Here is a 72,089-nt window from a genome sequence, read left to right on the forward strand (position 1 = left end):
AAGGGGAAACATGATGGAAACTTTCAAATACATGAAGGTTTTTAACAAGGTACAGGAGGGAAGCATTCTTCAAAGGAAGAGATGTACAAGAACACGAGGACATGCTCTGAGACTGGAGGGAGGTAGGCTCAGAGGAAATTTGAGGAAAAATTACTTCACAGAAAGGGTAGCGGATAAGTGGAATAGCATCCCATCAGATGTGGTTGAAGCTAAAATGGTGGAACAATTTAAACACGCTTGAGATAGGCATAAGAATATCCTTAAGAGAGACTTAAGGAGCAAATAGGGTTGAAGTTGCCTAAATTATACATGAAAAGGGGCAGACTAGATGGGCCAAGTGGTTCTTATCTGCCGACAAATTCTATGTTTCTGTGTTTCTAACAAATAATCCCTACAGTCTACTGTCACCAAATAAGACTTTAAGTACTACCCTGCCACCATATAAGCCTTTAGTTATTCTCCCATCACTAGATACTTTACAGCTTACCTACCTTTTCATTTGTGTGGGGTTCAAGGGGTCTATTTAGTAAAAAATTATAATCCCACTACATAAACATCGCTGCTTTTCGCAAAAACTATTTCTCCATATTTAAATAAAATTTGCTGCCGGTACAGAAGATGTGAAAAAGAAGCTGTCGCGGTGAGGAGATTGTTTGCACCTTTTGCAAAAGCTAAAGATGTCTGCCTACCCCTTAGTCCAACTATGCATGCACCTGTTCGGGGACACAGCGGGGCCGGAGAGTCGGCTGGGGGTGGAGGACACCGGCTGGGAAAGTGAAGGCCCAGCTGGAGGAGGAGGCAGCTGACAGGGGAGGAGAGATGCCGGCTGGAAAGTGGACACCCAGCCGGGAGATGAGAGAGCCGGACGATTGCCGGGGGAACCCTGCCAGGAAGGACAGAAGTGGCAGGGGGACCAGAACATCTCTTCCCTGCTTTTTTTCCACTTCATCAGGTAAAACAGACACACAACACCATCCAGAGATGGCAATATGGTCCAGCTTTATCAAAGAGTGATATTCTTGTTATTACTTGTTACTAATGTTAAATGGTGCTCCAACCAATCAGCTCCTAACTTTCATGTGCTAGTTAGGAGCTAATTGGTTGGAGCACCGTTAAACTTCGGCCCAGATTTATCTGTGATGTTAATCAATAAAGATGAGAGAAGCTTCTCTACTCTCATCTATATACAGTAAATAATGTTACTGCACAGCCCACATTATGTCCAATGGGGGTTGCTGGATCATGAATAGAGAAACAAAAAGGCAGAGAAATCTTTGATTTCTCTGCGCTGTTCAATTTTTAAAATATTGAGAAGAGAAAATTATAGCTTCCTTCAGCTAAAATGCTGGAGGAAATCTGTTTTTAAGGGACCTATGTATCATTCTGCTTGTTACATAAAATTATGCAGAAACTGCAGTTTCTGCATAATTTTATGTATTGTTCCTATGTTCAGAGAAATCTCCGGGAAAATGCTAATTATCACTGCAGATCACAGCCTCCATTGTTATCAATGGGGACTACGATCTGACCCCTACAGTATGTATTAAACTCCAAAAAGCAAAGCTTTCGGAGTTTGCCCCTGGTAGTTTCACAGTTGGTGTAAAATACTCTAAGCCTATGGAGGCTCCAGGGGCAGGAAAGAGATCTTTCAATCTCACTCTCGTAGCCCACGGCCGGAAACTGACACTGTGCGCATGGTGTCAACTTCCCCCAGCACTGAAGGGGCACCTCCTCCATTGCCCACAATATATTCACCCCACTTAGGGCTGTAAATATGTACCCAGAGTGTACCATCATGGCCGCCCAATACATGGCACCTCTTCCCGGCACCTGAGAAGCTACCATAACCATATACTAGTGGAGGGCTCCATGTCAGACCATCAGATGTCGCTTTCTATATATATACTGTCCCCGCTCATTGATGTTGCTGCTCCACAGCAGCTTCTCATGCCAGTGTGACTCGCCCCCCCCCCCTCAACCACAACTCCCCGTCCCACTCCTCCCTGGTGGCAGCTCTAGCCGCGGATCTGTGTGGCGGGCCCGAGCATAAGCATGGCTGCAGATCTTCCAGGACCTGGATGTCCACAAGGATGCACCAGGCGGAGCGCTGGGTAAGAGGGCATTGGAGGCGGGGGCCTGGGGGCACCAGCGACTGAGTCTGGGGGCAGATCTTTGGTGGAGCAACTTCCTGGCATGTGAAGCAGTTGGCAATAAACTGGGCATTTTGTGATTTGTAGTTCTACCACAGTAGCAGTCTTACAGAATCTTGACTCAAACTCAGTCCTTAAAGCTCCCACTCACATCAGGTGGTTTTCTCCTCTATCAGGGGTATCAGGAGGGCTCTCCATCCCACATCAGATGGCTTTTGCCTCCATCAGGAGGACTCTGAGCCTTCTGCTAATTGCACTATACAGGTCACTATCTTATCTGTGACTGATGCATAGCTGTATATACCCAAAAAAGGGGAGGATGTACCGGTAATTTACTTTAGTAAATAGGCCTAAAAGACACAAATTCACATATTCTATATTAGTGGTTTTGTGCAGATAGATAGATAGATAGATAGATAGATAGATAGATAGATAGATAGATAGATAGATAGATAGATAGATACATAAATATGCACCATATTTATTTTCCCTTTTTTTTAGGGGGAAGGCACCAAATTATAACTTGCGTCTGGGATGATCTAACGCCACTGCTATGGATAGATAATAATCGTGGCTGGTCTGTGATTATTAGTACATAGACCCCTAAGTCTGTTAAATAGAGACTCAAGTCTTTTCTCAAGATAAAGAGGTGAGACAACATATACAGACATCTCTCTCTGGGCGGGATGTACTAAGGTTACAGTGACCATTCCGCCAGTCACCGCAACCTTACTAATCGCATATCTACTAACATATATGCGATTAGTATCGCAAAGGACAGCTATTGCGATAAGAGCTGCCCTTTGCAAAATAGCCGACGCCAGGTGACGGAGTCTCCATGGGACCCAGTCCCCTCCAAGCCCCGGGAGCTTCCTGCTGGTCACATGTGCAGGAAGCCCCAGGCTCCTCCTCCTCCCGGCACCTGGAAGAAGATTAGGAGGAGGAGGCGGATGACCCAGGAGGAGCGTGGGCCGGCGACAATGGAGTGCAGGTGAGTGGGGGCCAGTGCTGGGCGGCGTCGGGAGTGGGTGCGGTAAGAGGCCCATAGGCTTCTATAGGGTAACGCCAGGTTTTTCTGGCGTTACCATCCGTGCCGAAAAAAGGGTGCCAGGACTTAGTACATATGGAAATGTAGTAAAAACCACCGAAAAGGGGGTTTTTACAGCATTTTTCCTTTAGCTCTCTCTCTCCTTTGTTCTTTTATATAAAAGGTTTATCCTTTAAATAAACATAACATTAAATAAACATATCTTTTTAAATGCTTTCGGGAAGTAGAATGGAAACAGATGCATATAGTCAGCAGGATCATTTTAGTCCAGATCTTCTGATTTCATAAAGTAAAACATTTGCTCTCTACTTTCCCCATAAGTTGTGCTTTTATTACAGATAGCGCTTGGCAGCAGCAGGTAATGAAATTGAACTCCATTCACATGTAGCCTAATTTGATGATCCACCTTCCTAGAGATCTCTGCCCTCATTGATCTGGCCAGATGGCCCAGAATACCCAATTTATTTTTGAATGGACACCTGGGACACTTCTGCAGACATTATTGGCCTCCATTCAAACATAAATTAAAGGTCATGATTTTAAAGACGGTTGCCTGAGGCCAGCCACTTGGGCAAAAAGCTTTTTCTTATATAAATGTTAAATAGACTTTGTTTATAATAACTCACTATTTGACGTTAGCAGAATCAGCGGTTTAGTGTAAGAGATCACTATATCTGCGGTGTACTGAAGCTTAGGTAAATCCTACTGGAAGAATTAAATAACATTAAAGGGGTTTTCCACCTTTATAACCTTATGGCAATTTAAAAGAAAAATAATTATTTTTTTACTTCGTTCCTGGTACAAATTCACAGACGGAGATCAAAAATAAAGTTACATTTACATGAGCAGACGTGCAAAGTCAGGCATCTAAATCTATCTGAAAATGGCGTATTGCTGCAACAGACTGGGGAACCGAGTCGCACGCATCTGGCTTTTGTTAGCAAACTGTAATGTGCAGCACCATACATATGCATACATGTGCACACTGACTGGGGCTCAGTACACTGGGATGGCATTGAAATACCGATGACTGTTTACGGGCTGTTCAAATCCCGACTACGGCAGCACGACAGGAGGACATCCCGACGCCGGCTGGTAAGTACCCTAACCCTCCCAACTCCCTTCCCTAACCCTCCCTTAGTGGTGACTAACCCTAAAACTCCCGGGGGGGGGGGGTACATAACCCTAAGACCCCCAGGGGTGCCTAAACCTAACCCCCATTCCTGAACCCTAAACTATTGGGTAGGTGCCGATATTAATGATGATGCTTGCAACTGTGGATGGAAAATAAATGCGAGGGAAGCAGGACGGAGATACTCGCATTAGAATAAGTAGTAAATCTGGCTGCCATGGCCTTCTGCTTTGCGTGACACTCAGAATAAGGTCCAAGAAGGTAATAGTGACAATGGATCTGCCCTATGTGAATTTATAGCACAAGTACAGTGGCTATAAAAAGTATTCTGACTGTTGGCGAGCATCAATTTACAAGTAATTCCACAGACTCTCAATGCTACAAAAGTTTTAGCTTTGACTGGGCCACCCAAGGAGTTTGGGGTCTATGTACTAAGGCTTGAAGAGAGATAATGTGGACAGAGATAAAGTACCAACCAATCAGCTCCTAACTGTCACTTTACAAGCTGTATTTGAAAAATGACAGTTAGTAGCTGATTGGTTGGTACTTTATCTCCATCCACTTTATCTCTCTCCAAGGCTTAGTACATAGACCCCTTTGTTTGTATTATTAGTACCTTGAATTTTAGAAACAACTAATTTTTCTGTATACTTTGATTCATTGCTCTGCTGGAATAAAAATCTTCTCCTAAGGTTTAGCTCTCTGAGGAGTATATACAGTATACTAAAGGTCGATTTTAATCGATTTCAATCTAAATCGATCAACATCAATGTTGTGTTTCTGGGGTTAAATCACACAGTTATTAATAGACTAGTTATGATTTGTTTTTTTAAGTGTTGGTAAATGTGTGATATAGCCCCAGATACACAACATCAATGTTGATTGATTTACATTGATTTGAAATTGATTGAAAATCGATTCAAATTAATTAAACTGGACCTTTAGTAAATATGCCCCTTGTAGTTGTGGAACATTTTTCTGAAGCTTTGTTTACACCTTATTCCCTCTATATGATAAGGTTTCCGTTACTAGCTGAGAAGCATCCCCTTAGTTTTATAGTCCAGCCACCATGTTCTTGTTAGATACTGTATAGCATTTTCGGGAGGATGTGCAGTGTTAGACTTGTGCTAGGCATGGCGACTAATGTAGAGGTAAATAAATTCACTCTTGGGGGTCGATTCAATTAGACTCGCCCCATGCGAGTGAGTGCAGCTATTTGCTGCACATACGGAAACTCGCCCCCTCACGGCTAATTGAATCGAACCCTTGTTCTCAGCAGACTATAACATCTGACTCAACTTCCTCTCAGGGGATGGGATGTACCAACACTAAAATGCGGTCAAATCTCTGAAAACTCTTGTTTTCCAAGATTTGACTGCATTCCCATAGGTATCAAGCTCTGGAAAGCAAAACTTTCTGTAGATTGTAGCCAATGGGCAATGCCATGTATAGCTGACAATACATAATAGAAGCCTATGGGTTTCTTTTCACAGCATTCCGAGAGAGAGATCCAATAGAATCCCTGCCAGGGTCCCATGCAGCTTGAGCAAGCGCTGGCCAATGTACATGTATGCGCAGAAGGACCTCTGGGTCATAAATCCGGACATCCTCACACAGCAAAGTACAGCTCTTATCGAAATAACTGTCCTTAGCAGTTTTAATCCAAATTGTACTTGCATACGGCGTTAATAAATGAAACTATGCATGTGGTAAGTGGTGGGATGTATCGCATTCACAATGCAATGTTTGATACATCCCGCAATGTTTTTCTTTTGTCACCCTCCCACAAAGCCACTAGGCTACTCTCAGGAAAAACTGCGTTTATTAGTATTTTAGTTCCAATGACCCCATAAACACTTGTAATTGCATCAGGGATGTGCAGTTAGTGTAGGCAGAGTCTCCCCTGTCATACTCCTTAGATTTGATATAAAAATTATTAAAATGATACAAAGAAGATATTTATAACTTATAAACATCTTCTTTGTTTATTGTAATTTTTCTATAGTTAACACTCACCAGCTTTGTGGAGCTCTCTGGTTGGACAGGGAGATGAGAGATGAGGCAGAAACAGCTTAGCCTCACTTCTGTATAGAAATAGTCATGTTCTTTAATTAGAATCGGGATGGGGGTAGAGAAAGTTGGCAGCTGCCTTGGGCGCAATTAGGATTGGGGAACCCAAGTCCAGCAACAAACACATTTTTTATCTTTAGACAATGAGTAAAGTATGTATCATACTGTCCCTGCTTCTTTCTGTCTTATTAGATGTATTTTAAGGCTATTAGAAAAGTTTAAAATATAAGTCCTGTGACATTGCCTTGACCATACTAATAAGTAGGGGTGTGCACCGGCCACTTTTCGTGTTTTGTGTTTTGGTTTTGGATCTGGATCTTTCTTCGTGTTTTGGATCTGGATTGGTTTTGCCAAAACCACCCTTCCGTGTTTTGGGTTCTGGGTTTTGTGTTTTGGATCTGTATTTTTTTTTAAAAAAAGCATAAAAACAGCTAAAATCACAGAATTTGTGGGTTTTTCTGCTCCTATGCTATTATTAACCTCAATAACCTTAATTTCCACTCATTTCCAGTCTATTCTGAACACTTCACACCTCACAATAGTGTTTTTATGTCCAAAAGGTTGCACCGAGGTAGCTGGATGACTATGCTAAGCGACACGAGTGGGCGGCACAAACACGTGGTCCATCTAGGAATGACACTGCAGTGGCAGACAGGATGGCAGTTTGAAAAACTAGGCCCCAAACACTACATAATGCAAAGAAAAAAAAGAGGTGCAAGATGGAATTGTCCTTGGGCCCTCCCACCCACCCTTATGTTGTATAAACAGGACATGCACACTTTAACAAACCAATCATTTCAGCGCCAGGGTCTGCCACACGACTGTGGCTGAAATGATTGGTTCGTTTGGGCCCCCACAAAACAAGCTGGCAATTAATCTGTCCCTGCACAAACTGGCTCTACGGAGGCAAGATGTCATCCTCATCCTCCTCATCCACCGATTCCTCACCCTCTTCAGTATTGTGTACATCCTCATCCTCACAGAGTATTAATTCGTCCCTGCTGGAATCCACAACCACAGGTCCCTCTGTACGTTCTGGAGGCTGGTCTCCCTGGAAGAGTTGATAATTCATTTTTATGAACATCATCTTCTCCACATTTTGTGGAAGCAACCTCCTACGCCTTTCGCTGACAAGGTTCCCGGCTGCACTAACCACTCTTTCGGAGTACAAACTGGAGGGGGGGGCAACTCAGGTAAAATAGAGCCAGTTTGTACAGGGGCCTCCAAATTGCCTCTTTTTCCTGCCAGTACAGGTACGGACTGTCTGACATGCCTACTTGGATGCTGTCACCGATATAATCCTTTAACAGACAGACGCATGCTTGTCGCTGCTGCTTTGAGGATGCAGGTGCGGCTACAGCCCACACAATTCACAAAGACAGAAAAAAAAAAGAATAATTTTTTTATTGTTTGTGGAGCGCACTTTGTGGGTTACACCACCCTTTAACAGACAGACGCACGCTTGTCGCTGCTGCTTTGAGGATGCAGGTGCGGCTACTGCGCATACATTTCACACACAAACACAGAAAAAAAGATTATTTTATTTTGTTGGAGCGAACTTTGGGGGTAACACTACCCTTTAACAGACAGATGCACACTTGTCGCTGCTGCTTTGAGGACAGTATCATATGCAGTGACAGTAGACTTGTCAGAAATTGTTGGCACGTCCTTCAGTCCGGCCAGATGTCCAAACCGGCCCTTGACTTATGACACAGGCGCACGCTTGGCGCTGCTACTGTATTGACGCACGTGGGGCTACATCGCACACAAGTCACAAAGACAGAATTTTTTTTTTTTTTTTTTTGGAGCACTTTGGGGGTTACACCACCCTTTAACAGACTTATGGGAGACAGGCGCACACAATTCACAAAGACAGAAAAAAAGAATTTTTTATTTTTTGTGGAGCGCACTTTGAGGGTTACACCACCCTTTAACAGACAGACGCACGCTTGTCGCTGCTGCTTTAAGGATGCAGGTGCGGCTACAGCCCACACATTTCACAAAGACAGAAAAAAAAAGAAGAATTTTTTTATTGTTTGTGGAGCGCACTTTGAGGGTTACACCACCCTTTAACGGACAGACGCACGCTTGTCGCTGCTGCTTTAAGGATGCAGGTGCGGCTACAGCCCACACATTTCACAAAGACAGAAAAAAAAAGAATAATTTTTTTATTGTTTGTGGAGCGCACTTTGAGGGTTACACCACCCTTTAACAGACAGACACATGCTTGTCGCTGCTGCTTTAAGTATGCAGGTGCGGCTACAGCCCACACATTTCACAAAGACAGAAAAAAAAAGACGAATTTTTTTATTGTTTGTGGAGCGCACTTTGAGGGTTACACCACACTTTAACAGACAGACGCACGCTTGTTGCTGCTGCTTTGAGGATGCAAGTGAAATCTGACGGGATTTGGAACCGGGGACACACTACCTCCATCAATTGTCTAAATCCCACTGCACTAATGGCGGATACCGGACGCACGTCTAACACCAACATAGCAGTCAAGGCCTCAGTTATACGTTTTGCTTCAGGATGACTGTTGTCGTACTTCATCCTCCTTGCTAGGGACTGTTGGAGGGTCAATTGTTTAGTAAAAGTAGTGGTGTTCCTACTTCCTCTCTGGGATGATGAACAGCTCCCAGCAGCAGCAACAGCACTAGGAGGAAGTGGTTCTTGATCTTTCCCTATTTTATTTATATCGGAGAAAGTTTGGTCCTCCATTTATGTTATATTGATATATACGTGCGGCTAAGGCACACACAAACACATAAAATATTTTTTTATTTTTGCTGGAGAGTAGTGCACTTTGTGGGTTACACCACCCTTTAAGAAATGAGCCAGCCGGGCCCTTTACTTATGGGACACAGGCGCATGCTTGGCGCTGCTCCTTTGTTGATGCACGTGCAGCCACAGTGCACACAATTCACAAACACAGAAAATATTTTTTTATTTTGTTTGGAGTGTAGTTTGGGAGTTACCGCATCCTTTAATGGACAAGCCAGCTGGCCCTTTACTTATGGGACACAGGCGCACGCTTGGCGCTGCTCCTTTGTTGATGCACGTGCAGCCACAGTGCACACAATTCACAAACACAGAAAATATTTTTTTATTTTGTTTGGAGTGCCCTTTGGGGTTTACAGCACCCTTTAGCGGTCAATCCAGCCGGCCCTTTATTTATGAGACACAGGCGCACACTTGGCACTACTTTGTTGATGCACGTGCGGCTACTGCGCACACAATTCACAAACACAAAAAAATATATTTTTTTATTTTGTTTGGAGTGCCCTTTGGGGGTTACAGCACCCTTTAGCGGTCAATCCAGCCGGCCCTTTATTTATGGGACACAGGCGCACGCTTGGCACTACTTTGTTGATGCAAGTGCGGCTACTGCGCACACAATTCACAAACACAAAAAAATATATTTTTTTATTTTGTTTGGAGTGCCCTTTGAGGGTTACAGCACCCTTTAGCGGTCAATCCAGCCGGCCCTTTATTTATGGGACACAGGTGCACGCTTGGCACTACTTTGTTGCCACAGTGCACACAATTCACAAACACAGAAAAAATATTTTTTTTTTGCACCTGGGGGGAGCACCCCTGATGGACAGAGCACCCCCTGGACAACACTACAGCACCCCTTTAGGACTGGGACACTGCACAGGACTTTGGAGTGGACACAGCCCCTATGGACAACTGACTGCACAACACAGTCCAGCCAGCCCCTATGGACTTTGAAGGAGTGGACACAGCCCCTATGGACAACAGCAGCACAGCACAGCACAGCACAACACTACACTGCACTACACTACACTACACTACACAGCCCAGCCAGCTCTAACTCCCACCCTTCCTCTTCACTGTCCACAGCCGAGTGAGAAAATGGCGCCGACGCGGGTACCTTATATAGGATCCAAAACCCGCGAGACCCGGAAGGCGGGATGATGACGTTTTGCCTCGATTTCAGATCCGAGTCAGGCGGGAAAAGTCGAGCCTGACTCGGATCGGCCTCAGATCGGGGGGGCTCGGGGGGGTTCAGATTTCAGATATCCGAACCCGCTCACCCCTACTAATAAGCCATGTTAATGTATGCATTCCTGAGAAATAGGCAGGTTCATATACAGGGCCGATAGCAACTTCGATTACGCCTGCAATTGGACGATTGTTGCGTACTGCGCATGCGTCTGCATCTCAGTGCGCGTGCGCGAACCAGCCACTGCGATCGGGACTGCGATCGCAGTGACTATGCAGAGCCATTGCAGAGTGATTGACAGGAAGTGCCGTTTATGGGTGGTCACAGGGGTGGGCAGCGAAAAGCAGGCATTCCAGTGCGTTTGATCGCCGTTGCATGGACGTGCATAAATTATCCACTGCGATGCCATACGCAGCTTGAGTACTCATAGCGTGTGATGACGTTAGCAATTTCTGAGTAAGGTCAGAGCTTGTGCAAGTGTGCATGAGGCTGCGATGGTACTCCATGTTACCGATGGTTTCGCAGTCTTCCTACGTATTACAGATGTATGTAAGGTAAAGTGGACATCCTTATGTTATGCTGCGACGACATAGTGACGGCAATGGATTAGCATACTATGGCAGTGAGACTTCATGCGTAATCGCAGTTGCAATCTGTAATGAATCAGGCCCACAGTACCAGTCTTGGATGCCAAATACTTTATCCTTTTACTGCTTACAACCTTACAAATGATCATTTATGCTCTTCAGTCCAGCCCTGGCCAGCCATTAGTATTTGCCATATTTGCAGACCGAAGTCCTGGGTAAGTATTTGTTTTCAGATGCTCCTTTAATGCTGATATTCTTGTATATGTGCTTTCAGTTCAGCACAAACTCATTATTTCCTTCCCAATGCCCTGCTGTGATTGCAGGATAGCAACTGTACCTACCAAGACCAGCAGTATCAATCATTGTGACACTGCTGCTTTCTGTGTGATTGCAGAACTAAACCTAGGCATAGGTAATGGAGTATGCAGACATGGCTAATATGCAAATAGAAATACAATAGCAATATTCATGTAAACATGCAAATAAAACTTGAAATTCATTTTTTTTAAATTATTTTTAAAATGGTATTTGTGGCAGGACTTACACCCGCTACACCCATATAGCGCAATAGCTGAAGCAATAAAACGTAATACTATTTCATTGGATTCCAGCATTGCTTCTAATTTTGTCCAGCAACATACTCCTCTTTGTTTAATTGGTGAGCTTTTCTTCGAATGCCTTGTCACTGCCCTTCCTTTGTGAACTTCAAGCAAGCAGCAGAAATAGGAAGGAGTGCAATGTGGGACTGAGGTATGAAGACTCCCCTGGGAGGAATACAGTGGTAGAGTCCAGCTGCCAGAGGTGTGTGGCCAGCAATAACAGCTCTATAGTCAGCCACTGGGGGGGGATGAAGGGGATAATCAAACTACAAAAGACACGGTTGTCGCTATAGAGTAGCATGTAAACAGTGATGGGCACCCTTATGTACTACTATAAGGGCTGCATGTATACCCCACCCCCCAACCCCTTATAGGGCGACATATTGCCCTTAATTTCAAAGATGAAAAACAACTGGAAAACTACATTGGCATGTCCGCATCACTCGTCACAAAATGCACCACATGCACCTCACTTGCTTTAAATTTCCACCCCATGTTCTCAGACACCAACATGCCATAAACTGCTTGACTGGCAGCTAGTGGTGCATTGGCCACCTGTTGCCTCCCACAGATATAAAGTGTAGGATAGGATTGGTTCCCTCATTTAGAATTTATTATTTATTAACAAGTTGCAATTTCCGCCATGCTTTTACAGAGAATAATTGTCCATTCACATCAGTACCTGCCCCAGTGGGCTTACAATCTATGGGTCTGATTCAGACCCGCTCGCAAGCGCTGTCGATGTTGGCCCATTGCGCATGCGCACGACGGAGGCGGCTCCGTCACGCGCATGCGCGAGACCCGGATAGCGACGGGCAAGGCGTCGCACCAGGTCTCGCTACAAAGGGGGCGTGCTGTCGATGGTGAGTGACAGCACGCCCACTAAAGGGGGCGTGGCTGACCAGACGGAGGCGTTCCCATGGGAACACCTACCGTCTAGGGCCGGCCCCACTAACATCACAAGTGATGTCAGTGGGAGTGCTCTCGGCTCTGATAGAGCCAAAAGCACTCCAGGTCTTGCGGCAATGAGACCCTACCACAAGGGTCTCGTCGCAAGGCTGATGGTTGCGATGGTCTTGACCATAGCGGCCATCTTCCTGGCCGCTCGCTATAGCTGTGGGTGGTCACCCACAGCTATACGAGCGTCCAGGAGGCCGCTCTATAAATGAATAGGGTCGGCCCTGATTCAGAGCAAGCGCTCTGTCAGAGCATCCGGCTCTGAATCAGGGCCTTTATTCCTAGCAGCATGAACACATACACACTAGAGTTAATTTTCTTTTGTTGGGAGCCAAATAATCTACCAGTATATTTTTGGATTATGGGAGGAAACGGGAGTACCCAAAGGGAAACCCACACATGCATGGGGAGAATATACAAACTCCACACAGGGTTGTGGTGATAATCGACCCCAAGACCTCAGTGTTGTGTGGCAGTAATGCAAACCATTGGGTCTAGTGACACCCATTGCGGACTTTGTATCCCCTGGTTGCACTGAAAAGGGGGGCGTGACCTAACAAAAAGGGGATTTGGCCTCGCGGGAAATCCCTACGGGGGTGTGCCCGGCATCCCCCGTGATGCTGGGCTGCCCCCGGAGACCTGTGCCTGCACTGTTGGCTCCTCCTGTCACAGGAGCCGAGTGCTGCAGGAGAATGTCACGCTGCAGCAACGGCTCCTATCACTGAGGTGGAGCTGGCATTTTGATGTCACCCCCTCCGAGGGTGACAACCTGTGCTGCTCGCACCCACATAGCGACGCTACTGGCACAATGCTGCCCACCAACAGTAGGGCCTATCATGGATTTACCATGTACCTTGGTGTGCTAGTCCAACCATAAAGGAGAATGTAATGTGTATACTGTCTCTTGAAGTATATGCACTTGATATAACGTTAATGCATATTAATGATTCTATTCTGAAAGATTTACAATTTTATTGCTCTTCTAAAGGCCTCAGTGGCAGGGTCATATTCAATTCAAACTTGTAATAGCTTGACAAATCTCTCGCCTTTATAGGCATACAATGCAAGTTACATAAGGCATTACAAATGTAATACAAAAGTAATCATTCCAGTAGTACAGTAAAAACCACGCTTTGTCCATGCTTTACAGAACAGTCCTGTTTTCATACAATGTAAATCTATATCAATAATTATTTCCACAGAAATCTATTTTACTGCATATAGAATTAAAAAAATAGTAAGAACAGGCTCCTGCACTTTCTGTATCTTAATACTGCTTTAAAAAAACAGGGGATTCCAAAATATATACAATACGTAGATTGTGATGTTTTGAAATTGTAGCTATAGCTGATTATCTTCGCAGTGGTTGGCAGAAGAAAATACTGCAGAGCATTTGGACACTGTCGACAATGTAAACAACATTCAGAGATGGGCGTTTTATTGATGTTGGACGCAGTTTTCAGTCCCGGTGGTTACCACCAAAATGGACAGAGAGAGGCTTTTATCGCAGTAGCATGGATTTCGGTGGCCATGTTCAGATGGACATCCTGCTCCTCCAGAGTATTGGTGCAATGTTTGATGGTGCGACCGATGTGCATATAATGGTGCATCTTCATATGCAAAGTGGCGGATTAACACGGCAGCTGGTGGGCGTTTCTGTACTAATCTCATTGGCTGCAGCATTAGCATAAAGGCGCAGTCGTGCTAAGGGAAAAAGACAGTGGTGGATGCATTAGCATTAGAGATGTGTGGTTCAGTTTCACACACCCAAACTTAGGGATTCCAAGTCGAACAGAGCCCCAGCTCGGGTTTTCCTGCCATGTTCGGATTTCAAAATGAGGCAAAAGGTCACCTTCCTGGAGCTGGATCTTGTGTGTTTTGGATTGCATATATAAGTCCCTATCTTGTGATCGGACGCCATTTCACACAGGAGATCATAGATAGAGAGAGTTTGGGAAGCACTGTGTTGTGTGTTACTTTCATTGTTAACTAACTTAGGGACACTGTTTCATTTTGGGACTGTGGGATGCTGCACTCAAAGGCACTAAACGCCATTAGGAGGCGTGGACTAGTCGGACTGAAGCTGGAGCACTGTGTTGTGTTTGTCAAGCTACTAAAGGCAAAGACAGGGCACTGTGTCATTTTAAAAGCCATTAGGAGCATTGTGTTCATCTTAAAGAGGCATTTAGGAGCAAACAACAACAACAACAACCCCATAGAGGCACTCTGGACTGTGGGCTGCAGCATTGTGTTAAATAATTACAATCAGTAGGTGCCACCATTACTAAAAATGATGTGAGTCGCAGTTAGTTAAAAAAATATAATAACACTTGTGTGTGTTCAGGTTCAGACACTATGTTAAAAAATTACTTTCAGTAGGTTCCATGCTGCCATTACTAGATGCTATGTGAGTCACAGTGTGTTTAAAAACTGTAATAACCCTTGTTTGTTTAAAGACTGTTATAAAAATTAAAATGATAAAACTTGTGTGTTTAAAATTATAATGTCATTAGAGTGACACTATTACTAGTAGCACTGTGAGGCTCTGTGTTGTATGTTCAGGCACTGCTATCAAAAATTAAAATGATAAAACTTGTGTTTTAAAAAACTTAACGTCATTAGGGTGACATTATTACTATTAGCGGTATAAGGCAACATATTGTGTGTTCAGGCATAGTTATGAAAAATTGAAAACTTGTATGTTAAAAAATATGTCTTTAGGGTGTCACCCTTATACTAGGAGCGCTATCGATATGGATCAGTCAATAGAAAAGCAGTAGCAGCAACCCAGTACTAGTGCTGCGGCTACTGCCAGCAGTCATGATAGTACTTCAACATCTACTAAATGTGGTCCAGGGGAAATAAAGTTTAAGAAAGGGCACCTGAAATCTAAGCAATGTTTCACAATGTTAAATAAAACATCACCTCTAATAATAAAGGGAAAATGTACTGCCAAACAGCGGAATATTGCCAACATTCCATGCATCACATGCAGTGGCAAGGAAAGACTCAGGCCATGGCCTTCCTTTGTGAGTGGTGGTCCTGCTACTGCTATTTAATGCACTAGAATGACTATTGCGGAAGCCGGGGCCAAACACAGTTAGGCATCTTCTAAAACCTTACATGCAATACCTTCTCACTTTTAATCTACATGTGTCACCTTTGAAACGAGCAAATGAATTCACCAAAATAAAACTAAGGCTGAAGAACAAACTGTGTTCACAAACTTCACAATTCCCTGAGGAGATTCTGCAGTACTTACCCGTGATAAGAAGATGGCCATTGTCATGCCTGGGCATAAGACCAAAAAAAACACCTCTTTTGGGTGGAATAATTTTTACCCAAACCCTAACATAATTTGCCAAGTCATCTGTACCATTTGTCAAGCGAAAGTAAGTAAAGGTAGGGACGTTAACCATCTAGAAATCTCATCCCTGTTATGTCATTTGCAGCGAGTTCATGCTTATTATTTTGGAAAATCTCAAAATTCCTGTAAAAAAATAATAAGCAGTCCAGCATCAGCTGCATGGATAGATCCTAGTGGAATGGGATTGAAATCAGATGCCTGACAGGATCGAGATCCCAACAGGCGCAGGTAAGTACCCTAACCTCCCCTGTCCCCCTCTAACCCTAACCCTCCCTTAGTGGTGCCTAACCCTAACCTCCTCCCTTAGTGCCTAACCCTAACCTACCCCCAGGGTTACTTAACCCTAATCCCCCCTTACCACTCCCTAAGTCTAACACTCTCGGGGGGGTGCCTAACCCTAACTTCTCCCTGGGGGTGTCTAACCCTGCTCTTTAGGGGTGCCTATCCCTAATCTCCCCCCAAACCTAATCCCGCTAGACTCCCTAATCCTAACCCTCCCCCCCGCAGCAAACACAAAGGGCTCCCCAGACTTATCTTCGTTTGGGATGGTGTCCTCGCCGTTCCGGCATCAGGTTATGATAGGCATCAGTATTTTGACGCCTATCATAAAACCCTAGCTGGCATTCCACTGTCAGGATTGTGACCGGCGGCCAGTCACATGACTACATCCCATCCTAGCACATGCAATCTCCACCGCCAACACCTTTATCAACAATCTCATTAATGATAGCAAAGCTAACTGACTCCTCCCCTATCCCGAATTACCCAGAAGAATCCTTGCACGCTAGGCCAGCTACTACTGCTGGGGGTGAATCTTCATCCCAGAAGGGGACCAAGAAGATTAGTAGTTTTAAACATCAATTGACGGTGAAACAATCCTTTGCAAGAGGAAGCAAGTATGAAAGCTGCCACCCAGTTGCACAGTGTATGACTGAAGCCATGATGGCTATGCTAGTATTAGATCTACATCCAATATCCACCATCAATGCATGTGGTTTTAGACAGTTAATTGAGGTCTTGTGTCATGCCACCAAATTCCATCTCAATTCCATTTTACCAGAATAGCAATTCCTTGTACTGGGATAACTAGTACTAGGCCAAGAAAATGCCATTGATCTCACTATCCACTTGACCATAGATACAGATGTGTCCTGCTACATCATTGCTCCATACGCCCTGCTAGTCATGCTGTGCCTTACGTATTGAGCCACATCGTAACGTACTGAAGCGCTGGAAAAGCCGGAGAGTGTAATACAACTTTCTGTCCACCTGATTTTGCTTTTTATAAACTGCAGTGCGCATGCATATAAAAAAGACAATGTAATGTCTGTAGTAGCGCCCGCTGATTGACTGACTGAACCTGTCATTCGGTACACTATAGTTGTCATAGATCGAGAGCTGTAATTGAGTGTGTAATAAAGGAATAAATCATTCAATGTGCAAGTCCTGTGAACACTTTTGAAAAACAATTTATAAATGTGTTCTTCCATCATTATTACAGTATATTAGGCTAGATACAGGTAACAGCAAGATAACACCTCAATTTAGAAAAGACAGTGCCAGTCTGTGCAACATTGTTCTGCAGTGATGTGCTGCACTCACACAGTGATAACATGCCTTAGAAATGAACAGTTGGGTTTGAAGTAGGGGTGAGCGGGTTCGGATTTCTGAAATCCGAAACCCCCCGAGCCCCCCCAATCCGAGGCCGATCCGAGTCAGGCTCGACTTATCCCGCCTGACTCGGATCTGAAATCGAGGCAAAACGTCATCATCCCGCCTTCCGAGTCTCGCAGGTTTTGGATCCTATATAAGGTACCCGTGACGGCGCCATTTTCTCACTCGGCTGTGGACAGTGAAGAGGGAGGGTGGGAGTTAGGGCTGGCTGGGCTGTGTAGTGTAGTGTAGTGCAGAGTAGTGTTGTGCTGTGCTGCGCTGTGCTGCTGTTGTCCACTACTTCAAAGTCCATAGGGGCTGGCTGGACTGTGTTGTGCAGTCAGTTCTCCATAGGGGCTGTGTCCACTCCAAAGTCCTGTGCAGTGTCCCAGTCCTAAAGGGGTGCTGTAGTGTTGTCCAGGGGGTGCTCTGTCCATCAGGGGTGCTCCCCCCAAGTGCTAAAAAAATAATATTTTTTGTGTGTTTGTGAATTGTGTGCGCAGTAGCCGCACGTGCATCAATAAAGTAGTGCCAAGCGTGCGCCTGTGTCATAAGTAAAGGGCCAGCTGGCTTGACCGTTAAAGGGTGCTGTAACCCCCAAAGTACACTCCAGTCCAAACCAAAAACAAAATTATTTTCTGTGTTTGTGAATTGTGTGCGCGGTAGCCGCACGTGCATCAACAAAGTAGTGCCAAGCGTGCGCCTGTGTCATAAGTAAAGGGCCGGCTGGCTTGACCGTTAAAGGGTGCTGTAACCCCCAAAGTACACTCCAAACCAAAAAAAAAATATTTTCTGTGTTTGTGAATTGTGTGTGCAGTAGCCGCACGTGCATCAACAAAGTAGTGCCAAGCGTGCGCCTGTGTCATAAGTAAAGGGCCGGCTGGCTTGACCGTTAAAGGGTGCTGTAACCCCCAAAGTACACTCCAGTCCAAACCAAAAAAAAAATTATTTTCTGTGTTTGTGAATTGTGTGCGCAGTAGCCGCACGTGCATCAACAAAGTAGTGCCAAGCGTGCGCCTGTGTCATAAGTAAAGGGCCGGCTGGCTTGACCGTTAAAGGGTGCTGTAACCCCCAAAGTACACTCCAGTCCAAACCAAAAAAAAAATTATTTTCTGTGTTTGTGAATTGTGTGCGCAGTAGCCGCACGTGCATCAACAAAGCAGTGCCAAGCGTGCGCCTGTGTCATAAGTAAAGGGCCGGCTGGCTTGACCGTTAAAGGGTGCTGTAACCCCCAAAGTACACTCCAGTCCAAACCAAAAAAAAAAATATTTTCTGTGTTTGTGAATTGTGTGCGCAGTAGCCGCACGTGCATCAACAAAGTAGTGCCAAGCGTGCGCCTGTGTCATAAGTAAAGGGCCGGCTGGCTTGACCGTTAAAGGGCGCTGTAACCCCCAAAGTACACTCCAGTCCAAACCAAAAAAAATATATTTTCTGTGTTTGTGAATTGTGTGCGCAGTAGCCGCACGTGCATCAACAAAGGAGCAGCGCCAAGCGTGCGCCTGTGTCCCATAAGTAAAGAGCCGGCTGGCTCATTTCTTAAAGGCTGGTGTAACCCACAAAGTGCACTACTCTCCAGCAAAAATAAAAAAATATTTTCTGTGTTTAGCCGCACGTATATATCAAATCGATATAACATAAATGGAGGACCAAACTTTCTCCGATAAAAATAAAATAGAGAAAGATCAAGAACCACTTCCTCCTAGTGCTGAAGCTGCTGCCACTAGTCATGACATAGACGATAACATGCCATCAACGTCGTCTGCCAAGGCCGATGCCCAATGTCATAATAGAGGGCACATACAATCCCAAATGACAAAGTTCAGGAAAATGACCTTGAAAAAAACATTTAAATCAGCTGAAGAGAAACGTAAACTTGCCAATATGCCATTTACGACACGGAGTGGCAAGGAACGGCTAAGGTCGATCCCTAGTATGTTCATGACTAGTGGTTCAGCTTCACATGACGATGGAAGCCCTCCTCCCACTAAAAAAATCAAAAGAGTTAAGCTGGCAAAAGCACAGCGAAGAACTGTGCTTTCTAAGAAGATATCACAAATCCCCAAGGAGAGTCCAAGTGTGGTGGTGGTTGCGATGCCTGACCTTCCCAGCACTGGATGGGAAGAGGTGGTTCTTTCCACCATTTGCACGCCCCCTGCAAGTGCTGAAAGGAGCACCCACAGTCCACTTGCTGATATGCAAATTGAAGATGTCACTGTTGAAGTACAACAGGATGAGGATACTGGTGTAGCTGGCGCTGAGGAGGAAGTTGGCGAGGAGGATTCTGATGGTGATGTGGTTTGTTTAAATCAGGCTCGGGGGGAGACAGTTGTTGTCCGTGGGATGAAAATGCCCATCACGGTCATGCCTGGGCAGAAGACCAAACATTCCACCTCTTTGGTCTGGCAATATTTCTATCCAAATCCGGACAACAACTGTCTTGCCATATGTACCTTATGTAAAGGTGGAATAAGTAGGGGTAGGGACGTTAACCACCTAGGAACATCCTCCCTTATACGGCACCTGCAGCGCGTTCATAATAAGTTACTGTCAAGTTCAGAAACTTTGGCTAAGACCGTAAGCAGTCCAGGGACACCTAAATCCCATTGTCCTGTTGTATCCAAGCGCCTGCAAACCACACCGTCAACTCCCTCCTCGTCAATTTCCTCCTTAGTCAGGATCGGAAGTAGTCCTGCAGGCCATGTCACTGGCATGACTGACTCTCCTATCCGGGATTCCTCCGGAGGATCCTGCATTGCTACACCTCCTGCTGCCGCTGCTGCTGTTGCTGCTGCTGGGAGTCGTTCATCATCCCAGAGAGGAAGTAGGAACACCACTACTTTAACTTAAACTATTGACCCTCCAACAGTCCTTAGCGAGGAGGATGAAGTACGACAGCAGTCATCCTGAAGCAAAACGTATAACTGAGGCCTTGACTGCTATGTTGGTGTTAGACGTGCGTCAGGTATCCGCCATTAGTGCAGTGGGAGTTAGACAATTGCTGGAGGTAGTGTGTCCCCGGTTCCAAATCCCGTCTAGATTCCACTTCACTAGGCAGGCGATACCGAGACTGTACAGAAACGTCAGAAAAAGTGTCCTCAGTGTCCTGAAAAATGCCGTTGTACCCAATGTCCACTTAACCACGGACATGTGGACAAGTGGAACAGGGCAGACTAAGGACTATATGACTGTGACAGCCCACTGGGTAGATGTATCACCTTACGCAGCAACAGCAGCAGCGTCACCAGTCGCAGCATCTCAGAAACGCCAGCTCGTTCCAAGGCAGGCTATGCTGTGTATCACCGGTTTCAGTAAGAGGCACACCGCCGACAACCTCTTAGAGAAACTGAGGGAAATCATCGCCCAGTGGCTTACCCCACTTAGACTCTCCTGGGGATTTGTGATATCTGACAACGCCACCAATATTGTGCGGGCATTACATCTGGGCAAATTCCAGCACGTCCCATGTTTTGCTCACACAATAAACTTGGTGGTGCAGAATTTTCTGAAAAGCGACAGGGGCGTGCAGGAGACGCTTTGGGTGGCCCGAAAAATTTCAGGCCACTTTCGCCGTTCAGCGACTGCGTGCCGAAGACTGGAGCGCCAGCAAACACTCTTGAACCTGCCCCGCCATCACCTGAAGCAAGAGGTTGTGACGCGGTGGAACTCAACCCTCTATATGCTTCAGAGGATGGAGGAGCAGCAAAAGGCCATTCAAGCCTATACATCCACCTATGACATAGGCAAAGGAGGGGGTATGCACCTGACTCAAGCGCAGTGGAGAATGATTTCCGTGTTGTGCAAGGTTCTCCAGCCCTTCGAACTTGCCACACGTGAAGTCAGTTCAGACACTGCCAGCTTGAGTCAGGTCATTCCACTCATCAGGCTTTTGCAGAAGCAGCTGGAGAAAGTGAAGGAGGAGCTAAGATGGAGCGATTCCGCTCGGCATGTGGGACTTGTGGATGAAGCCCTTCATTCGCTTTGCCAGGATTCCAGGGTGGTCAATCTGTTGAAATCAGACCACTACATTTTGGCCACCGTGCTCGATCCTAGGTTTAAAGCCTATGTGGTGTCTCTCTTTCCGGCTGACACAAGCCTGCAGAGGTGCAAAGACCTGCTGGTGAACACACTGTCAGCTGAAGCGGAACGTGACACGTCAACAGCTCCTTCTTCATTTTCTCCGGCAACTGGGGCTGCCAGGAAAAAACTTAGGTATCCTAAGCAACCCGCTGGCGGTGATGCAGGGCAGGCAGGACCAAGTTTGGACATCTGGTCCGGACTGAAGGACCTGGCAACAATTTCTGACATGTCTACTGTCACTGCATATGATACTGTCACCATTGACAGAATGGTGGAGGATTACATCGGTGACAGCATCCAAGTAGGCATGTCAGACAGTCCATACCTGTACTGGCAGGAAAAAGAGGCAATTTGGAGGCCCCTGTACAAACTGGCTCTATTTTACCTGAGTTGCCCCCCCTCCAGTGTGTACTCCGAAAGAGTGTTTAGTGCAGCCGGGAACCTTGTCAGTGAAAGGCGTAGGAGGTTGCTTCCACAGAATGTGGAGAAGATGATGTTCATCAAAATTAATTATCAGCTCTTCCAGGGAGACCAGCCTCCAGAACGTACAGAGGGACCTGTGATGGTGAATTCAAGTGGGGACGAGTTAATACTTTGTGAGGATGAGGATGTACACACTGAAGAGGGTGAGGAATCGGTGGATGAGGAGGATGAGGAGGATGAGGATGACATCATGCCTCCGTAGAGCCAGTTTGCGCAGGGACACATTAATTGCCAGCTTGTTTTGTGGGGGCCCAAACGAACCAATCATTTCAGCATCAGTTGTGTGGCAGACCCTGGCGCTGAAATGATTGGTTTGTTAAAGTGTGCATGTCCTGTTTATACAACATAAGGGTGGGTGGGAGGGCCCAAGGACAATTCCATCTTGCACCTCTTTTTTTTCTTTGCATTATGTACAGTTTGGGGCCTAGTTTTTCAAACTGCCATCCTGTCTGCCACTGCAGTATCACGCCTAGATGGGTCACGTGTTTGTGCCGCCCACTCGTGTCGCTTAGCATAGTCATCCAGCTACCTCGGTGCAACCTTTTGGACATAAAAACACTATTGTGAGGTGTGAGGTGTTCAGAATAGACTGGAAATGAGTGGAAATTAAGGTTATTGAGGTTAATAATAGCATAAGAGCAGAAAAACTTACAAATTCTGTGATTTTAGCTGTTTTTATGCTTTTTTTAAAAAAAATACAGATCCAAAACACAAAACCCAGAACCCAAAACACGGAAGGGTGGTTTTGGCAAAACCAATCCAGATCCAAAACCAAAACACAAAACACGAAAAGTGGCCGGTGCACACCCCTAGTTTGAAGAGCACTGTATAAAATCATCACTGAACTACAAGTCTCAGCCCAGAAAGAGGTGTCTCTGGATCACAAACTGACAGTGCTTTTTATGCTGCATACATGCGGCAATGTTACACTAAGTAAAACATGGCCTGCGCATGCATACACTCCAATGCGCTAATATCGGGCATCGTGTGTGCTGCTCTGTTTATAGTGTACAGTATACAGTACAAAATGGCAATGAGGCAGCGTCCTTACACAAGGAAGGAGCTGCAGATCCTCGTGCATTGGCGGGATCAACCACTGCTAAATAATACAGGTTGAGTCTTCCATATCCAAATATTCCCGAAATACAGAATATTTTTAGCATGACTGAGAAAGTGAAACCTTTGCTTTCCTAATAGTTCATTGTACACAAACTTTGTTTAAGGCACACGATTATTAAAAATATAGTATAAAGTAACCTTCAGGCTGTGTGTATAAGGTGTATATGAAACATAAATGAATTTCATGTATGTACACAAACTTTTTTTGATGCACAAAATTATAAAAAAATATTGTATAAAATTACCTTCAGGCTGTGTGTATAAGGTGTATATAACACATAAATGCATTCTGTGTGTATATATGGGTCCCATTCCCAAGATATATCATTATGGTATGCAAATATTCCAAAATACGGAATATTCCAATTTCCAAAATACCCCTGGTCCCAAGAGAAACGCCGGCATTTATGAATGCCCGACGTGAATTCCTGGCCCAAGTAGGTCAGGATAGATCTACAAAGGCTGTGGCAGCACCTTGTGCCTAGTAAGTACAGTATTACTGTGTAGTTACAGTTCTGTAGTCAAGTATAGCCAATCAGTATCCTCCATAGCGTCATTACTGTGTGACATAACCTGAATGAGCTTTGTGCGACATAAACTGTATAGTGACATGAATAAAGGTCACTACTGTGTGACATATTGTACTATGACATCACTGTTTAACCACCAATGGTTGATGATTTTGCAATGCTACAGTGTAGGTGGCAAACCAATTTTTCACCTCCATCAATGGTACAGAGCCAAAGGAAGTAGGGACCGGCCAATGTTAACTAGTTTTGCTACCGATAACCTACCGATGCTCATACCAAATGTCTTAACTAGGTATTTGAAGGCCCCATAGCAAAAGTTTGTAAGGGCCCCTAAGTACCACCCAAAAGAAAAGGCCAACTTAATGCAGTGGTACGGGGGTGAGGGTAATTTAATGAAAACATGTCCTTTATTATGTTAATGAAAGGCTCATGCTTGCTTTGGGGGAAGGGACCTAGAGGGCACACCAAGTTTGTAATTTGAGCACACTGGGCCTGATTCATTAGAGTACGCAGCTTTGATTACGCACACAATTGGCAAATTGTTGCAATCTGCGCATGTGTATGCATCGTAGTGCGCATGCGCAAACTAGCCACTGCGATCGGGACTGCAATTGCAGAGGCTACGCAGACCCATCGCAGAGTGATTGACAGGAAGTGCCGTTTGTGGGAGGTAATGCGGGTGGTCTGCTAAATGCAGGCGTCTCAATTAGTTCGCAAGCCGTTTCTGGGGCGTGCAGAAGTTATCCACTGCCAAGGCATACGCAGTCTGAGGTCTCATAGCATGCATGGCTGTTAGCAATTTCTGAGTAAGGTCAGAGCATGGGTGCAATGTAAAGTGGGCGTCCTTATGTAGTGCTGAGTTTGCATTGCGATCGCAATGGATTAGCATACTATCGTAGTTGAACTGTGCGTACGCAATATTGCAATTCGTAGTGAATCAGGTCTACTGTCCACTCCAAAGATTTAATATAGTATCCTTTCAGTATTTGCAGTTAATACTAACTGATAAATTAATAAAAAAAACCTCTAATATTATGTACAGGTTGAGTCTCCCATATCCAAAATACTTGGGACCAGGGATATTTTGGATATTGGAATATTCCGTATTTTGGAATATTTGCATAATATAATGAAATATCTTGGGAAAGGGACACAAATCTAAGCACAGAATGCATTTATGTTCTATACACACCTTATACACACAGCCTGCAGGTAATTTTATACAATATTTTCAATCATTTTGTGGCTCAAACAAAGTTTGTGTACATACATGAAATTAATTTGTTTCATGTACACCTTGTACATAAAGCCTGAAGGTAATTGTATACAATATTTTTTAATAATTTGTGCTTTAAACAAGGTTTATGTACATTGAACCATCAAAAAGCAAAGGTTTCACTTTCTCAGTCATGCTAAAAATATTCTGTATTTCGGAATATTTGGATATGGGAGACTCAACCTGTACTGCATTAGTCCAGTGGCGTAACTATAAATTTCGCTCCCACCTGCCAAAAATGTTTCTATCGCCAATGGCATTTTGGTAAAATAATTACAGGACCATTTATACGCAATTTGGCTCTTGGCTCCCAGTGCAAAATTTAAAAATGTGCTCCCACCCCCCCTAGACAGTTTACAGTATTTTTCCTCCTTGTAGTAATGCCCCTTACACATTATGCCACACACCGTAATGCCCCTTACACCTTATACCACACACTGTAATGCCGATTACCAAAGTGCCACTTACATATTTGCCCCCTGACACCATTTTATGCCCCACAGTAAGGCTTCTAATTACTTTTAAATTATCTTCTCATCAGGGGTCTCATGCTCATTGTCAGGGGTTTTATGCTCATTACCAGGGGTTTCATGCTAGATGCACGGGGTCTCTGGGTTTCATGCTTCTTGCCAGGAGTTTCATGCTTGTTGTCAGGAGTTCCATATCCATTACCAGGGGCTCCATGCTCATTGCCAGGGGTTGTACGCTCGTTGCCAGGAGTATAAAATATATATTTGGGAGTGTATGTAAATGGGGGCGCCGGTGCTACTTTGAATTCACAGAGCACTACTCCTAGTCACAGGGCATCCCTTCTAGTCACAGCACATCCCTGCTAGTCACAGGGCATCCCTCCCAGTCGTATAAAGCATCCTATACCGCCAGCATCCCTCACACTGCATTTATATGTACAGTACACCATGTATCACAGAGCACCAATCATCATCACCATAACGAGCATCCTGCACAGATCATCCCTCCCATACACAGACAGAGCACAAAAGCAGAGCATTTCTCCAGTACACAGAGACAGAGCATTGCAGCCTGCACACAGCAGCATCTGGTACACATCCAGCATCCTGAGTGGCCTGGCTGTGGGGGGCGTCAGGTTGTGGCCACTGCAGACCCATCAGCTCCTCCCACCGGTGTCTGACAGTCTTGAGGAAGAGGACAGAGAGCCAGTATGAGTACCTGTCAGACAGCAGGAAGCGGCTGTACTCCTCCATCTCCTCGGCACAGTATAGAGCGCGGGAGCCCCTGGGTGCAGGGCCGGTGCAAGGTTTCTTGGCACTCTAGGCATTTCTTCAACCTCGCACCCTCCCCCCCTCCCGGATAGCTACACAAGCCCTTATGCAGTGCCCCCAGTAGTGCCCCTTATACAGTGCCCCCAGTTGTGGTCCCCCTATGCAGTGCCCCTTATGTAGTGCCACAGGTAGTGGTCCCCCTATGCAGTGCCCCTTATATAATGCCCCCCAGTAGTAGTGCCCCTTATAGAGTGACCCCAGTACTAACCCCCCCAGCAGTGCCCCCAGTAGTAGTCCCCCCCAGCAGTGCCTCCAGCAGTAATCTCCACCTATGCAGTGCCCCAGCAGTAATCCCCAACTATGCAGTGCCCTCAGTAGTGATCCCACCAGTGCAGTGCCCCCAGTAGTAGTCCTCCCCAGCAGTGCCCCGAGCAGTAGTCCCCCCCAGTAGTAGTCCCCCCAAGCAATGCTCCCAGTATTAGTCCCCCCCCAAGCAATGCCCCCAGAAGTAGTCCCTGTATGCAGTGCCCCTTATATAGTGCCCCAGATAGTGGTCCCCCTATGCAGTGCCCCTTATATAATGCCCCCAGTAGTAGTCCCCCTTATATAGTGACCCCAGTACTAACCCCCCAGCAGTGCCTCCAGTAGTAGTCCCCCCCAGCAGTGCCTTCAGTAGTAGTCCTCCCCCAGCAATGCCTCCAGTAGTAGTCCCTCACCTATGCAGTGCCCCCAGCAGTAATCCCCACCTATGCAGTGCCCCCAGCAGTAATCTCCACCTGTGCTGTGCCACCAGCAGTAATCCCCACCTATGCAGTGGCCTCAGCAGTGGTCCCACCAGTGCAGTGCCTCCAGTAGCAGTGCCCCCAGTAGTAGTCCCCCCAGCAGTAGCCCCCCCCAGCAATGCCCCCAGTAGTAGTCCCCCCCAGCAATGCCCCCAGTAGTACCCCCCCAGCAATGCCCCCAGTAGTAGTCCCCCCCAGCAATGCCCCCCAGTAGTAGTCCCCCCCAGCAATGCCCCCAGTAGTAGTTCTTCCCCAGCAATGCCCCCAATAGTAGTCCCCCCCAGCAATGCCCCCAGTAGTAGTCCCCCCAGCAGTGCCCCCTGTGGCTGTCCCCCTCCAGCAGTGCCCCCAGTAGTAGTCCTTCCCCAGCAGTGCCCCCAGTAGTAATCTCCCTCCATGCAGTCCCCGTAGTAGTAAACACCCCCCGCCCCACAGACACACACACAAAAAAAATCCACTTACCTTGATCCACACTCCGGCATCTGCTCCTCCGTCTGGCGTCCTCCCGCGCCGGCCCGCTCTGCATGATGGGAGAGACTTCTCTCCCATCACCCACTGTGGAAGCTAGAAGAGCCCGGCTCTGGCAGTGGCAAGCAGGCGATGAGAGTCTATCTGACTCTCATTGGCTGCTAAAACAAACACACAGCTGCCGGCTCCGGCGGCTGTGTGTTTGTTATACTAGTAGTGTAGTGTGGACTGCATTTATGTATGGTCCACACTACCACCATGCCTGGGTGACTAACAGATGCTAGAGGTCCAGTAGGACCTCTAGCATATGTCTTCTCCTAGGCGGCGGCCATTTTTGGAGGGCTGTTCTTAGCAGATTTCATGCGGATGGCTAGTCCGCATGGAATCTGCAGCACCCACCCGCCGCCTCACCCCACAAGCCTCTGCACCCCCAAGCCACCACAGGGTCTGTGGGGGCGGTAGTTACGCCACTGATTAGTCCCCTTACAATCATATTCTCCATATAATACACTAAAGAGCTAGCTGGCCTGAGACTTGTAGTTGAGTGATGATTTCATACACAGCAGTGCCTATATTGATGTAAGCATTAACACTCCAAGCTAGTCAGCCCAACCCGGGAATCTCAGGAGAGGTGGGGAGCACCCCAGGCTTAAACTGAAGCCCAGGGTTCTTCCCTGTAACCCTGGCCGGTGGGTGCAGGGGTAATAGTGAGATTTATATATGTCTACTATTGTTTTTTACAGTGGGACTACAGGTGCCAGCGTGCCTGCCCCTTGGCTCTTGGGGAACTACATGAATTACATTCAAAACACACAGATACTTACCTTCTGCCATGTGATCAGTCCCCTTGTCCAGTAGAATTCCCACGGTATTCCTACAAAATAAAATCTATACTCACCTGCCTCCTGGTGTAGCTCGGTCCCCTTATCCAGTAGAGTCCTGGAACTTGGCAAAATAAAAAATCCATTAGCGTGGACCCACGAACACTGTAGAGATGTATGTGTTTACACACACATCTATACCCTGGTAAAGACGGAGTCTGGGTTGTTTCCACCATTTGATGGGCATTCAGCCAATCAGAAGCTGCTCTAATGTAATGGCCGCTGATTGGCTGTTAGCTGCATGGCTGACAATCAACAGCCACGCAAGTTTGTAATGTGATCACAAAACCCATTCTAAAGATTTCAGTTACCGGCACTTACTGATGTGTACCAATTAGCGACTTGTTGTACAAGCTCTTAGTGGCACAGCAGTGCCAACAGTGCCGCAAGTATGCTGCATATAATGTAGTCAGTTTGTAATTCAAAGATACTTCTTTCTGGGCTGAGATTTGTGGTTCATTGATCATATTATACAGCACTGCTAAAACCCCACTATTAATTTCTAAGGAATGCCATCACTGCCAAAAATAGCCTTCCATGCAGAATTACTACAGTACTGTATACTGTATTTAAGACACTGTTTACACTATGCAATACTTTAGACTGTCTGTCAGGGCTTACTGTTCTATTGTATTCTGTAGTGCCTTACTGTATCCATCTACTGCTGTGTTATTCACCACTTATTCACACTTATTTAGTGGCACTGGCCACCCAGCAGTGAAGCTGTGTATTGCATGCCGTGGATATTGTCAAGTCTCAATACGCCTTACGGCACCGTGCCGCGCTATTCTCATGCCGCGACTTAGAAGCCTGTATGGTGCACTATGAGCAAAGATCTAGCAGGACACATCTGTATGTGGAAAAGCAGAACTGGTCAAATGAAAGATTAGTTGACTGTGACAGCTTACCCTGCTAAGACTCTCCTCATGATTTGTCATTTCCGATAATGCAAGTAACATTGTGAGAGCATTGCAATTTTTACACGTCCCATGTTTTGCCCACAATAACATTTCTTGACATTTTTGGCATTCAGCAACCACATATAGAAGATTGCAGCGGCTGCAAGAACAGTTCAATTTACCATGTCACCAACTGAAGCAAAAGATAGTGACCAGGTGGGAATCCACCCTTTACATGTTTCAGCGAATGGAGGAACAGGCCATCCAAACCTACACAACAAGCCATGACATAAGCATAGGAGGGGGAATGCACCTTAGTCCATCAGAGTGGAGAATACTCTGTTTTATCCAAGCTACTGAAACCATTTGAAGTGGTAACTAATGAAGTGAGTTCAGACACTGCCAGCTTAAGTCTGGTGATTCCCTTAATGAAGCTACTGGAAAAGCAGTTAGGAAAACTGAAGGAGGAAATGAATCGAAGTGATTCTGCTAAGTATGTTGGACTTGTAGATCAACTTCTTTGTTCACTTCACCACAACCAAAAGGTTGTCAAGATCATGCAATAGGATCACTACATTTTGGCAACCATCCTTGATCCTAGGTTTAAGTCCTACATAATGTCTTTCTTTCCAACATCACAAATCTTAAGAGATGCAAAGACGTCCTTGCCAGCAAGTTGTCAGCTAAATGGCACATGACACAATGAGGTATCTTGCTTTCAGTTTCTCCTTCAAATGCTCACCTGCCAGAAAAAAACTGAACTTTTAAAAGATACCCACTGGGGGTGAGAATGATGTGTAAACTCAGCGCACCAAAGTGAAACACCATTTTAACATCTGATCAGGCTTAAAAAAATTGCCCACATTTATATTGACACCTCTATCATGATTCAATCTGAAAACAGTAAGCATCAATAGAGTGTTGGAGGATTATTTTAATGACAAAGTACAAATTAGCATGTCACACAGTCCTTTTGATTACTGGGAGGAAAACAAACAAAATTTGGATCCCGTTGCACAAACTAACTTTGGTGTACTTAAACTGCCCACCCTCCAGTGTGTACTCCGAAAGACTGTTTAGCACAGTCAGGAACCTTGTGAGCGATCAGCTTAGGAGGCTACTTCCTCAAAATGTGGAAAAGCTCTTGATCATGAAAATTACCTGTAAATTCTATGAGGAAGACCTTTCCCGCCAAATGCAACAAAGAGCAGAGACTTCTGTAATGGAGTATTCCAGTGGGGATGAGCTAATATTGTGTAATGATGATGTTAACACTGAAGAGAGTGATGAGGATGATAATAACATCTTCTCAGTGTAGAGATGATTAAGCCCATTCGTAGCTTGTTTTGTGGGGGCCCAAATAAACCAAGCACTTCAGCCACAAAAGTGGCACTCACTGTCATTGAAGTTCTTGGTTTGTTAAACTGTGCATGTCCTTTTTAATATACAATGTAAAGGTGGGTGGGAGGGCCCAAAGACAATTCCATCTTGCACCACTTTTCTCTTCATTATGGGCTGTACATTTAGAGGGCATTGGTGACGGTCTTTTTTGCATAAACAAACATTTTATTGGTTATTGCTCTAATACATTACTAATTCGCAACACATTTTAAACCAGAAATAATGTAGTGCCTCAAAAAAAAAAAAAGAATTATGGAGCATATTTAGTATTCAGTTATATGAAAATGAAGATAAATTGTATTTTTTTATAACCTTTTCTCAGTTGCTGCAAAACAAGGTAATGTCTCAAATTAAATTTTCTTCAATTGATCAAACAATCGTTTACCTCACTTCCACTTCAAAGTCATAGATACTTCACCTCCATTTCTCTGTACTGCACCCGGCCCCTGATTTAGTTCTTGAATAATGAAAACTATGGCCCTCATTCAGAGCCGTACGCTCTGAGCAGAGCGCACGCTCTGAATGAGGGCCGGGCTCCATTTTCATGGAGCGTCCTCCTGGACGCTCGTATAGCTGTGGGTCACCACCCACAGGCTATACGAGTGTGCTTTGTGATGGGCGCGATGGTCGAGACCATCGCGACCATCGAAATTGCGAGCCGGAGCCTGCGGTTGAGGTTTTCAACCGCAAGCTCCGGAGTGATTTTGGCTCTATCAGAGCCAAAATCACTCCCACTGACATCACTAGTGATGTCAGTGGGCCGGCTTCTGACGGGAGGCGTTCCCGTGGGAACGCCCCCGTCAGGGAGGCACGCCCCCGGCACGCCCACCAAAGGGGGCGTGCTGTCAATCAACATTGACAGCACGCCCCCTTTGATCGGACACAACGAGCGAAGGACTTTCCTTCGCTCGTCGCGTCTGGCGCATGCGCACGACGGAGCTCCCTCCGTCGTGCGCATGCTCAGTGCATAACATCGACCCACTTGCGAGCGGACAGCCGCTCGCGAGTGGGTCTGAATCAGGCCCTATCTTTCTATGGGGTCATATAGTTTATTAAACTGCCATCCTGTCAACACTGCTGTACCACAATGTTTCATAGATGTGCTATAGTCTTTTACACTGCCGTGTGTTTGTACTGCTGCTCTGTTGCTTAGTTTAGTCAGCAAGTCTTTGGCCAAGATTGGTAATATTGTGAGCTGTGAGTTGGTCAACATTGACTGGAAATGGCTGGAAATTACTTTTATTGAGATTATTATTGTAGGAACAAAAACAGGACAAAATTACATGAATTTAGCTGTTTTAATAATTAAAAAAAAAATCCAGTTCCAAAACCAAAACACATGAGGGTAGTTTTGGCAAAACCAAAACACGATGATGAATTAGAACCAAGAAAATAACTTGGGGGGGCAACGCACATCTTTAATTTGCATGCACCTCTGAATCAGGCCCATTATGGGCTACTCAATGAGGTATGGAAAATAAGAGGGCTAGCCTATTATAAAATATTTACAACATTTTGCAGCAATATATTCTACAACTAAACTCAATTTTAAATCTCAATTAAGCCATACAGTTTGAATTAGGGGTGAGCGGGTTCGGATTTCTGAAATCCGAACCCCCCCGAGCCCCCCCGATCCGAGTCCGATCCGAGTCAGGCTCGACTTCTCCCGCCTGACTCGGATCTGAAATCGAGGCAAAACGTCATCATCCCGCCTTCCGAGTCTCGCGGGTTTTGGATCCTATATAAGGTACCCGCGTCGGCGCCATTTTCTCACTCGGCTGTGGACAGTGAAGAGGGAGGGTGGGAGTTAGGGCTGGCTGGGCTGTGTAGTGTAGTGTAGTGTAGTGCTGCTGTTGTCCACTACTTCAAAGTCCATAGGGGCTGGCTGTGTTGTGCTGTGCTGCTGTTGTTAATAGGGGCTGTGTCCACTACTTCATAGTCCATAGGGGCTGGCTGGACTGTGTTGTGCAGTCAGTTCTCCATAGGGACTGTGTCCACTCCAAAGTCCAGTGCAGTGTCCCAGTCCTAAAGGGGTGCTGTAGTGTTGTCCAGGGGGTGCTCTGTCTATCAGGGGTGCTCCCCCCAAGTGCTAAAAAAATAATATATTTTCTGTGTTTGTGAATTGTGTGCGCAGTAGCCGCACGTGCATCAACAAAGTAGTGCCAAGTGTGCGCCTGTGTCATAAGTAAAGGGCCGGCTGGCTTGACCGTTAAAGGGTGCTGTAACCCCCAAAGTACACTCCAGTCCAAACCAAAAAAAAAATTATTTTCTGTGTTTGTGAATTGTGTGCGCAGTAGCCGCACGTGCATCAACAAAGTAGTGCCAAGCGTGCGCCTGTGTCATAAGTAAAGGGCCGGCTGGCTTGACCGTTAAAGGGTGCTGTAACCCCCGAAAGTACACTCCAGTCCAAACCAAAAAAAAAATTATTTTCTGTGTTTGTGAATTGTGTGCGCAGTAGCGGCACGTGCATCAACAAAGTAGTGCTAAGCATGCGCCTGTGTCATAAGTAAAGGGCCGGCTGGCTTGACCGTTAAAGGGTGCTGTAACCCCCAAAGTACACTCCAGTCCAAACCAAAAAAAAAATTATTTTCTGTGTTTGTGAATTGTGTGCGCAGTAGCCGCACGTGCATCAACAAAGTAGTGCCAAGCGTGCGCCTGTGTCATAAGTAAAGGGCCGGCTGGCTTGACCGTTAAAGGGTGCTGTAACCCCCAAAAGTACACTCCAGTCCAAACCAAAAAAAAAATTATTTTCTGTGTTTGTGAATTGTGTGCGCAGTAGACGCACGTGCATCAACAAAGTAGTGCCAAGCGTGCGCCTGTGTCATAAGTAAAGGGCCGGCTGGCTTGACCGTTAAAGGGTGCTGTAACCCCCAAAGTACACTCCAGTCCAAACCAAAAAAAAAATTATTTTCTGTGTTTGTGAATTGTGTGCGCAGTAGCCGCACGTGCATCAACAAAGTAGTGCCAAGCGTGCGCCTGTGTCATAAGTAAAGGGCCGGCTGGTTTGACTGTTAAAGGGTGCTGTAACCCCCAAAGTACACTCCAGTCCAAACCAAAAAAAAAATTATTTTCTGTGTTTGTGAATTGTGTGCGCAGTAGCCGCACGTGCATCAACAAAGTAGTGCCAAGCGTGCGCCTGTGTCATAAGTAAAGAGCCAGCTGGCTTGACCATTAAAGGGTGCTGTAACCCCCAAAGTACACTCCAGTCCAAACCAAAAAAATATATATTTTCTGTGTTTGTGAATTGTGTGCGCAGTAGCCGCACGTGCATCAACAAAGTAGTGCCAAGCGTGCGCCTGTGTCATAAGTAAAGGGCCGGCTGGCTTGACCGTTAAAGGGTGCTGTAACCCCCAAAGTACACTCCAAACCAAAAAAATATATATTTTCTGTGTTTGTGAATTGTGTGCGCAGTAGCCGCACGTGCATCAACAAAGTAGTGCCAAGCGTGCGCCTGTGTCATAAGTAAAGGGCCGGCTGGCTTGACCGTTAAAGGGTGCTGTAACCCCCAAAGTACACTCCAGTCCAAACCAAAAAAAAAAATATTTTCTGTGTTTGTGACTTGTGTGCACTGTGGCTGCACGTGCATCAACAAAGGAGCAGCGCCAAGCGTGCGCCTGTGTCCCATAAGTAAAGAGCCTGCTGGCTCATTTCTTAAAGGGTGGTGTAACCCACAAATTGCACTACTCTCCAGCAAAAATAAAAAAATATTTTCTGTGTTTGTGTGCGCTTTAGCCGCACGTATATATCAATATAACATAAATGGAGGACCAAACTTTCTCCGATAAAAATAAAATAGGGAAAGATCAAGAACCACTTCCTCCTAGTGCTGTTGCTGCTGCTGGGAGTTGTTCATCATCTCAGAGAGGAAGTAGGAACATCACTACTTTTACTAAACAATTGACCCTCCAACAGTCCCTAGCGATGAGGATGAAGTACGACAGCAGTCATCCTGAAGCAAAACGTATAACTGAGGCCTTGACTGCTATGTTGGTGTTAGACGTGCGTCCGGTATCCGCCATTAGTGTAGTGGGATTTAGACAATTGATGGAGGTAGTGTGTCCCCGGTTCCAAATCCCGTCTAGATTCCACCTGCATCCTCAAAGCAGCAGCGACAAGCGTGCGTCTGTCTGTTAAAGGGTGGTGACACCCTCAAAGTGTGCTACACAAACAATAAAAATATTGTTCTTTTTTTTTCTGTTTTTGTGAATTGTGTGGGCTGTAGCCGCACTTGCATCCTCAAAGCAGCAGCGACAAGCGTGCGTCTGTCTGTTAAAGGGTGGTGTAACTCTCAAAGTGCTCCAAAAAATAAAAAACTATTTTTTTTATGTGTTTGTGACTTGTGTGCGATGTAGCCGCACTTGCATCCTCAAAGCAGCAGCGACAAGCGTGCGTCTGTCTGTTAAAGGGTGGTGACACCCTCAAAGTGTGCTACACAAACAATAAAAATATTCTTCTTCTTTTTTCTATCTTTGTGAATTGTGTGGTCTGTAGCCGCACTTGCATCCTCAAAGCAGCAGCGACAAGCGTGCGTCTGTCTGTTAAAGGGTGGTGACACCCTCAAAGTGTGCTACACAAACAATAAAAATATTGTTCATTTTTTTTCGGTCTTTGTGAAATGTGTGGGCTGTAGCCGCACCTGCATCCTTAAAGCAGCAGCGACAAGCGTGCGTCTGTCTGTTAAAGGGTGGTGACACCCTCAAAGTATGCTACACAAACAATAAAAATATTCTTCTTTTTTCTGTCTTTGTGAATTGTGTGGGCTGTAGCCGCACTTGCATCCTCAAAGCAGCAGCGACAAGCGTGCATCTGTCTGTTAAAGGGTGGTGTAACCCTCAAAGTGCGCTCCACAAACAATAAAAATATTCTTTTCTTTTTTTCTGTCTTTGTGAATTGTGTGGGCTGTAGCCGCACTTGCATCCTCAAAGCAGCAGCGACAAGCGTGCGTCTGTCTGTTAAAGGATTACATCGGTGACAGCATCCAAGTAGGCATGTCAGACAGTCCGTACCTGTACTGGCAGGAAAAAGAAGCAATTTGGAGGTCCCTGTACAAACTGGCTCTATTTTACCTGAGTTGCCCCCCCTCCAGTGTGTACTCCGAAAGAGTGTTTAGTGCAGCCGGGAACCTTGTCAGCGAAACGTGTAGGGGGTTGCTTTCACAAAATGTGGAGAAGATGATGTTCATAAAATGAATTATCAACTCTTCCAGGGAGACCAGCCTCCAGAACGTACAGAGGGACCTGTGGTTCCAGCGGGGATGAATTAATACTCTGTGAGGATGAGGATGTACACACTGAAGAGGGTGAGGAATTGGTGGATGAGGAGGATGAGGATGATATCTTGCCTCCGTAGAGCCAGTTTGTGCAGGGACAGATTAATTGCCAGCTTGTTTTGTGGGGGCCCAAACGAACCAATCATTTCAGCCACAGTTGTGTGGCAGACCCTGGTGCTGAAATGATTGGTTTGTTAAAGTGTGCATGTCCTGTTTATACAACATAAGGGTGGGTGGGTGGGTCTTTGCATTATGTACAGTTTGGGGCCTAGTTTTTCAAACTGCCATCCTGTCTGCCACTGCAGTTTCACGCCTAGATGGGTCACGTGTTTGTGCCGCCCACTCGTGTCGCTTAGCATAGTCATCCAGCTACCTTGGTGCAACCTTTTGGACATAAAAACACTATTGTGAGGTGTGAGGTGTTCAGAATAGACTGGAAATGAGTGGAAATTAAGGTTATTGAGGTTAATAATAGCATAGGAGCAGAAAAACCTACAAATTCTGTGATTTTAGCTGTTTTTATGCTTTTTTTCAAAAAAATACAGATCCAAACACAAAACCCAGAACCCAAAACACGGAAGGGTGGTTTTGGCAAAACCAATCCAGATCCAAAACACGAAGAAAGATCCAGATCCAAAACCAAAACACAAAACACGAAAAGTGGCCGGTGCACACCCCTAGTTTGAATATACTGAATTAGGAGTGCAATATTTGAAGACCTGCAGTTACATCAGGTACTTCTGAGACATCCAGCAGCGGGTGGTATTACATTTCTGGGCCCAGGTTTGTTTAAGGGGCCCGGGCCAACTGTACAGGGTGAAGAATATTCCCCACCTCGCGGTGTGCATACTAGGTTTCATTACGTTTTTGGGGGAATGGCGTGCATGGCCATGCCCCCTGGATTTGGTCACACCTTCACTGTCACCATTATGTCTCTGTACGGCCCTACATCCAATTGTCAATCAACGTCAACTGGTCAACACAGTGATGCAATGATCAATTTGCTGCCATAAAACACTGACATGCTGAGTTTGATTCCAACAAAGACCCTATTTGTGTGGAGTTTGTTTGTTTTCCACATGTTTGCGTTGGTTTCCTCCCACAATCCAAAAACATACTGGTGCAGTAGGTTAATGGGCTTCTGACGAAAAAAATTAACCCTAGTGTAAATATGTGTGTACAGTACATTGGTCAGGGAATATAGATTCACTGGGGCAGAGACGGATGGATTATGTGTGCGCTAAATAAGTAATAAACTGTTCTCTGTTATTTAAAAAACAAATAATTGAGTGATTTGTACCTCAAATGTAATACAAAAATGTGTAAACTTAAAAGAAATCACATCAGACAATATACTGTAATGAAACTCTATTTGCATTTTTTGTTTGTAGACATAGTTTTGACATTGTGCATTTACCACAATAAACTTTACACCCTGCTTCAAGACACTCAAACATTGCAAATATGCAATGGGCCTCCCGTAGTCCTGCGTTGCATCAAAGAGTAAACTATAGATTACAGGGCAGCAGATGCTACCACAATAAACTATTTAGTTTACAATATGCAGTAAGAGTGACCCTGTGAGTCTGCAGCTCATTTGTAATGTTTTGTGATGTAATGTGCTTTTTGTCACTGTTTGTACAGAATGCATACTGATTAATGTGATAAAATGGAACTGAGGCCCTGATTCAGAGATGGATGCTCTTTCAGAGCGCTCTCTCTGAAATCAATTTTTTTTTTTGTCTCGGCCTCCTGGCCGCTCGCATAGCTGTGGGTGACCACCCACTGCTTATGTGAGCGGCCACGTGATGGTTGCGATGGTCGCGACCATCGGGGCTTGCGACGAGACCCTTGTGGCAGGGTCTCGTTCCTGCAAGCTCCAGTGAGCTTTCGGCTCAAAATAGAGCCGGAAGCTCACCACTGACATCACTGGTGATGTCAGTGGTGCCTCCCACAAACGGCAGGCGTTCCTTCAGGAACGCCTCCATTTGTGTAGCCACCCCCCCTGCCCACCTCCAAAACGGGGTGAGCTGTCAATCAAAATCAACAGCCACCCCTTTTTGGTGCGAGACCCGTAGCGACGGAGCGCCCGTCGCTGGCCAGGTCTCGCGCATGCGCACGCTGGAGCCGGCTTCGGCGTGCGCATGCGCAGTGGGGGACCATCGACCCACTTGCGAGCGCTGTGGGCTAGCGGCCGGGTCTGAATCAGGCCCTGAATGAGCAAAAGTTTTCTGATGTTGGAACCCTGGACTTGATTCATCATCTCCAATGTAGTCAACAACACAAATGCATCCCACAAATGCAAGACTTTAATTATTATTTTTCAGTTTTTATATAGCGCACACATATTCTGCAGAGCTTTACAGGCAGTGACAATAAAGCTGGGTACACACTGGGCAATATACAATATCGGCCGTTCAAAATATCGTGAGAACATTAGTGGGTGTGTACCCGCGCTATGTCTGTGAATGATGTTGTTCACAGACATATCGCATCTGCTCTTCAGAACGGCTGATGGCCAATATATCTGCAGATACAGTATATCGGCACATATGGCTGTGTGTACGGATGGTCAGCCGACCGCCAGTACACTTGCTGCAGGAACCTCTAGTTACTGACAGCCTAACTGGGCAGGCAAATTCTAATCCCCAATAAATATAAAAAGAATGATGGATATATTCCTGGCGCTGAGTTTATATAGTACTGTCCATAGACAATAGTGTAGAAGACACAGGCTCTGATTCAGAGCCGGACGCTCTGACAGAGCGCTCGCTCTGAATGAGGGCCGTCCCTGCTCCTTTTTGGAGCGGCCTCCTGGCCACTCGCATAGCAGTGGGTGACCACCCACAGCTATAGCGAGCGGCCAAAATGATGTTCAGGCTTGCGACGAGACCCTGCGGTAGGGTCTCGCTGCCGCAAGCCCTGGAGTGCTTTTGGCTCTATCATAGCCAAAAGCACTCCCACTGACATCACTAGTGATGTCAGTGGGGCCGGCCCCAGATGGTAGGCGTTCCCATGGGAGTGCTTCATAGGTCCCCACAATCACATACCAACGCGTTTCGATCTTCCTCTAGCATACGGGTTGAAATTGCGCTTTTTGTTTTTGTGTATATCGCTGCTATTAGCTACGCACTGACTGGTCTGTGGCGAGCTGGACCCTGGCACTCGAGCCAGCTCCAATGAGTGACTGGGGCCCAGGGGACAGCCCAGCACCTCTCAGAGCACTGGACATGCCCACAGGGTGCCAAGAAATTGGGGCGTGTTGAGTGGACACACCCTGTGATACATTGCCATGCCCCTCGTGATGTATTGTCATTACCATTTTTGTGTGCATGCGCACTTAGAACCTCTTTAAGAAAATATCAACCTTCACCACTGTAGACTACACAAGGTAATTATTAGTTAGAAGCTGAGTGGTTGCTATAGGGAACTTCTCCACTTTAGAAGGTATGATACATCTCCCACTTACTCCTGCTTTATTCAGAATTGTCCTTTATCATATCTGTGCATAATGTATTAGGCTTGTTATCTGTTCTCCAGCGGCTCTACTTCCTGTATCCTGGCCCCGTGTCTCTGACTGGGCTGTTCCTGATGTTCTTTTTGCTTGCTGCTATCGGTTTTGATAATAGAACTTTAAGGGGGAGATGTATCAAAGCTTGGAGGGAGATAAAATGGAGAGAGATAAAGTACCAACCATTCATTTTAAAAAATAACAGAAGCTTATTGGTTGGTACTTTATGTCTCTCCACTGTATCTTTCTCCAAGCTCTGATAAATCTCTCCGAGTGTGTCTCAGAATGAAGATTTGGTTGTGGTTGTGGGGCTGTGCCATTGTGAGTTATTTGGGGTCTATGTACTAAGCCTTGTTGAGAGATAAAGTGGATGTTGATAAAGTACCAATCAGTCAGCTCCTAACTATCACTTTACAGGCTGTATTTGAAAAATGACAGTTAAGAGCTGATTGGTTGGTACTTTATCTCCGTCAACTTTATCACTCTCCAAGGTTTAGTAAATAAACCCCTTAGGGCCGTATTCAATTTGAGGCGAAAAGTCAGTTTCCGCGTGGTTTTGGCGGAAACTTTTCGCCGATGACGTCATTTTCGCCTGTTTGGCTTTTACCCCATATTCAATTTGAAAGACTTTCCGCCTAGGCAGAAAGTCAATGCAATGTAATAGGCGGAAAAGTTTCACCTATGAATAGGAGGCGGAAAAAAGTGCAGAATTGGGGTTTTGGGGTGCAACGTTGCGGGAACCCCCCTGCAGCCTTCAGACAGTCCCCGAAAGGTAAACTGTGTCAATTTTTTTTTAAACCACTTAAGGACACCCCAAAAAATGGCTTTGAAAAGCGAGCGAAAAAAAAATGTCGGGGTACAAACTTAAAAACTAGCGAACTTGACTCTGGGGGGGGGGTCCCCAAGTATGCCCCTTATGTTTTTTGGATTGCTGGTGCTTGCGGCACTTTACAAACTTTTAAATATGCTGGCCCCCATTTTCAAGTACCCCATATTTGCTGGGATAACTTATTTTCAGGAAAAAAAACTTGTAAATACTATTCTGCATCACGTATAGAAAAACGCTATTTAGCAGCTATTGTGCCCGTTTAAAAACACCACATACCTTCAGCAAGCCAAATCAGGGGGTACCATAGGGAACCCCCATGTCAGAGCATCTTTTAGGGGGTGTCAGACTGATTTCCCCAAAACTGACAGTACTTTCCACCTGTTCAAGTTTCGCCGGGTCACGTTTGCGCGTACTTCCATATTGAATACGGGGTAAGGCCGGCACGGCCGCGATACTTTGCTGCCTACAAAATAGGCGAAGTAGGCGGTAAGTCCGGGCTGCGAAAAAGTATCGCGGCTCAGCTCAAATTGAATACGGCTCTTAGTTGGGAGACTATTTAGCATGACATGCTATAATGGTCTTCTATTTTATCCCTTTAATACATTAGGGAAAAAAGGCCTTAATTTTGTGGACCAAAGATCTCCGGGGAAAAATGAAAAAAGCGGAATGTGCAAAGAAAAAAAAAAAAGACTATATTGAACCCTTAGTTTAACAATTTCAATCCTTCCAGTACATTAGTTCATGTCTCAAAAGCTTTTAACCTAATCCTAACATTAGCTCAATTTTTAATCCCAGTCATGCTCTAAAAATATACAAAAGCCAAACAAACCTTAAATCGAGCTTCTCCAGACTCTAATAATATAAGAGACAGAAACACAGAATAATCTTTGCTTTTGGTAATGTATAATAAAGTAGTCTTTTTTTGTTTGGTACTGTTCTCCTGCATAAATCTTGAGAGACTATACTTGTGTTGTGTAATCCCTGTTACTTCCGGTTTCCTTACTATTTGCAAAAGAGTATGATGACCCCTAATATGGTAGACGGACTTATGTTTTAAATAGACTTTTCTAGCGTCTGCTTCCTTCACATTGGAACATTACATTCAGCGTTTGTTGCCAGGGAGCTGGCTGTAAAATAACTTACCAATTCATTCTCTGTGCTTACTTAGAGGATTTAAGGAGCGTGTGCATGAGACGCATTATATGTAGAGGATATATAGTATGCCAGAGCTACATTTTTGTATTGCAATGAAAGTCAGTCTTATTCAATGTACTTTTTTTTAATTAGCCTTGTAAACTAATCTAATCAGGTTTTCCTAGCTTAACGTCAGAAAGGCAGTTTTAGGCAGCGATGGCATATGCTACAGTAAAACTCACAGCAGATGTATAAGAAGCTAAGCCGTCTGCCCAGATGACGGCGAGGGGAGATTAAATGACAACTCTTTTGAACCACATCTAAAAAACACAACAGTGTGTGGTTTCCAAAGCCGGTCTAATCACCCAGGATGCAATGATTTTCAGGTTCTGATTCCCTCAGCAATATTGTAGCACTTAATATAATAAGATAATGTATCAATGTATAAAAGCACAGCGAAAAGAAATAAAAGGGTTACACGTTGAAAATGTGCAGATGGAACAGTTATATTCCTGGTCACGTAGCTGAACTCATGGGTGAGGTGTGGGCATGATGGTGCTATCAATGAGGTGCTTTGGAAACAGTGCTGTAAAGCTGTCCCATTGTAGTGAGATTAAGAGGCTGGCATGTCCTTGGCAAGGAGCTGGGCGATTTATCACACAGAGGAAGGGCCAGACACTTCTGCCTATGGTGTCACTGTAGCACACGGAACCTTTTTGCAGAAGGACACAGGTGTTTATGTTGCAATAAATATTGCTGTTTACAAAATAAAGGCATGTTTATGTTTGGAGTAAATATGGAGCTTAAGTTATTGCAGCATTTAATTTAAATCAATATTGTCAGTTAGCAAGCAAGCGCTTTTGCTAAATTCAACATATGTAGCAGTGGCGTCCCTCCCCGTGATGACATCCGGTCAAATAGCATTGTAGTGCATGCTGGTAAATAGGGGGCTGGCCTCCCGGGTAGGGGACACGGCCTCGCAGCCCGAACTCCCATTTTAGTCACTCTGTGAATCCCGGAGATGTGAACGGCCCCCGGGGACCAGTCTGTGTTGACGATATTAAAATGAACCTCTATATACCCCTGCCTGTACCTTCTAAAATCCTTCCTATAAACCTCTAAGGATGACGCTAATTTGCGTACGCAGTCATACAATAAATAGAGACTCAAGACTCAGAACATGTGGTTCCGAAGCACAAAGTATTATTCAAGTAAAAGTACAGTCAGTTACACGCTATGATCTGTGTACAATTTAGCGCAAAGGAATTATACAGACCCAAGTACAGTATACATACGCAGCGCCTCTGGACCAGATCCCGGCCTTCAGAAAGAAAACCTACGTCAATCAGCATTCAGCAAGAAGACTAAAGACCCAGTGTTTGAGCACACATGTTTATACCCCCCCAGAATAGCATATGTTACAGTGCATTTAACAGGCTGGTTCAAATAGACTCGCCCAGCCTCTAACAACTGAGGGTCTTTTCCCTCCCACCTCCCCATGGTGCATCCTAACAGTTGTTCATAAAATATACATTTTGTTGCTTGTAGGCTCTGCGGTCCATCAGTTGAGAATGTATAATGCGATCTCCACACCGATAGTACCGGAATTCTGTTGAAAGAGTACGCATCAGTTTAAAACCAAACACGGCTGTCTTAACATGTATAAAACCTTAGTTATCAAATATCTTTATTTCTCAGCATTTAAACTAACTGAACCAACTTAAATCATATACTTTAAAGTTTATTAAACCTTATGTGTGAATATGTAATGTGTGAGTATTCGGGGTTTGATATAAAGACGTATTAATGTGTATATGAGGAAGGGTGCACTTAACTCTCACTAAGTGAACATCTTAGCAGTGTGACATGCTGAGCCAGGTAGTTCCATATCCCCACTTTGTCAGCAGTCCCCCCCACCTGTCCCAGGCTTCAAAAGAAAAACTCTTTATTCTCCCAGTCTCTTGTGTGAAATGCAAATAGCCCAGCTACAAGAGACAGACCTAAGATGACACTCTAGTCTTTGAAATCATGTCATTGCAGGAAGCCTGCTAATGTAGGTGTGTATTCGAGCCAGACCACCTGTAGTGAGGGCAGACACTGTCCAGGAAGCTTATCTACACAAGCTAGTTGTCACTTGGCCACTTGCTCTATTCAGCTAATGCAATTTTGGCATACTGTAAAGCCATTTCTGAAATATATCCTTTATAATACGTAAAGTCATGAAATAGGCTTCTGGTGAATCGCCGTAACTTATGGCGATGGTCACAGATGCATTCGCATGATGCTAATAGTATTATCGCCACATGTACTAAAGTGTGAGTTTATCTAAAATGGCGCTTAGGTGGCCATTTTGCAAAATGGCGCCTTGTGATTCAATTTTAAACTGATCTTGTCTCAGCCAATAATCTAGTTTCGACAGTGTGCAGTGCGTTTCGGCTCCCTCACTGTGTCAGGAGCCGAGTGCTGCACGTAATTCCGTAGTGCAGCGCCCGGCTCCTGTCACTGAGGAGTCAGCACTTTGAATTTGTGATATCGTACTGTCTATCTATCTATCTATCTATCTATCTATCTATCTATCTGTGGGGTGCAGTATTTGTCTTAGGCAGGCATGTGAACCTTCAATAAAATCGTCCTTGCTTTTGTTGTTTTATTTATTAAACTTGTTTTTATATAACGGCAGCATATTCTAAAGCACTTGTAACCTTCCATGGTGTTCACTTTCTTTTAAATAGTGGTAATAGGGGCTCATGCAGTATCAACTAGAAGCCTGTAAGATGGAAGCTGGCAGCCTTGTCAGCAAGGGCGGGCTGGGGGGTGTTTTATATCCTCCAGGCTAATTTTCCACCAGACATTTTGCGCTGCATACTCCCTCCCCGGTGGTTCGGTGGTGTAGCTGGACAAGGTTGGGGGTTGCCTATGCGTAGCCAGTGCGACCACCTCATTCACTAAAACATTATTGGTCCTACAGGCTCCCGTGGCCTGTGGGAGCCTTTTTGGACCAGTACAGTCTTAGTGAATGACGTGGGAGTTTGGAGAAGTAGAGTTCTGAGTCTGAGTCTAGAGTTCTGAGCATAGTTTCTCATAAACCTGGAGGGCCTGCCTGGGCCTTGCTAATTACCTGCTGGAGCTGAGCTTGGTCTGGGTAGAGAGGCTGCAGTGAGAGCCTGAGAAGCTGAGAAGTTGGACAATCCTGCAGTAAACCTTGGATTTAGGGGGGTATTCATAAACAATTGGAGAGAGATAAAATGGTGAGATATAAAGTACCAACCAATCTGCTCCTAACTGTGACTTTGCAGGCTGTGTTTGAAAAATGACAGCTAGGAGCCGACGATTGGTTTTTAGTTTATCTTCCACAATTTTATCTCCCTCCAAGCTTTCATGAATAGCCCCCTTAGTGTTAACTCAGTACAAGATGTTTATCTGTACAGCTGAGTGCACTAAGCTCGTCTACCTTAACTTCAGTCTTGGCTCACATTTTGCTTCCCTTCCCATTTCATCCCTTGTGTCTATATTGCTACCCCCCTGCTCCAGCTGTCATCTGTGTCCCTATTTCCACTTCTATCCTCACCAAGCTGTCATCTGTGTCTCTCTCTACTACTGATAATTCCCTGAAGCTATTATATGTTCCTACTGTTAAACCCACATATCTGTCATGTGTCCCTATTGCTACTCACCACACCCATCTGTACTACACTCACCCAGCTACCATATGTCATGTGTCCCTATTTCTCAGAGCTGACCCTGGGCATAGCCATAGAGATCATATTGCAGGTCACCCAGCAGATATGGCAGCCCGCCCCATGTCACCCAGCTGACGTGGCCTATCAGCAGTGGGACTACAGACAATACTTTCTATGCCATTGTCAGAATGCTAAAAAAACAACATACTGCTGAGAGAGGTCCCATCTGCTGGTGTCCCTCTCCTGTGCATCCCTACAGAGAGGAGCCGGATAAACCAGACCACGTGATATCTCCTAGCAGCATGACATCATCAGTGACAGCTGCCATTGAGGAGACGGAGGGCATCAAGTTGTGGCATTTTCATCTCAACTGGGGGCACCAGTTAAAATCTTGCCCTGTTGTCACGTGCCCCTACTACTAATACTGCGCTCTATCTAAAATCCTGTGCCCCTCCTCCTACTACTACAAGTAAATGGAACCAAATAAAAAAAAATAAATTAAAAGAGGATTTGACGAAGAGAAAATGGCAAAAAAAAGTATTTTACTGGTAGTGGCATACCGGAATTCTTTTCGGCTTGCAATGTATAATATTGGTCACCCAAAAAGGAAAGTGTTATCTACCCCTGATAAAAAGTATACTCTGCTAATTTGCACCACACCTACTGAGATAATGATTTAAATGAGTTTTAACTTTTTAAAAGAGAAACTACTAACTTTGTTTTGTTCTTGGCTGTGGTCAGTACATATCTGTCCGGCATAATCTTTGTCGACCTTCTCCCCACGGCTGCATTTACCATTTGTAGATATATGTATTTATAAATGTTATATTTGACACTATTGTGGTTTATTCCTTTTTTGAACAATATTATTATTAGAGATGAGCGAGTCCAGTTCTTTGAGAACCATACCCACCCAAACACCCCTATTCCGAGCTGGATCCGAGTAAGGCTTGGGTCTTCCCACCTGACTCAGATCCGAAAACTAGGCAAAACGCAATCAATCCTGCGTCAGATTCTTGCGGGTTTTGGATTGCATATAAGTCCCTCCCCACGTTGATTGGCGCCATTTGCTTGCTAAGTTCATCAAGGGGCTGTGCTATCCAGGGGCTGTGCTCTCCATCCAGGGACTGTGCTATCTGTCCTGGGGCTGTGCTGTTCATACAGGAGCTGTGTGCTGAGTCCATCCAGGTACTGTGTGCTGAGTCCATCCAGGGGTTGTGCTGTCCATCCAGGGGCGCTGTGCTGTTTGTCCAGGGGTTGTGCTGTCTGTCCAGGGGCTGTGCTGGGTCCATACAGGGGCTGTGTGCTGAGTCCATCCAGGGGCTGTGCTGTCCATCCAGGGGCGCTGTGCTGTCTGTCCAGGGGCTGTGCTGTCTGTCCAGGGGCTGTGCTGTCTGTCCAGGGGCTGTGCTGTCCATCCAGGGGCTGTGCTGAGTCCATCCAGGGGCTGTAAAAACAGATCAAGAAAAGTAAAAAAAAAATGTAATAAAAATAATAATTTAAAAAAAAGTAAAAAAGTATTTACCCCCTCAGTGTATACATATCATTACTTTGACGCTGCAGGACATACCCCAGTGTATCCATATAAGCACAGTGATGATGCAGGCCATACCCCAGTTTATCCATATAAGCACTGAGACGCTGCAGGCCGTACCCCCCAGTGTATCCATATAAGTACTGTGATGCTGCAGGCCATACCACAGTGTATCCATATAAGCACTGTGATGCTGCAGACCATACCCCAATGTGTATCCATACAAGTACTGTGATGCTGCTGGCCGGCAGTACCCCAGTTTATCCATATAAGTACTGTGCGCTGTTTGGGGCATTGCTGACTGTCTTTTTGCGTAGGCAACAAAATTTATTAAACTGCCATCCTGTCTGCCATTACAATGCCACCTCTTGTTTCCTAGATGTGCCATGTTGGAAGTTGCACTGCCACAGCCGCTGAAATCTTCTACAAGTGGTTGATGAATCCCCAAAATTTTTTATCGCCACAAACAGCATCTCCTGCATGCCCCTTTCATTTTTTAAAAAAAATTCTGAACCACCAAGTTGATTGGGTGGACAAAACATGGTAGATTTTCAAATGTACCCAGTTTTTTAATTGCTCCACTCCCCCCACCCCCAGGAATTGAGTGGTGAATTGAAAGGCTGAAATAAATAACGGTTCAGATAAAAAATAATGCCTACATCCTTTGTGACTCTAAGCGGAATAACTGGATAATGTAGATGGTACTGTAGGTGTTATGCAAGAGACCAGAAATAGGAGCAGCAGCACAAAGCGTCTTCCTGTCAGGATGTGTGCAATAAAGTGCAAATACGTTTAATACAAAAATCAATTGTGTATATTGGTCACATACTTATTTACATGGTACATACCATGCGTAAAGCAGGCTGAGGTAACCTGAGGCACTCCACCTATTGTTGATAGGCCCAGCAAACAACACGGATGCTGGAAGTTGTAGTTCAGCCGGAGAGCGACAGGCTGCTGATGTAAAAAGCAAGTCTTGGTCCCATTATTCCCAACAACCTCCCTGAGCACAAAGTAAACGTCTGTCTACAGTGTGTGCAATTTAGCACCTCCACAAGCAAGGCCACCACATTTCTATTAGATGTGTAAAAAATATACAGCATATATGGGCTGAATCAATATTCAATCAAGATGTGGCACAAAATGGTTTCCCTCACTGTGTGTTAGCGACAGGTGCTCTGCACATGTCACTCAGGTGATCAGGTTTTAGATGGTTGGTTCACATAGGATTGGACTCAAGTGGACTTCAGTGATCCTGCTCCCATATACGCCCCAAGCATCTCTGTGCGATGGAAACTCTCCACGCTCAAAGAGCAACATTTTCCAGATCAAAGATGTCTTTTAGGAACTGAAGAACTTGATCCTACATTGATCCTCCCTCAGAATCAAAAAATTGAAATAAATTTACAAACTAATCAATCCATCCTTCCTTTCGGTGCCTTCAACTAATCCATAAACATAATCCATCTCCTTGGGCCTCTGATCTAGTTCTTGATTAATGAAAACATTCTTGGTTTCTCTATGGGGTCATATCATTTATTAAACTGCTATACTGTCACTCTGTTTCCTAGATGTGCCATTTTGGAAGCTGAACTGCCACATGTATGTGATGCCCACTGCTGTCACTTAGCTTAGTCAGCCAGCTAGCTTGGTGCAACCTTTTGGCCTAAACTGGATGAAATCAATATTGTGAGGTGATCAAAACTGACTGGAAATAAATGTTATTGAGGCTAATAATACTGTAGGAACAAAACAGGCCCAAATTATATAATTTCAGCTGCTTTTATGATTTTTTTGAAAAAAAATACAGATCGAAAACCAAAACACGCAAGGGCGGTTTTGCAAAAACAAATCCGGATCCAAAACACAGAGATACAGATGCAAAACCAAAATCAGCAAAAATGGCCAGACGTACATCTAATATAATTATTATAAACATAAGTTAAATCTTTGTTGCATTTTAGCAATGACAAAATGTATTTGATAATTTTCAGATGTTACAAGAAGAAACTATATTAAAATTATCTAGAATCTGTGCTAATGTGATATTTAGTTCAGCGAAAGATAGGTGTTAAGATGGGTCATTTTCTATATCTGTAAGGATACAGCACATTCCAGTAGTCTGTAGTTCACTTACTGTGGTTTTTAGTAGGAGGAAAAATAAGAGCAATAAAAGTGCCCATACACAGTCCTGCTGGCCAATGTAAGTTGTTTTAGACCTAAATGTCTGCAAATGTCAGAATGGGTTGGGTATGAAATACCGACGGTTTAAAAGTCACCGGTTCAAATACCGACCCTGGAAGCCCAACAGATCAAAATCCAGACACCGGCTGATAAGTATATTTAACCCTCCCCTCTCCCCCCCTTAACTCTCCCTTGGGGGTGCCTAACCCTAAGACTCCGGGGGTGGTGCCTAACCCTAAGTCCCCCCCCCGTGGTGCCTAAGCCGCCCTCCCCGCACCCTAAACCTAACCCTCCCCCACAGCTAACAGCTCATGACGCCCGGCTTAACTACGTTCAGTATGCGTTGGGGTTTTGGCATGGGGCTAATGATAGGCGTCTGTATTTAGACGCCTATCTTTAGTCCCATGCCGGGATTTCAGTGTCAGAATTCTGGTAAGTGGCATTTCAACTGCCGGCATCCTGACTACATCCCGTCAGAATATGTGGTCAAAAAAGACTGATAGTCTCTATCAACTTCTCTTTCGGATCTACCAGCTACTGTGCACCAAATGCACCCAGTGGAACTGTGACTGTGCAGACCAATCATCTCTCTGCAGCTTCCAAATGGTCTGTGGGGTCACATCTCTGTCTGGCAGACATCTTACACAAAAGAGGTGTTCATGAAAAATAGGCCCCAAATTGTCAAAGTGAAAATGAAGCCTGGTAGGTTGCTGGTATTTTTTCTGTAATACATAGCAGGAAGCATCACAAAGATCTGTCTGTCATACTTCTGACTGGAACCCACTGTCTAAAATTGAAAGAAATGCTCTCTTAAATGCTTCTCTATTCTGATAAATACTGACAGCAATACAATCTAATCCTGCCACCAAAATGTCTTCTTTCTTATAAATTATTAATTTGAATGTTTTAATATGGGAACAAGTAAATTCTACTTAGAAATAGACCTCTGCACTTGATAATATATATAGAGAGAGGAGCTGCATGAAATGATTCATACACTTCAGAAATTGGCTATAAACAGTTTTAATAACTAATAAATTAAATTATAATACACTGACCGGTCAAATAAAATCACAATAACAACCTATAATACATACACAAATATATATAGAAAGCATCATTGCAAATTTTATATTAATAAAAACATTTAGCTTAAAGAGCAGCACTATATTTAAATAGGATTGGTTCAAGGAGGTGGATTCAACTAATGCATGCCGCCTCTCATGCCAACTGATTACTTCCTCCCACTCCCACCTCCAAGATTTTGCCCGTGCTGCTCCCGACCTTTGGAACTCTCTCCCACTCCATATCAGACTCTCCACCTCTTTACAATCCTTCAAACGGGCTCTCAAGACCCACTACTTCATCAAAGCTTTCCAGCTCCCATCCTAACTTGCTGGAACATGCTCCTTCCTCCATCTGTGTCACACCTGTTTGTCTGCCCCTCCCCTTTAGAATGTAAGCTCTTACGAGCAGGGCCCTCTACCCTCTTGTGCTTCTCCTTACTTTACTTTCATCTACTTGTTACCCCCCACCAGGGCACCTAACACTTGGTTGCTTATGCTCTGTTGCATATCTAGGTGTTATGGTCACTAATGTAGCAGTGTATATTATCCATGTCCTTGTCCTATTTTGTACTGTAAGTCAGTTGTCAAATTATTTGTTTATGTACTATGTAAGGCGCTGCGGAACACTTGTGGCGCCATATAAAGGCTAATAATAATAATTATTCCAAAGTCCAAAGAATGTGAGAAACAAAAAAAGGGGAACAGTTTCAAATCATCCACATCTTCAGTAGTTGTGATAATAAGCAATATCCACGTGTATCCTAGTTACAGCTCACAGTCACACTTTTAGTTAATAAAGATTGTAACAAGCTCCATAGAACTCCATACCAGCACTTGAATGTTACCGATTCCTTGCAGAGTCCCCCACAAAAAATCAGAAGAAAGAGAAGAATGAGTCCGCACTAGTAATATATCTGGCAGCTATCTGACAGAGCTTGAAATGATGCAATCATTGAAAAAAAAAACATAATAGTTTATCACTTGGACAATCCTGGATAACTTTTAGTTGGCGGTGCACCCATAGACTTTGTGCTGTACACATAAGAAAGTTGCTTTGCTCTGGGCAAAGACAGGGGGAAAGACAAATTATGTCTAGGCTGGGGCACTCATTAATATAATTAGATGAATAAATATATTGTGGAAATGATGGAAACAAAATTAATACTTAACTTTTAATAATGAACCTTAAAAAAAGATAAGAAGCAAATTAAAATCCACTTGTAGTAATAATAGTCGATTAACTAATCAAAAATTAATTAAGGTATGTATTAATCATTGAAATGTCATGTGCAACATAGAATAAGTGACATATCCATAGGAAAAACAAATAATAGTCAGTCCACTGAGGGTAATGATGAACAGAAAAACTGAGCACTAGTACAGACAGAGTTAATCATAGGATGAGTACTTGCATCTATATAAACTCTGTAGTAATATGAATTCCTTAAATACCTCTATTCGGAATAAAGATACTCAATAAAGTGTTCACCAAATAAAGTTAGTTTTAAGAAGAGGTTTTTGCACATGTATTATATCTATAAACAAACAAATATGTTGAAGACTGAATATCGATTTAGCTAATCGTAGTTAAAGTACAGATTAATCATAAATGTGTAGTAAGTGGAATAAATGACATACACATGTAAAAAGTATACATAAACATCATCCTTTAGGAATAATGATGATCAATAAGGTAATGCCTAACGTGAACAGAGTTTATTATAAACAGTAGATTTAAAGAATCGTAATCAAAGAGAGCAGGGCCGGCCCTAGCTCAAATTTTTTGGTAAGCGAGTGTATTTTTTGGCGCCCCCCTATGCAGTGCCCCTTTTACAGTGCCACCGGTAGTGGTCCCCCGTGTGCAGTGCTGCTTGTGCCCCCAGTAGTATTCCCTTTATATAGTGCCCCCAGTAGTAGTCCCCCTATGCAGTGCCCCCAGTAGTGGTACCCCCTATGCAGTGCCCCTTTTACAGTGCCCCCAGTAGTGGTCCCCCCTGTGCAGTGCCTCTTGTGCCCCCAGTAGTATTCCCCTTATATAGTGCCCCCAGTAGTAGTCCCCCTATGCAGTGCCACCAGTAGTGGTACCCCCTATGCAGTGCCCCTTTTACAGTGCCCCCGGTAGTGGTCCCCCCTGTGTAGTGCCCCTTGTGCCCCCAGTAGTCCAGTAGTATTCCCCTTATATAGTGCCCCCAGTAGTACTCCCCTCCTATGCAGTCCCCTTTATATAATGCCCCCAGTAGTGGTCCCCCTCCCTTGTAGTGCCCCTTGTAGTAATCCCACCCCTTGTAGTGCCCCCAGTAGTAATCCCCCTTGTAGTGCCCCCAGTAGTATTTCCCCCCCTTGTAGTGCCCCCAGTAGCCCCCCTGTAGTGCCCCCAGTAGCCCCCCTGTAGTGCTCCCAGTAGTAGCCCCCCTGTAGTGCCCCCAGTAGTAGTCGCCCCCTTGTAGTGCCCCCAGTAGTAGCCCCCCCTTGTGGTGCCCCCAGTAGTAATCCCCCCTTGTGGTGCCCCCAGTAGTAATCCCCCCTTGTGGTGCCCCCAGCAGTAATCCACCTCCCCCCCCGCAGTAGAGACGTAATGAACATTAAAAAAAACCCACTTACCTGAAACCAGCTCCTGGTCCCGCCGCCGATATCAGCTCCTCCATCCGCTGCTTTGCATTATGGGAGTGATGTCACGTCATGACGTCACTCACATTACCCACTGCGGGAGTCGGAAGATGTCCGGCTCTGGCAGTGGGAGCAGCAGCCGATGAGAGTCTGTCTGACTTTCATCAGCTGCTAAAGCAAACACACAGCTGCCAATGCCGACGGCTGTGTGTTTGTGCTGTGTAGCGCTGACCGAACTCCGTCCGGTCAGCGCTACACACGCGGTGCAGCTGTGTCACAGAGACACAGTCTGCCCGCGGCCAGCATGGTACGCAACTGAGGCGCCCTCCAATATGTGGCGCCTTACGCAGCTGCGTACCATGCGTAACGGGAGAACCGGCCCTGAAAGAGAGACATCTATTATGACACGTATTATAACTCTGTTGCACAACAAATATCAATATGAATCATATGGCGAAAATATTGTCTGATGTGACCCTCTACTGACAAATTATGTCCAATAATTAGATATAATTGAAAAAATATCACACACAAAATGATATGCAATGCACTGAGTACAAGGATCATCCACAATTAAATCAATGAGGCAAGAATCAGGGTGAAAAATGATAATGACTCAATATATCATCAATTTGATATGATATTCAATTGCTGACACAATCCTGATCTATAGAGCTGAATAGAAAAAATTGTAGTGAATGAAGCTGTAGATACGTGCTGGTAATCTGGACCAGCAGAAGGCAGTAAGGCCTGGGATATAATTGCGCACACACACTTCTGATGTCGCCTGTCTACATCAAACAGGGGATGAGAGAGTGAATTGTACATTAGTCCCAGGTGAAGAGAAAGGCAATGCTTCTGCTTTCTGGGATGTCAGGTGTATCTCTCCTCTGATACAAATTGCATTGATTGCATTGGAGGTGACAATATGAGACCCAGATGAGAGAGCTTGATGGGTATAATTCTTTCCAGCCATATCTCAATCCCAGTCTCAACCCCTGTGCTGCAAATGTCCAGATTATGTACTTCTCTCATCTTTCAAGTCTTCCAAATACTGCAGGTAGGTGTTAAAAGTATCCCAAGTGGCCAAGTGGGTCCAATGTTGTCCCCTCTTTAGTGGGTCCGATGTTGTCCCCTCTTTAGAGGACAACATTGGACCCACTTGGGATACTTCTAACATCTACCTGCAGTATTTGGAAGACTTGAGAGACGTCACTCTGGGACCTTACCCAGCACCCCGGGAGCTGCTGGGAAGCTCCCAGACCCCCTCAGCACAGTATGGCTGGTGTACCTCACCATTACCCCACTATTTTGGTGTCACCCCTTTGAATGGGGTCACCCGATGTGGCCCGCACCCCCATAGTGACGCCACTGATTATACCGTCTTGAATCGTATGACCTCTTCTCATGGGGTATTATAATTCCTACGTCAGCAGGGAGAAAGGCTTCAGCCCGGGAATATTACATTGGTGGATCTTTCAGAATTCCATCCTGGCCTCAAAGGGGGAGAGCTTGTTTACTATTGTTTCTCGATTTTAGTTGATCATATTGAAAAGGTAACATAAGTTTCCTCAAAACTATGCTGTCACATGTATTATATCACTTATTGCTTTATTATCTTGTGGCAGGACTAAATAATATGTGTTTTTAATAGTTGATATCACTAACTGGTGAAAATATGCAGAGAAGTGGTCTACAAAAGAGGCACAGGCGCTCTTCACATCTTATGTCGATAACAGTTGATAAATGCATTTGGGTGATGCACCCTCTTCATGCTTTTCTGTTTCTCTTACCCACAATTCTTGCAGCAGCTGTACATATCATTTCAGTAGCCTGACAATTTGGGCAAAATTTACTAAGCGGCGGTTTGACGGTGGTTCTATTCTGTTCTAAACCCCGGCGGTTTGACGGTGAGTTCTATTCTGTTCTAAACCCTGGGGGTTTGGTGGCGGTTTTGCAGTGATTTCTAAATGACAGCCCTCTTCTATTCTATTCTAAAATGTGTTTTGACTGCGCTTTGGTGGTGGTTTTGCTATCTGCAGATTTACCAAGGCCAAAACCACTGCAAAGTCGCCGTCAAAACACATCTTAGAATAGAATATAACAGGGCTGTCTTTTAGAAACTGCTGCAAAACCGCCACCAAACCCCCGGGGGATTAGAACAGAATAGAACCCACCGTCAAACCGCTGCTTAGTAAATTTTGCCCTTTGTCTGTGAAGACTGAAATCGCTGCATAACTGGATCGCTCCAAAGGATTAAGAATAACGTTCAAATAAAGCTCAGAAGCATTTATATAAGTAGTAGGACCTCTCGCCTCTTATAAGCAAACTACCACCTAAATGTAAAGCTGCATACACACACAATGATTTTTTGAACGATATCGTTTAACGATAATCGTTTGAAAAAATCGTTCACTTTCTGAGTCAAACGATGAACGATTATCGTTCATGCGTGTTCACGTTTGTAGTTTGTAGTTCAGTCAGACTTGTCAACTCAACGATTTTCATTAAAGGAATATGCAAAAATCGTTTGTAGTTCAAAAAAATCGTTCATTACACTTTAAAAAATCTGACAGATAATCTGACAGAAAATCGTTCATAAAATCGTTCATAAAATCGTTGGTAACAAAATCGTTGTGTGTGTATGCACCTTTAAAGTTTTTCTCAGTTACTCCTTTCCCCTCTCATAGCCACGTAGCATATCCACAGAAACTGCAGGCTAATATGTGTGCTACGAGATGCTGAACAGGACTAATGGTAAATATGGTGGGATGATGATCATGATTTACTTCTAATCTGATTTAACCTAAAATGTGTTGGGCACAGGTTCAGCTGTTTGATGATCAAGCTGAGTGGCTTGGTCTGCCCTTGTATGGTCACCAGAAGTCTGTCATTTAGTAGGTGCAACATCATTCAAATAGTACATCTACATCATAAAGTACGCTGCAAACATATCTGTACTATTTGTAAAATAAGATAGCGGGTTTCATATATGTATTATGTGCTGTAAATTTGGGATGTAGTCTAAAGGTCGGCAATGTCGATTTTCATAATGTCGACACCACAATGTCGACAGATGTGATGTCCACATTGTTAAAATGTTTACAGGTAAAGTTTTGACATTATTAGAATGTCCACATGTGAAATGTCTGACCCAGGAATCACAGTCTTATGACCGCCATGACCCTGAAGATGTCGCTGGAGCTGCTGCAGTTGTCGGGAGCATGTAAGTCAATGCTGAACAACCCTGGACGATATGTCGACATTCTAACATGTTGCCCTTTCATCACTGTCTAAATCATGACTGTCAACATATCATACCCAACCCGCTCATTTTGTACTGGTGGTCACAATGCTCCCAGTGATCTTTATTCTGAGTCGGATGCAAAGTGACAACATATGCGCACATCTGAGGCTGCCATATTTACTACCTTATGCTAATGCAAATATACGTCCAACTTCCTGCGTATGCATCGCCATGCCGAACTGCCATAACTGCCATTATCATACGCAACGAGATTTAAAACTCATTGTGTATGATAATTGGTTCTCCAGCCAATCAGCTCCCGGGATGTAGTTTATCCCGATAGCAGAAGCCCAACAAGGGACTTAAGATAGGAAATGAAATACCAAAGCCTACCTAAATCACGATGCCGGAATGCCGAATGATGCCGGACTGATCGAGGTAAGTCCGGCCGTCCTTTGTACTTATCTGCAGGGAGTGGGGGGGTTAGGTTTAGGCACCACCGGGGCGACTTAGGGTTAGGCACCCCCTGGAAAGGGCTAGGCCAGGGTTAGGCGCCACTGGGGGGAGGTTAGGCGTCCCCCCTGAGAGGGTTAGGTTTAGGGTGTGGGGGGGAGGGTTAGGTTTAGGCAACCCTGGGGGGACTTTGGGTTAGGTACCACCCAGGGAGTTTTAGGGTTAGGCACCCCTAAGGGAGGGTGGTTAGGGTTAGGGGGGGGAGAAGGGTAGGGTTAGGGGACTTACCTGCTTTGTCTGGATTTTCGTCTGTCGGGCTTCCGGCGTTGGCATTTCATCCAACCCTCAGCTCCCAACTGTCATTTTTCAAACAGATGACAGGAGCTGATTGGCTGGAGCACCATTATCATACACAACCAGTTTTACCACTTGTTTTGTATGATAAAACTCGTTGATAAATGAGGTCCTTAGTATGGCCACTATGATGAGTGCAAAATATCCATCTGAAACAGGCATCTCGCCTCAGACAGGCATGGAAGTCTGGCTACATGCCCACGGCACTCCCATGAGACGGATCTTTCTTGGGCGTCTGTGCGGCAGCTTCTCAGAAATTCCCATATCACTGACAGAGTCATCTGGCCATGATGGAGCAAACTGTCTGCGCTCATATCCTCCGTGAAGGTGCATATGCATGGTGCAGCGCCTGCGCTGTCTGCTTGTCATTGCGAGAAGCCTCCACTGTTGGACATGTGCCCCAGTGTTATGCTCCAGCGTGTCTTTAGGCTGATATCATGTATTGTTTTTGCTTTTACCACACTAGCAATGGTATGAGATGTGTTGTGCTTGGGGCATCCATATAATCTAAGAAGAAGCATCAGTATTAATACAGCAGTAGCTGTTCCTCCTGACATTCATAAAGAATAAAGTTAATAAAATTGGAAATGTGGCATGGCAGGTTAGGTAAATTGAAAAATGATTATTATTTTTTTAATAAATAATAAAAATATTGTAATATTAATAATAATTAATAATAAGAAGAAGAAAAAGAAGAACCAGGATAGTCCACTGGTGCCAGGAGTAGCTGAATGCAGAACATAATACATGTATTATTATACAATGACTTTCTCGGTGTGCGGTGATATAGAGATGTGCAGATGGCTGCCTCTGTCCTGGGGTGAACGTAGCTGTGTGGCATCTTTCCAGCTCCTACATGTTAATGTTTTACTGCCTGTATTTAGGACTTCTCTGAAATGAAGACTGTAAACCCAATTAAGTATCTCCTTTCTACATCCCTGCATCATATCAGTACATCGCCCTTATATAACCGTAGCCAATTACTTCCCAGTATCTCTGTAATTCACAGTAATGAGGCCACAAGGTTCAATGCACTATGATTGTAGATGAGTTGTATATAACAGATACACTGTAGTTCATATAATTTTACTCATTTCATATGGATTAGAAAACAGGATCTTTATCTTTATCCAAATTAGGAAATACTGTGCATTTGCCAGCCCGTATTCCACACAAGCAGTTGAATGTCAATAGTTTGCTTGCAGTATGGAAACTATACAATTACTGGCATTAACTGTAGTTTAATTATATTTATGCTGCTTTATCTGTTTTTCAGATTAGTACATACTTTGGTGAATTAGTCTTACAGCTGCCAGATGCTGATTGTATTCCGCTGTTCTGTGCTTTATTACTGATAGTCTAGGAAAAGTGTACAGTGCTACAGACATTACATGGCTCATATGGTTATTGGTGGTAGAGTGTTTAACTAATATTGTACAAGTATTGAGTGTTAATTTTATATGTACACATAATTTATAGTTGAGCAAGCTGCTGTGGAACTACAAGCCACAACACAGGTAGAGTATTTACTAAAGTTAGAGTTTTTAGAAGTGGAGATTTTGCCCATAGCAACCAATCAGATTCTACTTAACATTTAACTAGCACATTCTAGAAGACAATAGCTGGAATGTTATTGGTTGCTATGGGCAACATCTCCAATTCTAAAAACTCTCACTTTAGTAAATGTACCCCATGACTTGTATGGCTACCTCTTCTCTAAATAAATCTATTTATCTATCTTAGATAACAATTCTCTTCCTAACTGATTAGTAGTAGTAAATTATGATAAAGGGCAGCAAGGTGGCATAGTGGTTAGCATGACTGCTTCACAGAACTGAGATCTTGGGTTCAGTTCCAACCAAGGCCCTTACTGTGTGGAGTTTGTATGTCCTCCCCATGTTTTCGTGGGTGTCCTCCAGGCACTCTAGTTTCCTCCTGCAATCCAAAAACATGTAGGTAGGTTAATTGGCTTATGACAAAAAGTGACCCTAGAGTATATGAGGCCTACTATATTAAGGAATGATTACAAATATCACCTGAAAACACCCATTTTTTGGTGGCACCCACAAATATTAAGGATTCCCAGGTTGTAAGAAGCAGAGTTTCATTGTCATTGTTGATCATGTGTTTGAGCCTGCTTGGAAAACTGCCTCTTGCTCACTCCTTTCCTGTCGTGCTTCATTTTTGATGCAGCTTTGTTACAGAGGGAGAGTTCTAAGTCCTGAAATTTAGGGATTCCTATTTTTTAATGCATTAATAGCCATTCTGACAGTTCAACACCAGTAATTCTATAATAAACAGCTCTCTTTTGTTTGTGGCATTCCTATGTCCATCTGCAACTTTCCTGCCAGCTAAGAATAGTATGGTAGTTAAATGTTATTGCTCAGGAAATGTTACTTTTCAGAGAAAACAAACAGATTTGTCCTCTCTCGTCTGTGCTGCAGTTGCGCCAAGCAGCCCCTATTGGTGCGCCTGATCTAATGAGAATCTGTTAGCGCCAAAAATGTGACTGTACTGCTTAATTTGATATGTGACACTTGTATATCTATGTGCGACTGAGTCTCTAGGCCAGCATGCAAAATGCAACGATGCAGCGACCGCAGCTTTTTTTTCCACGCCAAGTTCCGTTTTCAGTCTCAGGTGCACACAGATATACAAGTGTTACACATCAAAGTACTCAGCACAGTCTCCTAGAGCAGTGTTGGCTAACCTTGACACTCCAGCTGTTATGGAACTACATAACCCAGCATGCACTGCTACAGTTTTGCTATTAGGGCATGCTAAAACTGTGGCAGGGCATGCTGGGATATATAGTTACACAACAGTGGAGTGTCAAGGTTAGCCAACACTGTCCTAGAGCATCCAAAAGACATCCGACGCTAGTAAAGTTGCACGAGGCTTGGTGGCTCACTCACGCCAGGCATATTGCGCTGCTTGGCGTATTGAGGCTAGATGAGAAAGGGCACATCTGTATTACTAAATGTATCAAAATGTCTAGCTGCATCCCAAGCTAAAATGTTTTAACTTAATTAATGGGAATTTACTTTTCTATAGTTCTTCATTTACTGTTCATTTTTCAACTCTACATCCACCCCAGTGAGTCATAAGAAAAGAAAATGTTTGCTAGCAGGGGAGTGTATTGAGCATAAAAGCACAGCACCTGGTCTGGATGTAGGAAAACCCCTGCAATTTACTTACCAAATGTTTAGGAATTCTTTCAAGGGAGCAGCCCGAAGAGAAGAGCTGCTCTCAGCTTCCTGGGGTGGGACCAGACTACAGACATCATTAGGCCCCACCCCTTTAAAGGAAAAGCCCGTGATTCGCAGGTCCGCAAGGAGGGGATGGGGCTACATTGTGTGATTTGTGCCCTTTAGCCCCTCCCCCTCCCTATGGACCCTATGGACCCGCAAATTTCTTGTAAAATCTCCCCATTTGAAAATATTTTACATCGCTGAGATTTTTTTTAAATATAATCTATATTTATATAGGCACATGTACAATACAGCAGAACATAAGTGCATTCAAAAATCGCAAATAGAAATAATAACCAGTGGCCGATTTTACCTACCTACAGAGTTCTTTAAATGATCAATGCACAAATGGTACCTATTACATAACTAAATAACCATAAGAAAAACAGTTATAACTGAGAAAGGAAGGATAAAACTTCACCGTACAAATGGAAAAACAGAAATTAGTGATTTCTGGCGCAAAGGATTTTTGTGTCTGCCAATCAGGTGAAAAATCAGTATATATATGTTAAGAAATAAAGGGGATCAAAGGCGATACAAATACTGACCAACACAATGGAAGAACTAATAAAACATTAAATTCCAGACTTATAGCATATAAAGAGTAGAACACACTCCTGATAAAGGCAAGTAATACTTATATCAAAGGTCGTCACCTAACATTGGTTCTGTTAAATTGATCAATATTTTCAAGGATGATCAATACATGTCAAAAACAGAAGAACAGCAACAAGGACCAATGTGTAGTATCGTAATAATACAAGTAGCAAAATTTCCCCTGGTGTATTGAATGAAATAGAACGGTGAGGTAGATTTTCCCAGAGCTAGAATAGATCCTCGCCACCGCTAATCAATGTAGTCTCGCGTACCGAAAACTCACTTTGATTATGTCACATCAATAGGTATCTTTACATCACCATGTGTAATCTGCAGAAGTAATGACGTACCCCAACTCACATGTATATTGGTGGGAATCCACCTATAAAGGTTTCTTTAATTTGCCAGATGGCATAACAAATCCAGCAGATATGGTAAAAGGATAATGTTTAATTCCAAGAAATATTCAAAATCCTTATATGGACAATAATCAAAACAGGAACTTGTATAGAAAGTCCAAATCTCATTAAAATGGAGAGGTGGAAAAAAGATGTGCAAAAAAATTACTCCCTTAAACAGGTGAAAAAAGGTCCGGACTTTAAAAACCTGTGTTTAGGAGTCATGCATACCTCCAATGAGTAATAGTGATAAAGTCCTTCTAATTGTCCTGAAATGGTCCTCGACTCTCCGTACCGACGCCATTTCGATCTTTCCTAGATCCTTGAAAATCACTGCAGACCCGACTCCGGTGTGAACGGCGCCAACTCTGGAATTTCCAGGGTCAGCTCCGGCTAAATTCTGGGTCTGATCTGGTTTGGAACCCTGTTCCACCCTCCGGGTCAGACCCGGAATTCTCGGAAGACTGATTAGACTGTGTGTTTATATTTATCATAATCACCGTTAACTATTATCTAGGTACAGTATGTTTTTAGATATTTTTTAAATACATGATTTCACATTATATTGTACATGAAGAAGGTGTTTGCTTTCGTTGCTATATATTATAATCTACATTTTCAAATACTAATAATACGACAGACCACTATGGATATGTATGCAATTATTTCATACTCCTGACAATTAAGTAATGAATCATAGAATGATTTCTAGGTAGTTAAAAGTAGAGATGTGCATAGACCCCTGTGTTTTGGTATTGGTTCTAAATCAACATCTTCAAAATGTGGAAATGATGCATGTCTACATTATGAACAAAGCAACGTTAGGGTTAGGACTCAGGTTAGGCTGCTGGTAGGGTTGGGCTGCAGTTAGGGTTAGGCTTAGATAGCATGGCTGACATGGGCATAACCACCATAGGTGCCAGGGGTGCAGCTGCTATGGAGCCCCGAGCTGAGGGGGACCCATCTTCCTTGTCAAAGGTACATATATATATTTCTCACCATTGAGTGGTACAGTACATACTGTATAGGCCCTTACACACTTTTTCTATGGGGCCTTCAAATACCTACAGTAGTTACGCCCCTGATGATAGACATGTTGAACATGTGGATATGTCAAATGTCAACTTTTGACCTCTGTTGACATTCACAATGTCTACATTCAGACCATGTCGACAAACTACAGTATGATTGTGGTACTGTATACCAGACACAAAGCAGATGCATCCTTGCCGATACGGCCAGCTCTAAGCAAAATGTGCTTTTTCCCTGTCTAGCTCAGCATGAGCCCTAATGTAATGTCCACTATCTTAGAAGGAAAGCCGTGGTAATTTTAGGCATAAACTTTATTCTTTCTCGCTTTTCTGATGAAATAAGTGAGCAGACTTCATATGATGTGATTTGCTTAGAATTACACGTCATATCCAATATTTCTATTTCTGTGCACCAAATAAATAGCCTTGCATGAAAAGGCACCGTCCAATCTTCAAAACAGATTGTTATCGAATATATTATATTAAACAAACAAATGCTCCACTTGATGTTGACATGCAGAATAATACATTACAGCAGAGGAGAATGTTGGTAAACAATGCATAGTCTTTCATTCCCTGGATATACTGTTTCATTTCAAACAGATGTCTCTCGCTCAGCTCGATAGTTTCAGCAAGGGAATTGTCAGAGAGAAAATACTGCTGGAAATTGTATTTTCTTGCACAGTATTGTTTCATTGTCTTGTATCCAGCTTATCTTGGAACTGCAAATATTGATGCTGAGTTTGAACTCAACTGCATCTTAGGGGCTGATTCAGCGACGTACACTAACCCGATGGTTGGGGCACATCTCCGATTGTGCCGGTGCATGACCCGTACTGCGCATGTGCAGTACGGATTTGCGATCACGCCCGCAGAGTGGCAGCAGACTGTCAGTTACTGACAGTCTGCAGGTGTTACTGGGCAACGAGGGGGTGGCGACGGCCTCTGTTTCCCAAAACGGAGGCGTGTCGCTGCCGTTGGGTGGGAGGGAAGAGGCCAGGATCTCCGTCGGCTGACGGAGATTTCTTGGCCTCTTTTGTGTATCTGTGTCGGTCGGCTTGAGTGACCTCCATGGTCACTCAGCCGGCCGAGGATCACGCAGATGTTCTGATGCTGCGTCCATGGACACAGGTCGGATCAGTAATGCATGCAGGAAGCGCGGCGCCTCCTGCCGCATTACCATAATAGTGCTATTGCAGCTGCTACCATGTTAGCAGCTGCGATAGCAATGTCAGATCCTGAATCACCACGGGACTTAACCATGTTTACTAAAATATGCAATTACAAGCTATGCAAGGTTGTAAAAGTGGCATAAGTAAATTACATCTATTCCATTGTTTTAACATTTTTATTTTGATAAACAAATGCATTTAGAATTAGAGATGTGCTCTGACCCCCGTATTTTTGTTTTGGTTTTGGATCTCTATTCATCTTTGTGTTTTGGCTTTGGTTTTTAAAGAATTGATAAAAAAAAATGAAAACAGCTAAAATCATGTAATTTATGCAATCCAAATCCCCAAATTCCGATTTAAAATCCGAATTCCGAACCGCGGAAACATCAGAATTGCGACTCTGGATCTGTCTGGATTTAGGAAATTTGGGTGGATTCGGATGTCTGGAGAACTGAACCGCACATCTCTAATTAGAAAACAACAAGTCCAACTCTCCTTCTTGTGCATGAAAAACAAAAATACTAGCGAAAATCTGCGGACTATGGGTCAGCAATGATCAACATGCTCCTGTCAGCTTCAGCAGTGAATTTGAGCTCAGCCAGTCGGAAGATGGTTGATCAGAGGGAAAGCTGGTGACCATCATTCATCGGTGTCTATTTAAATTGTCCCTCATTCACCTGCATATAATATGCATCTGTGCGCCAGTCTGCAATTGTCCCTTACTGTACACAGAATACGTCACACGCCTGCCCTAACTCTCCAGTCACAAGTGGTTATAAATCTGCATAATAAGCACCTATGAACGCAGCTGGTTTTCTGGGTATGCTCAGTTTATGCCACTGTACGCAAACTGGCATAAATGTGTAGCTCTGCATCAGTCCTTCCTCAGCCAGCACATGTCTGGGGACCATCAGTTTAAAGGGTATTTTCATTTCTTATTCAGCGTATGGATGAAAGTATCCCCCTGATGATTTGTACATATTAAAAGCATTAAGGGGTCTATTTACTAAGCAGTGTTAGGAGACAGAGTGAAAAGTGATAATGTACCAGCCAATCAGCTCCTAACTGCCATTTTCCAAACACAGCCTGTGACTTGGCAGTTAGGAGCCGATTGGCTGGTACCTTTTCACCTTTCACTTTATCTCCTAACAAAGCTTAGTAAATAGACCTCCATATTTGTTAAAAGCCTATGAACCTACCAGTAAGCTCTCTGGAGTGGGGAGCAAGCCGGAAAACCACATAAATACAGGGAGACACCCAGAAGTCTCTTTGCTGTCTTTTTGAGCATGCACAGAAGGATGCGGGCTGTGGGGGGTGATGGGGGGATCCAGACGGATCCATCCCACGGGGGGGGGGGGAGTCCCGATAAGAAACCCATAGGCTTCTACTGGGTAATGCCACCTGAAGGTGGCATTACCCATCGGGACGAAGCAATGAATTCCGGTGCTTCGTACATTTGGGGAATGCGATAAAACCCTCACAAACTGCATTTTCAGGGGTTTTACTGCATTTTCTCCATTGTTAGTGTCTTGGTTGGAACTGAAATCATAGCCAAGTCAATGTGAGAAGGCAGTCATAACCACTGTGACAACATCCCATCCCATTTCCCCATGTCTTTAACACGGCTTAGTAAATAGACCCCTGAGTCATGTACGGCTTTGCCAGCCAGTATAATCTGTGTGTGAGCATCCATACATTGTGCAGATTTAAGTGTATAAACAGATTGCTTAGAACTTTAAAGACAATTGAACTGGATAATGGGTTATTTTAAAAATATCCATAGTATAATACTATAATCTATGATAATCCATCATTACATCATTACACCTTAAAGACAAATATCACATCACTGGTGTCAGGTGCCTACAGTATGCTCTGCCACATTCCATAGAAGTATTTTATCATCACTCCAGTATATGTTCAATTGGATGAGTCCCAATTGTTTTTTGGAATCAAATTATTCTTTGTGTTCACTTCTAATGTGTAGCCCTTCCCTCCATGCCTCCCAGTTACTCACAGTGGGCCTAATTCGGAGGGGCACGCAGACGGGGCCACATCTGTTTCTTTATGATAATGCTGCGACCAATTCTTGGCCAACTGAGGCGCCCACTGGCTGCGGCGCTGTTCCATTGTGTCGCGTACTAAGACGCTCCATCATTGCAACATCATAGATTAGGTGCAATCTCAATGTCTGAACACGGCCTCCTGTGTCAATGCAACTGAATCTTTTGCCGCATTTGCTGTTAGTGCCACGCTGCATCTTGCTACCCAACCCCACTGGTACTTCCCGAGAATGCCCACTGAAAATCAGTCTCTGCGCGCAATTTTTGAACCACGTCACGGTAGTCAGTGGCACTCATGCACAGTGCAAATTGTACGCATGCGCAGACATGAAACATTGGGCCTGATTCAGACCCACTCGCGAGCGGCTGTCCGCTCGCAAGTGGGTCGATGTTATGCACTGAGCATGCGCACGACGGAGGGAGCTCCGTCGTGCGCATGCGCCAGACGCGACGAGCGAAGGAAAGTCCTTCGCTCGTTGTGTCTGATCAAAGGGGGCGTGCTGTCGATGTTGATTGACAGCACGCCCCCTTTGGTGGGCGTGCCGGGGGCGTGCCTCCCTGACGGGGGCGTTCCCACGGGAACGCCTCCCGTCAGAAGCCGGCCCACTGACATCACTAGTGATGTCAGTGGGAGTGATTTTGGCTCTGATAGAGCCAAAATCACTCCGGAGCTTGCGGTTGAAAACCTCAACCGCAGGCTCCGGCTCGCAGTTTCGATGGTCGTGATGGTCACGACCATCGTGGCCATCAAAATGCACGCTCGTATAGGCTGTGGGTGGTGACCAACAGCTATACGAGCGTCCAGGAGGACGCTCCATTTTCATGGAGGGCGGCCCTCATTCAGAGCGTGCGCTCTGCTCAGAGCGTACGGCTCTGAATGAGGGCCATTGTCTGCTTGCGGGTGACATCGACACTATGTGTAGCTCTGAATCAGGAGTTTACCTTACCACTTCCATGGCATCTGGTAGCATCTGTCGTGGCCCCTGTGAGGAAGGTATGTACAGTGCTCGCTGTGAGTGCTGCTTTAGCGCAGGTTTTTAGCTCCTTTAATTAGTCAAAGTTAAAGTTCAGACGTAAAGACATAAAAATGTAAGTACTGTATGTAGGGAAGCTTATGCGGTTCTGGGACGCTTTCACATAGAACTGCCCATTCCTACTTAGAAGGGAAGACAAGGTGCAGTATAATATTACTTCATGTCAAAGAAATACTAGGATAACAGCCCTTATGCAGAGAGCAGTGTTCTATAGATACTATATATAAGATGAATTTACCAATGATATTTCAGGCCTCTTAGTACTAGTGATAATCAGCCCTGCGGCTACATTTCTATTAAATCTATGGAGAATGCCTCTGTATGATAAGGTTTGCCTAATGCAGTTTAAGTGCCAGTATGGATAGGGGATGCCTGATTAACATTAGGGAGGGTGGAGAGGGGACCGGTATGAATGACCGCCAGACCTATGTCCGGCGGTTCAAATCCCAATGCCAGAAGACCAGCACCAGTGAAAATCCCAAAAGGTAAGTTAATACACTATCACTAACCCTTCCCCCCCCAACCTTCCCTTAGGGGTGCTTAAACCTAACCTCCCCCCTAGTTCCTAACCCCCCCCTAAGTGCCTAAGCCTAACCCCCCTGTCCCTGTAGCCTAAACCTAACCCTCCCTTGGAGGTGCCTAAATCTAACCTCCCCCGGGGGTGCCAAACCCTAACCCCCCCTTCTCCTAGCCTAACTCTCCCGGGGGTGTGCCTAACCCTAAGGCCCCCCCAGGAGCCCCTAACCTAACCGCCCCCCCCCCCCCCTCCCGCGGCTGTCCGCACCCATTGCCTGGCTTACCTTTGTTCAGTATGCCGGGCATCGGGCTCCCGGCATAGGGATAATGATAGCCATCAGGATTTTGCCGCCTATCATTAGTCCCCTGTCGTGATTGCCCAGTCGGGAAACCGGTGCTCAGCATTTGGACCATCGGCTTCCTGACTGCATACCGTTGGGGAGTATGACATATGTGAACTGTGATGTCTGTTTGGCATAATGTGAGCTGGGGCCACTACAGTGTGTTTGACACAATTGTGGTGCTGGGAGTATTTACACATTATACTTTATAATAACTTCGCCAGCGTATTATATTTACAATTTTATTTGTAGGGCCCCCCACAAGTTAGTTGCCTGGGCACCCACAAACCTTAACCCCGCCCTGCCCATTAGATGCACTACTGTGGTGAATGTGAGTACCAGGCACCCATAATAAATGTCAAGTCTGCCCATGACCTGCGTTTCCCTTTCACTTTCATATATTTCTGTACAGATTTTTCAGTCACTTGGTGGCAACTTGTCATTTCTATAAGATTACTGATCACAGTATGCCCTCTGCACCATGCCGCAGCAGTAATTGTGTATATCCAGGTTTAACTATGTTCTAAAGCAGGATTTTTAGTGGTAAGGGAGAGAAGAAGGTTACAATATTTTTCAAATGACACAGAACATTGGGCAATGAAAACATCAAGCATTACACATTATCACTGTAGAGGATAATTCTAATGTCTTGAAATATTTGTATGGCAGAAAAATGATTATTATGCAATAGTTTGTAGTTGTAAGATGAAATAAAACAAAATAATGAATAGCCTTTATTGCATTTAACACATTTTACAAAAGTATGTTTCATATATTGATGTTTTGTATTTCAATCATAGGGCTTGATCCAATTAGGTGTGAACGGGGCGTATTGCTGTTGCAACGGCATAGAAACACCAGCAACGGCACGGTAATTCACCCCCCTCGCAGTGCGATCTCACCCCGGATTCACACATTTTATATGCAGGGTCTGGGAGCATAAATGTGCAATTCTGGAGCTACCGTAAGTGCGGCATAAAGCCGCACATACTCGCGGGTGTGAGTAATTTGCACCTGATTGGATCGAGCCCTTCGTGTTTCTTTAAGAAGATTTGAGTATCCAATTTATCTGTTTTTGCTATTAGTGAACCTGGCCTGAGGCTCAGCTTTATGGAGGCAGAACTATCATTTGTAATCAGAACCTTGCATGCTTCATTTCCTCGCTGAGCATTCTAAGTACCCCCAGTGCTTAGTAGAATGAAGGCTGATTTCTGTGAAAGTGTCTCTTGTTGTTTTAAAAATTGTAGTTTTTTTCCGCCCAGTTCTGCTTAATATAACTGAGCAAATATTTCATATTTCTTAATATAATGCATTTAAAAGTGTTATAATAACTCCTTTTACAAACCTTAGAATGTTTATTCATTTTAATTGGCCATACAAACTTAAATCCGTAAAATAAATATTGAGAATGGATATTCCACATAGTAGAGATGTGCTTGAGATGGCATTGACAATACAAATATTATCACATTTTTCATGATAACCCATGTACAATATAACTACTGAGATATTCCACATTTCTAGGTCATACTTGACTACTTCTTGGATTTCCCTTCTGCGATGGCAAATGCCAGGCATGGTGATGTGATTCTACTCCATTGCACAGCGGGAATATGGCAAGATCAGGAGCGGGAGGCATATTCAATAACGGTTTAGTGCACTGGACGCCCCCAGATTAGGTATTATTATTATGTGTACCTGCCTGCTGTTAGCCTGTTATGTAACTTATGTATGTATTGGACTGTAGTTTATAGTACTGTGTATCATATAAATGATGCCAGGTGGAGTTAGTCACACGGAAACTGTGAGTGTGCCTTGGTTATGTAGGAGATGTGTCTATTCACATCCTACTGGTTTCCCTATGGTGTGCCGCTATGTTACAGAAGCAGCAATGAGTGGCTACATTTGACTCAAGCAGTCTCCATTTGGATAGTGGAGTGAAGAGCTTGGGTCAGCAACATATATCGTTTATCTCAGTGGTTTCCAAATCAACTTATTTATGGTCAATGTGATAGGCAAACCCAATGCTGGTGGCTGCCACTCATAAAATATGTGGACAAACAGAAACATAACCCTGTCCACCATGGCATATAACTGAACCTACACTTAATTTATAAATTTTTGGCAATTTTCTTAATAAGAACTTTTGGCCTGGCGGTACTGATACTTTAGGATGCCATGATTCTAAAATATTTGGGAACTATTGTAAAGTTTATATTATATATGTCAAACTATGCTTTGAGACTCATTTACACTTGGGCATAAGTCAATTTTATGACACTTGTCTCAGGTGGAGCAGTACCCGCCCTCTGGGGAGGGGGAGAGGGAGAGAGAGAGAGAGAGATACTGATGCACAGTTGAACATACTGTATAACCATTTGTGGAGCATATCTTGTGTAAAGTCGCACTATGCATACTCTGGCAATTAGGATATGCATTTTGATCACATCTACATTTGACAGAAGAGGTGTAACTAGGGGCTTTCTTATGTAGGCAATGTTCAGTGAGAATGTGTCAATCCAACTGCAACCTATGATTTGAGAGGGGATATAGTGAATATACATACACCCAGCATCCCGGCTGATGAAATCCCGCCGCCGGAATGCCACTACCCAGCCATAGGACCGAAGCCCGGAATACCCACAGTACTGGACATGCAGACACCGGGATCCCGACAGTTGGGATAACAAACGTAAGTATAGAGGGCTTGGTAGGTCTTAGCCACGAGGGGAGAGGGTTATGTTTAGTTATCATGGGGAGGGGGGGTTGTATTAGGCTAGATGAGGTTATGGTTAGGTACTCCAGGGGGTGGGTTAGGCACCACTAGGGTGGTTTAGGTTTAGGCACCAAGAGGGGAGGGTTAATTTTAGGCACTAACGGGGAGGGTTAGGGTGGGGGGGTGGGGAGGGTTAGTGTTAGGATGTAGGAACAGATGGTTAGGGGTAGGGGGAGAAGGGGGGAGGGTTACTATGCTTACCAGACCCTTGTCAAGATCCAAGAACCTGAGCATCGGGAGGATGCCGGGATTTCATACCCATTGCTTTGAGAGATGTGTTTGTGTAGGATCTCTGCTATCTTCTCTGTGTGATTTTGTTAAAAAAAAAAATAACAGAAATTAACATTCATTTATTTTTTTACAAAATAATATAGAGAAGCCATGTCACATTCATGGCGGGATTGCAGCAGTATTGTGACAGGATTGGGGTTTGGAAGCCAATAGACATTGACAGCTGGTTCAAATTATTAGGTTAAAAGGATTTTTAGTAGATTCAGTGGTTTTGACTAAGAACCCGCAGTCAATCTGCTGTGGAATCTATCGACTTCTAAACTTCTGTATACCCACCGCTTACTAAATATGTCCTGAGTGTCAATAGAGGGCTCTTTTACTTTGATCTTGTCTAATTGATGCTGACACCCTGGAAGCAGTGCATCTGGACCAGGCCAATGTGTGGTATTTGACAGCGGGAACTAAGATTGGAGGCCATCAATTATTCCTATGTGTAGCTGAACAGGTGAGAAAAAAAAACATATTCCAAAATATAGTGAAATTGACAAGATATATTCTAAATAGACTGCTTGCTTACTGATGAAGAAATGTCACAGGAGCTGACTAGTCATAACTGTGGACTTCGTATATGATTACATAAAACAAAGTTTTCCGGCATATTCAAGTCAATATTGTATTACAGATATAATTACTAAAACTAATCTCCAATATTTTCAAGCAGTCAGAATACAAATATATTTTTCAAGGTTTCTTGGTAACACAGTTATTGTTTTGAATTGGGCATTCAAGTTATTGTTTTCCCTATTCCACACAATGCATCTTGTCTTGCGGTGCTGTCAAGAGCGGGGAGGTAAGCAAAGAATGGGATTAATGTAAAAACGTGCTTTACAGCATATATCTCAGCTTTTTGAGTTGGAGAATTGGGACATCGTGGAGGTTTGGATACAGGATGTGACCATGTCCCTCTAAGGGAGCTGCTGTGCTCCTAGCCTTCCTTCCTTCCTATAAAATGACACCTTAGATGCCATGCACACCAGTACAGTTGTGCGCGGCACTTCTCTGTTACGCAGCAGTGAACAGGACATGTCTCCCAACTTTCTAATCCTCAGGACAAAGCTATCCAGATCAGTGCAGCAGGACAGATCAATGTGGTGTCTGTCAATATAATGAATATCAACATTGTAACCACAGCCCCACTAATAATGTGTTCTCTATCACTTAAAGACATGGGGAAATGGGATGGGATGTTGTCACAGTGGTTATGACTGCCTTCTCACATTGACTTGGCTATGATTTCAGTTCCAACCAAGACACTGACAATGGGAAAAATGCGGTAAAACCCCTGAAAATGCAGTTTTTGAGGGTTTTATCGCACTCCCCAAATGTCCGAAGCACCGGAATTCATTGCTTCATCCCGATGGGTAACGCCACCTTCAGGTGGCATTACCCAGTAGAAGCCTATGGGTTTCTTATCGGGACACACCCCCGTGGGAAAGATCCAATCAGATCCCCCCATCACCCCCCACAGCCCGCATCCTTCTGTGCATGCTCAAAAAGACACCAGAGAGACTTCTGGGTGTCTCCCTGTATTTATGTGGTTCTCCGGCTTGCTCCCCACTCCAGAGAGCTTACTGGTAGGTTCATTGGCTTTTAACAAATATGGGGTCTATTTACTAAGCTTTGTTAGGAGATAAAGTGAACGGTGATAAGGTACCAGCCAATCAGCTCCTAACTGCCAAGTCACAGGCTGTGTTTGAAAAATGACAGTTAGGAGCTGATTGGCTGGTACCTTATCACCATTCACTATATCTCCTAACAAAGCTTAGTAAATAGACCCCATGGACCCTAGTGAGTGTGTGTTACTGTAGTACTGAATTTAGAATGTAAACTTCAATGAGGCAGGGACTGATGTGAATGATTCAAAATGGTGGCCCTGTTCAAATAAACAGTAATCTTTGAATATGGACGCTTCTCCCATTTACAAATTGACTGCACATGAATCTAACTCACAAAACATAGTTGGTGCATGTGCTGGAAGACTAGCTCATAGTAGACTTTAGTAGAAATTTTTTGGAAGGCAGCTAGTGGTGAGCATCAACATGGACCGAGCAGCTATTTCT

This window comes from Taudactylus pleione, unplaced genomic scaffold (genome assembly GCF_031769625.1).
Source record: "Taudactylus pleione unplaced genomic scaffold, aTauple2 ptg000333l, whole genome shotgun sequence".
Taxonomy (NCBI): Eukaryota; Metazoa; Chordata; class Amphibia; order Anura; family Myobatrachidae; genus Taudactylus; species Taudactylus pleione.